Source organism: Zeus faber (genome assembly GCF_960531495.2).
Source record: "Zeus faber genome assembly, chromosome: 4".
NCBI classification, from domain to species: domain Eukaryota; kingdom Metazoa; phylum Chordata; class Actinopteri; order Zeiformes; family Zeidae; genus Zeus; species Zeus faber.
In genome coordinates this window covers 28,398,372-28,469,660 of record NC_137191.1, presented here as the reverse complement: position 1 = coordinate 28,469,660, position 71,289 = coordinate 28,398,372, and the positions used below count along the sequence as shown (strand labels likewise).

Here is a 71,289-nt window from a genome sequence, read left to right as displayed (position 1 = left end):
TACATAATTATACCAAAATGCTGAAGCAGTTGTAGCATCTATAGCAGTGGCCTCAAACTACTGGCCATGGTGAGATCCGGCCTGCAATTTCATACATGTTTAGAATTTGTTGTAAAATCAATTTTTGAGTTTTTTCCCATTTCGATTTTTCCAAAAATTTACTTTTTATTTCACAGTTAACATTTACCAAGCTGCGCCCATCTGCGCAACATAAACACTTTAACTTGGACCAACAGCACTGTGATTTTAATGCGGAGTCGAATAAAGGAAGGGTGAATGAAAGGATTCAGAAGTTTATTATGAATTTCATTTTTTTAAATCTTTTATTCATCGCCTTTCTGGGAAATACATTGCGTTATAGGAAAAAACATTGGGTTTCACTGTTGATTTATGTTATCATTGTCAAACGGAACAGACATATGGACATTTTTTAGGATTCTAACTCAATAAATACATAAAAGCTGCTTTCACCCATGCATTGCAACCCTGAACTGATCCGCGTAATGTCTGCTTGAGCAGTATGTATGAACAGAACAGGTGATTTTCTGGAGAATTCACAGCGAGCAAGTGCGTGTGTCACGTGTTGAACACGTCTCTTTCATGCGACAGTTATTTACCTTTGCACAGAGCTTCATGCACGGAGTGTAGCTGCTTTGTACTCCTTTCTGCTTTCCTTTATATTCCTTTCTACCCTTTCGTTTTTTATTATTGAAGATATTATTAAAGATAATTCGGCAGCCTCGTCTGCCATCCTGGGTGTGCTAAAACTCTGCAGCGTCATTGGGTCACTGCGTCACGTCCCGCCTCCTGCACGCTCTACCCTGGCTCTGCCCCTCAAGTCTTCACAATTAACACAGCCTTTAAAATAGCAAATGTCAATAAACAAATGAATAAAACAATGTAACACAAATTTCTTCAAGGTGAAAAGAAATGGGTGGCAGCTAATACCATGCAAAAGTTGGGCAAAATGTGCTTTATATATATATATATATATATATATATATATATATATATATATATATATATGTGTGTGTGTGTATATATAAAACAAGTTTTTTTCCGACGAGTGTTCAAGTGACCCCCATAGGAGAGAACCTGGCCAGGTTATTTGGGTTTGAGAGCCCTGATCTATAGGCTACAAATTTTCAGAATTGGCTACTGATGTACTGATGCTCTTGGACACAGCCATCAGTGGTGTGACCTGGGGTCATTGGTTGTATCAGGTCTTGCATCAGACACCCTCACCCAGGTGACCCAGCTGATCCAGTTGATCAGGCCCCAAATTGTGTCCAAGTAGCAGTTTGTCCACGGATCATTTCTTTTGATCTACAGCATCAAGATGTCTTCTCGGCAACCTCAGTAGTGGATATGATGACAATCTTCCTGTGAGCACCACTGATTCCCAGAAGACTGTCGTTCTTGCAGGCCAGGGTGAGTGGCCCGCAAACCCCCTGCAGCCTACTTAAATGGTCATGCACTGTGTGCGCCACCCCTGCCTACGTCTCTCGCCAGTCTGTGTACTTGGCCCTTTTTCTTCTTATTGCCTTCCTCCATTTGGTCTTCCCAGGGGACGGTCAGCTCAAAAATGACAACCTGCCTTGTTACTGATGCCAGCACTATGTCTAGCCTGAGGTTGGTCACTACAATGGTCTCTGAGAATTTGAGCTGCCTCTCAAGGTCCACCTTCATCTCATGGTCCTAGCTTTGAGCAGTAGTCTTGCCGATGTTCTTTGCTCTGGCAAACATGATTGTCTTGTTGGTTGAAGGCACTGGCTCCAGATGATGGCACTGCATATGGTGTTTATTGCCTTCAGAACCTGCTCATGCCACCAACAATAGTAGCCCTCTCCCAGGGCTTGCGGACAACAGCTTAGGATGTGGTCAAGTGTCCTCTTCCCTGGCACGAGGGGCATGATGTAGAGTCCTTGCTCCAGCAGCAGTAGGTCAGGCTGGGGAGTACATTGTACGCAGACTGGATCAGGAACTTCATGTGATGGGTCTCTGCCTGCCAGAGCTCAGACCAGGTGATCTTAAGACCTTGTTGTTACATCCCCACCTTCCTACTGGTTTGAACCTTCTCAACCCATGATTGCACCTCCTCTTGCATCATCTTGCGCCATTCTTTGCCTCGGACCTTGTCATAGAGTATGGATTCGTGTTGCCATGGCCTGCCCGACCAGAGGTTCACACTAGTACACTGTGCCACAGCTGCGACTCAGCCTTGTCGAGTGCCTTCTCTGCCTTCCACTTCCTCCCAGGCCTCACTTCAATGCCACCGTGAGATATCTTCAGGTTGCTTGACTCACTGTACTGCAGGATCTGTCTACCACAGGTGACAATGCAAGGGAGGTTGCTTGTTGTTTGTTGTTTGTGATGAGCTTCTCCAGGTCCTGGATAATCCATCTGCACCCAGGCGCTGATGACATTGTCACACTAAGTTCTCCACTTGGTCCCGGGACAGAGCTTCCTTTGGCAGCCCTAATGACATCCTGGATCTCCTACCAACTAGACTACTTGTTGTTGGTGCTGCAGTGGCCATACATGAAAGTTTTCCTCCCTTGCTGGGTCACTGTAGGTGTTACAAGATGGTCGTCAATCTCCTCATTGAAGCAAGCAAGATTGCTGAATTGCTGCCCGAGCAATTGTTTTGTGATCCCAAAGGGATTTGCAATAAAGGCAGCCCACTTCCTGGCTCTCTCTGCCTCCACTTTGCTCTGCGAAGGGTGATGAGTCTCTTCCTGCTGATCTTATGGAGTTCTGCCAATCGCTACTTCCCTCCCTCACTTGCCTAGTTGAACTGGTGCTTCAATTAGCTTTGCTTCTGCCTCCAGTTCATGATCTTTCTTGACTGCCTTTCCACCGTGCCAGATTTTTCAATTGCCAGACTGATGGTGAATGTTGTCAGTGTATGTAGCTTCCAGTCTGCGTTGCCCTTCATTGTTGCCTAAAGGATCCCACCAACATCATTGTCGAACCAGAGCGTCTCCTTCTCTTTGCTTGCAAGAGGTCACTTGACATGCCAATGTTCTGTTACTTTGCTTGGGGCTGAAGCTAATGGAACATGTAGGCTCCGTGCTGTAGCCTTAATACACCAATTTGATATCTAATAATTAATCATTGTCTCATTGGGGCACCATCTAATTTTATTTAGTTAAAAATGTGTTTCATTTAAGTAAATCAATCATCAAGTTTGATCTACCAGTCTTGTACCAAAAGTGTGTGTTTCTCCTTCATGGAGAAAACAAAACAATATCCTTAATAATAAAAGGAGCATTTATTTATGCTAAAATACTTGGCAAATAAAAGATTATATAGAGAGATGGAGAATAAGGAATGAAAGAATACAAAATCAATTAAACAAATAAGAAAAGAGTCATTGATAGATTGATAGAGTCATTGCTGATTTGGAAATAACGAAGAGAGTGTGTGATTGGGGTTACAATGAAGGGACCAGGAGATTAAATATAGTTCTAAGTTCTCATCTATTATACACCAACTCCCATTCAAGATGCTGTAGACGTGTGTTCTGGCCAGGGAATGAGAGAGAGGAGGCAGGTGGAGCAAAACAGCGCCTGTTTGCGTGTATTTATTAATAATTTAAACAAAAGGCGGCTCGTGAGCTAAAAGGGAGAAATTAACTGCTCGCTAGCAAATGAGGAAAGGGTCCAGAATGACGGAGTTTAGGCACGCACGTGTTTTCCCTACAGCACGCATCTCCCTCACTGCGGGGAAAAACAAAGCCTAAATTACTTCCTGGATCTGGATCGGACGAATCAGGGATGGGAGCCTGTGCCGCCTATCTGTAGCCGTGGCTTGACCATGACCCCTTGGCCTGCCACGTAATCTCTTGAACTTAAACTTGAACTTGAACATACCCCCAACAGCTGACTCACCCCCAAGTTCCCCTGTGATTCCTGTTGTACCGCGTGTAACTTTGCTCTCAGGTCCAGGACGTACTGGACCTCGTTTTTACTGGTGCTGGGACCTTCCTGCGAGTTTTCCTTAATCAGGTCGAGCACCCCACAAGGTCTCCTTTCAAACAGTAGTTCAAAGGGGGAAAACCCAGTGGAGGACTGGGGAAACTCCCGCACTGTGAACAACAGGGGGTTCAGCCATCTGCCCCAATTTCGGCTGTCATCGTGGACGAACTTCCGGATCACTTCCGGTTTTTCAACATTTTGTTGAAGCGCTCGACCAGGCCTTCCGTCTGCGGGTGGTACACGCTGGTCTGAATAGAGCTGACGACCAGTAAGCGTGCGTGACGCACACTGCGTTTATGTCACGATAGAAACATTTGTAGCTTCAACATAGTTTGGTTACAGACTCATGTTGACACTGTTCTTGTTTAAGCACAGAGAATGTTTGCAGACAGGTCCTCAGGACTTGTTATCAGTTCATGGGGTGTGACTTCGGTGAGGGAGAATAGGAAGGTGGTGTGTGTGTGTGTGTGTGTCTGTGTGTGTGTGTGTGTGTGTGTGTGTGTGTGTGTGTGTGTGTGTGTGTGTCTGTGTGTCTGTGTGTGTGTGTGTGTGTGTGTGTGTGTGTGTGTGTGTGTGTGTGTCTGTGTGTGTGTGTGTGTGTGTGTGTGTCTGTGTGTGTGTGTGTGTGTGTGTGTGTGTGTCTGTGTGTGTCTGTGTGTGTGTCTGTGTGTGTCTGTGTGTGTTTGTTTTAGAAAGGCAGCCTGGTTATACCAACAAAGGTTGTAGTGTCCTATTGTATCATGGGGATTTTCAGTCTCAGAGTCTGGAGTTGTGACTTTCAAGTGTTTATTACATGTCTGTCAAAACGAGACGGAGGGAGAAAGGGGTAGAGTTTCATCATAGAGTTTTGGGGCCCTTCTGTGGCTCAGTTGAGGGTTTTCGCACCAGTTGTCAGTTGCTTCTCACAGACCTGCTTGCCAGAAGGGAGCCGGTTCAGATACACAGGCTTTAATATGTCTCTCTTTTTAGTAGGCAAAGATGACTCCATAGTGCTGGGGTGGAGTCCAGGGTTATGGATGGCTGTTCACTACAGTGCACCGTGGAGGGACTCCAGGCCAGGCTTCTCCTGTGCCTCACCAGGAACATTTCCTGGTGGATTCTATGCGGTTTCCTCCAGATCTTCCCATACCTGCATCCCACACTCTGGGCATGATGGAGAATGCATAGAGAGCTGAGATGTCTTGGTGCAACTTGGAATGAGCATCATGGTTCACCGTTAAATAGAGGAGGGAAATAGTTTGGTCTACTTTAGGTTCCTCTTCAGCTGAATGACGATGCGACAGAAGCTGGTCGGGGATTTCATTTTATCAACACAGACTGGTGATTGCCTGGCTATCTTATGCATAAGAAATCAGGCAAAACCCTGCACAGTTTCCCTTAAACTATATCAATGATGGGTCAAATTCCAAGGCAACATTTCACCAGCCACCATCCAAAGCATGTGCATGTGTAGGTGTATTCATGTGTTGTAGTGTGGCTTGTCGTGTGATGATTAAGGATTCTTCTAATTCTTAAAGATTCTTCTAATGATGGTATTATGTTTCTTCTAGTCTTATATGAATTAAAAAACCTTTACATGTTTCATCTTTTAACTCATATCTACTGTATTTCCTCAAATGTCATTATTTCTCTCACTGCAGGCCAAAGAGAGAGGAAGAAACTCAGTCTATATCATCTACCCATTCGGCAAAGTCCTCCCGTTCCTTAGAACCTAACCCCTTTGCACAAAATGAGTGGTGAGCGCTGCACTTTGAAATAAATACTGTTGTGTAAACTTTTTTTTTTACAAACCAATGTTGAAGCCCAAATCTAAATTCATGTGACTCCCAGTAATATGTAACCCTTTCCAGACAATTGACAGTCACTGCTACACTCCACAGGACAAAAGAAGTGACATGTGACCTGTGCTCCGACCACAAAGCAGTGAAGACCTGCCTAACCTGCAACATCTCCATCTGCGAGGTGGACATTAGACAGCATTACCTCATTCCAGCCATGCAGAGACATATCCTGGTGGACATCACAGAGGATGTGGACAACAAACGCTGTCAGCACTTTCATAGAACTCTGGATGTATACTGCAAGACAGACCAGATGCAAATCTGCAGTCACTGCTCAAAGACAAGCCACAGAGAGCATGACTTGATCTTCATCAAGGTAAAAGTTTGAAGTTACAGATTACCTATAAATATTATAACAGACCCTGCGGCTGATTCTGCTTCTTTTTCACAGGCATAATAACAATACATTTATGTTGTTTGTCCTACAACAGACTCCAGCTGGAGAGCAACAGCCATGTTGGCCACTCCCAGACGATGGTATGTATCAGCAAACAACCATTTTTCAAGTGGCCAAGGATACTTACACAGCAGCGGTCCTTTGGTTGACTAACATATTTCTTTATTACACATTGACATTTAAACTAACACTGTGGATGTGAGTAGTTTAAAGGATAGGCTTGCTATTTTTCAACCCAGGCCTTATTAGAATGATTCCCATCATTTATTTGCATTGTGACAAGCTGGAGGAGCGATAGTAGTAAAGCACTTAATATTAAAGCATTCAGCGAGGTTGTGCTGTGAACGCTTATATATGATGGGAACCAACATTTTAATAAAGCACATGCTGAAAAATAGCAAATCTACCCTTGATTAAATATGGGCAGGGGCTGCCGTGAAAAGATGTCACATTGGGCCCGACCGCGTCACAACTACACAACCAACCACACAACTCCAGAACCCAATCGACCCATTCAAAGCTTTAATATACAAAAGATCTCTCTGGATGTTTACTTTTTTTTACTACAAGAAAAGAAAAATAAACCGTTGGTTTTATTAGTAAATTGTAAATAAAATATGATGTTAGTTAATAATTTAATATTGAAAGATTATAATAATGATAATAATAATAATAATAATAATAATAATAATAATAATTGTAATCCCCCTGCATATGGGTGTATTGCAACAGTCATGACACATATTTATTTTGGCCTAATTTCTGTGCCAGATTGTGTGCCCCCTCCTGGTGAGATGAAGATCCAACCATTGAACGCTGACTGTGTGGCTATCAGCTGGGAACCTCCAGAAGGACCTGGCGGGCCGACACAATACAGAGTAGCTTGGCAGTATGATAAAGAAATAAAAAATGTGAAAGTCGAGAACGTATGCCAAGTTGAGATCAGCGGACTCAAATTGGGAAGAAAATATGACTTTGCTGTGACAGCAGAGGTGGAAAACGACAGGAGCATCTGGATTAGAAAATCATACTTCACTGGTATGTTTAAGTCTCTAATAGTGTTTTCCATTGTTTATTGGTTCTTTGCAATAGTTTACAATTTTATTTCTATGTTTCTATTTCAGTAATCCCACCACCGAAAGACTTGAAAATAGATGGTCTAAATTCAACCTCAATTACCCTACAATGGATCAAGGCTTCCCAAATATATGAAGGTCAACAGCATTTTGTAATTTCCTATGGCATCCCTGGAGCAGAACCAAGGATTATACACACAGAAAGCTGCACCAGAACTCTTTCTGACCTCCAACCAAACACTGAATACTCAGTCAGTGTCTCCACCGTGCTGCCAGAGGGTGAACAAAGTGAACCTGTGTCTTCAACCATTAGGACCAGTAAGCTCTCATTATCTCAGTATCCAAAATCCATAAAGATAAAATCCAACCACATATTTTAGAGGATCTCCTCAACTTTTTTGCAACTATAACAATTTTTAATTAAGACAACCAAACAAATTGGTTAATTACATGTGCATTAACCTGTCCTGTAAGGCGTATTTCATACACACATGTTTTACATCTCAGTTCGATCCGAATCATCCCTTTCTTTGGTCTTCTTACAATAAATTATTGTGCTGTAACCCTTTGCTTAAATTAGTTAATCACTGTCCATAATGCTGTTTTACGTATTAACTGTGTCTCTTAGATGAGTATGGGTTATGCTTGGTTATAATACATATTTTTTTCATTTGTCAATTCACAGGTTCCTTTCTCATGGAGATATTAACTAATGTGGGACTGAGTGACCATTATCAAGACAAACTCAGGTTAAGTGGTGTTCTGGAGATCAAAAGTGTTACTATGTCAGAAGAGCAACTTGACACAATGCAGTCACTTCCTGGGGCCTTTTTGAAGAAACTTATGCTGGCAAATGTAGATGCTCGGAGTGTCCGGTGTGATTTGTCTGATGAAAAGGCATACATTGTGGAATTAGATAGTTATGAACATAATGAATCTGAGAGCAATAATGCCAATGCTATCAACCCATTGGATCTCATCACTGCACTGTTTCTATGCTCTGATGGGTCCCTGCAACAGGAAATGATGCGGAAAATGGCAATGTGTCAATTTGCTGTTCCCCTTCTGTTGCCCAACTGTGAGACAAAGCAAACGACTTTGATGATCTGGGCAATGCGAGAAATTGTCAAGAAGTTTAAACCTTTCACATCTACCGGGACATTGGTTGAGGAATGCATTGTTGTCTCTGAAATTCCACTGGTTTCCTTTGTCACCCTGGGAAAAGACAGATTAAACAAGTACCAGATTTTGAACAAGATGCAAAGCAACGCATTTGTCCATCGCGACATGGATTGTGACCACGCACCCCGCAAGATATCAGATGGTATTGTTGAAATCAGCTGGTGTCTCCCATGTGGAAACAGAAACATAGATATGTTCGATAAGCCTGTGGCAGTAGCCAACCTTAGAGGAGACATTCTGTCCTTCAGAAAAGAATTCTCCTTCCTTTGCGAAGTATCAGCTGCAGTGTACATTTTCAGTGATGATTACATGAATACCATGAGTGTCCTGAAAGGGAAAAACTTAAAAACACAACTTTTTCTGGTTATGGACGGACAGCGAGATGTATTTCGAAATTCGATCAGAAGACAAGTCTCATTTGACTGCAGCACACCGGTGAAAATGATCATCAAGAAAAGGCAGCATGATGCTGACTTTGTCAAAAACTTTCAGTTCTCAGTAACTAATGTTTTAAACGATAAACCAAATATTGTGACGATAGAAAAGATGGCTGAGGTGGCACGTCACCATGGGATTCTGGTGGACAAGGACAGTGATGAGTGTCGAAAAGCCCAACGTATGGCAGAGGAAATATCCAGCAAAATAACAGACACGCTGAAATTCAAAGAGGAACATCTACCTTTGCAAGGAATTCGTCGGGAACTCTCCCAAGTTGGCAGAGAAAAAGACAAAGCAGATTCCGTGGAAGCAAATTCTCTGACAACAAAAGAAGAAAGTCTGAGAGAAAAACTAAAAATGTTCAAAATGACGTCCATCATGGAAAAGTTCATCGACGCAATGTTAGATCAAAGCACAGAGGAGCGCTCCTATTTCCTCCAGTGGATGAAGATGAACCTGGACAACATGTCACGACAGAACTTGTCTGATTTAAGAGCGCAGTACAAAAACATTTGTCAGAGTATGCCAAAGAGAAATGACCTGATTGCGTGTTTAGATCAGAAAATGTTTGATTGCTCCTTGGGGTTGGAACACTTTTTCCGTGAATTGGGTCAATTATATCAGTGGTGCATGTCCGAACGTTTTTTCCTGGAAAACAGCTGTGAAAACAAACACATAGAGCAACTTCCTCAAATGTATGCTAAGATGCTGTTAGAAGGTCTCCCAATCGAACTTGTGGATGGTGACATGTCCGACATCCCGATGAAGTGGATAACAGATGTGCTCACCTGCCTCCACTATCTAGTCAAAACAAAGAGCAAGATCAGGGTAGTCACGGTTTTAGGAGTTCAAGGCACAGGTAAATCCACGCTCCTTAACACCATGTTTGGTGTCCAGTTTGCTGTCTGCACTGGAAGATGCACCAGAGGGGCCTTCATGCAACTGATCAAAGTTGACAGGAAGCTGAGAGAGGATATGAAATGCGACTTCATTATGATCATTGATACAGAGGGGCTCAAGGCTCCAGAACTTGCTCAACAGTGTGACAGCCGTGAACACGACCGAGAGCTGGCAACACTGGTCGTTGGCCTAAGCGATGTCACAATTATCAACATGACCATGGAGGCATTTGCAGAAATGAAAGCCATATTGAAGATGGTGATGTGCACCTTCCTTGGGATGAAACACGTGCAAAAGAAACCAAAGTTCTTGTTTGTGCATCAGAACGTTACAGACATGTCCACAGACGCCAATATAAGAGAAAGGAAAGAATTGTCGGAACAACTGGATGAAATGACTTTGGAAGCTGCCAAAATGGTGAACAATGACAAAATCAACAAGTTCACAGATGTAATGGATTATGATTCAGACACAAGTTGCAGCTATATGCCAGGGCTTTGGAATGGAATCCCCCCAATGGCTCCAGTAAGTGTTGCATACAGTGAGGCTGTCTATGACTTGAAGAAGAAATTGATTCAAGAACTTCAGCAACAACAAAGGGGTGATTTAAAAGATTTTCTGGAGCTGATAAAGAATTTAAGGGAATGTGTCAAATATCAGAACACATTTTGTCTTGGGAACAAGCTTTGTGCCGCATTCAAAAATTGGGAATTGGTGTTCAGCAGGAAAATTGCTTCTTGGATGGAAAAGTCTGAAATGCAAGTTTGTGATGGTGACACAATTCCTGAGCAACAGCAATTCCTGAGGGAAGCAAATACAGTGCTTGAATTGGCAGAAAAGGAAATGTTGCACAGCCTTGAGAAATACCTTGAACAGCAAGATCTCCCCACCAGCATCATTGAAAAACATAGGGAAGAACTGACTGCTAAGGCCAAGAAACTATGTGGCGACACTGGAAGCCAGGTGAGAATCAAACTACAGCAGTCATTCAAAAAAAAAGTGGAGGTTAATGTTAACAGCATTAAAAGTCCACAAGCATTTATGCTGGAAAAGCACATGCTGGAGCTTCTGCATCATTGCAAGAGCTCCCAGACACCGGTTTCAGGTAAGACACTAATACAAGAGTTTGAAAAAAGGTGGAGGAAAGCTGTAATGGATTGTGAGATCAACATCATGGAAGTCCCAAAGAAAGATGTCGCCCAGGAGGTGGCTGCCATGTTGAATGAAAACCTCATTCAGCACAACATTCACTGCATGATAGATGGAGAGACTTTGAGAAAATGTCAGACGGATGAAATTATTGTGGAATCTGGTAGTTGGCTTAAAAAAGCTGGTGATTTGGTCAGACATAGAAATTGGAACTACCACCATAAACAAATGAGGGAGCTGTGCAATAGTGTCATAAACCAATGCAGAGAGTTCATAACGGATATGGTGGAAAGGGAAGCTGACTACTCCAACACTCTTATCCAAGACATGCTGAAAATGATTGATCAATCAATGCAAAGGCATAAGAAATTGGTGTTGAGTGAAGAAATGGAGATCACACTCAAAAGGCACATTTGCAGCATTGCAGCTGCAGAGTTCCAGGGGATGCACAACAATTTCCTTGTTACAAGGGACCCACAGAAAATGCTAAAGGAGTGGAAAAAAAATTACTTAGAGGACTTTTCAGATAGGTTTCACAATAAAGACCAGGGCCAAAAGAAAGCAAAGGAGTTTGTTCGGCTTTGCTTACAACCTGCAGTTTTGGACTATGTAACCATGAGAACTGGACCAGATGTTGCACAGCAACTATTGATAAGCACAGGATCAAAGGATGTCAATGCACAGAGAGCTCTCAATGTCTTGATACTAGAGCAACTGGTATCCAAACTGGACTATGAGAAATACTGTCAGTACATCCATGACTACGAGAGGTTCGTAAAAAACTGGGTGCTTGATCATCTTGAACAGAAGCTTTCCAAAGAGGCCTCCCTGGGCAAATTTGAAAAGAAACATCTTACAGATGCAGCTGACATGATAACCACTGCAATTTCAGAGGTCAGACACTCTGCTCACGCCACCGGGGAATTAAACTCCTTCATTAATTGTCTTTGCGATGCACTGAGCAAGAAGCTTCCCTTGCCAGCAAACGCTCTCGATTCCATTATGATTCTGGACTTGGCTTATGAGGAACAGTTTGCAGACCATCTCACAACATATGTGAGTGAAATGCAGCTGCGCCTCGCAAAACAGTACGAGGGGAGCGACAACATCAGAAAAAGAGTGAGAAGTGTGCTCTTTAATACTCAGCAGCTAAACCAACTGCTTGGCTGCAAGGAACGATGTCCCTTCTGCAAAGCCCCATGTGAGGCGGGGGACGGAGATCACGATCAACACTTTTCCGTGGCTCACCGTCCTAAGGGCCTGAGCGGCCTCAAAGCCTCAAACACATTGGTGGCAGAAACATGTTTTTCAGTAAGAGGCAACACGTCGACATGGAGCCTGTCAAGCAACAGTCAAGCAAATGAGAATGGCAGCATGCATTTCCTGAACTGGAATTTCACTGTTGGTCCCAACGCAGAGCTATCAAACTACTGGAAGTATGTGATGGTTACATTTAACGAAAAGATAGCAAAGGATTTTGGGGTGCTTCCGGCTAAAGTCCCTGAATCCTGGAAAAGTCTGACGCGCAGTGATGTATTCAGTGGCTTGAAAGGAGCTTTGAAATAACATTAACCATTTAAGCGACATCATAACCACTGCGATCAACAATGACAACTTTGAAACATTAGCTATGGTATTTCACATTGAACATAAGATGTAAAATCAGTGGCGGCTGGTGGTGATATTGGATGGGAGGACTTAAGAAAAAAAAGTGGAAAATCATGGGATACAGAAAAAAACAATATCATTCACTTCTCATTAGCCAGAACTTCCTATGAAACCATGAAACACAACATTTATATGTTTGACGTTTGGTAAGCTGTAAATTGTTTGGAAGATGTGTACCCGGTCTGTTTACTTCCGTTTTAACTCCAAAACATCTGAACAAATAAAAAAAAAACTCCACCTACATCAAATTTTTATACTTTCAACTAATTATCCCCCCCCCCCCCAAAAAATACAGGGAGGGCTCAGCCGTTTCATCCGTGTGTAAAATATAGTGTGTTATTGCTTATTTTGTAAAATGAGTTGTTAAATTGTATCTCTACACTTTAGAGGAGATAGACTTTTGTTTGTTGTGTTAAGTTAACGACAATGATCTTGACTTGCTCATTTTTGACACATATTTTCTGAAAGATTAGAAAATCAGTGTGTAAACTGTATATGAAAAGTCGAAAATATTGTGTAGAGTGTTGGTTAATCTACGTTTGGTGCCATTTATGTTTTAAGGCGTTCGGTTTCTCAATTTAAAAAAAACTGAAGACGAGTAGAATGATAGATTCTGTACCAGCACTGTTTTACCATTATACTGTATATAAGACTTCATCAATCCACCAATCTTATTCTAAATTACTTAAATGTTTTAACGATATGAGATAGGGAATCCACTTTTATTACTCAAAGTTTTCCATATATGTGACAAGCAATTGAAGGAAAGTGTAATGTTCCATTAAATAAGAGAGATATATGTTTTTTTTATGCTTAAAAACTAACTATACTGCTTGCCTCTTATGTTATCACTTGAGAAAAATAATAAAAATAATTGTCAGAAACCATGTTCAACGTGTTTAAATAATATGAGAACACTGAGAAATGACACTTCAGAAGTGGAAATTGTTTCATGTTTGCCCTGTAGCTATAGTTATTTTAGTTATTTTAGTTTTGCTCATTAACAGCGACTAGGCTCTACCAACTGGAATAATTATTATCTTTTATTAGGCCTGTGGCAGTTCCGCCTTCCACCCCAAGTGGCATTTTCAGGGGCCTCCAGCACAGAGACACAGGTGATTGGATTGAAACACAGCAGTTCCATTGTAGAGAGTGGGCTAGGTGGAACAAGTCCCGGAGCAGATGGACAGCAATTCATGACAAGGGCTCCTCTCCTGAGGAGCAGGTATACAGCCACACTGAACCTGGGCCCCAATTACCTAGACCCAGGACAGGTGTGACTGCTCCACACACTGTTACCACACCACAAGGCCTATTAGTCTTATCGAATTTCTTTGAACATCATAGATTTACAGATTCTCAATTCAAAGATAATTAATTTGTTTCAATCAAGAGCACTCTCATGGAGATCCATTTATTACATTAGGCATGAACTTTATTACATAAAATGTTACACACTTATGTATTTCAGCAGAACAGAACCAGGGACAGCAGTTTAGGGAAGTTTTTACATTAGAAGATGGGGGATGGGTGGGGGCTGGTTCAGACAGCGGCATACAGCAATGCTTGAGATGCATGATGTGGCAGACAAAGGGGTGTGGTCAAGTATCAGCTGCAGATGAGAGGAAGATTATTAACCCTCATTATTATAAGACTAATGAAGGTTAATAATTGAATGCTGCTGGTTTCCTCTGCTGGGTTGCTCACTAGCCTGTGCGCCGATCTCCTTTGTAAGACAAAACAAAACGTTAAGAAAACTCCCTGCCTTGAGTCGGCCCAACCAGCTGATTCGGCCGATTTGGGCAAGAGGAGGCAGGCGGAGGGCAAACATCGCCGGTTGGCGTGTTTGTTAACCATTCTTTTAAAATCAAACAGTGGGGTACGCCAGGTGGGGTGTCTGGCCGGCTGCGGTGTGGCGGGCCTTGCCCTTACGCGAGGCGTGGGTGGCATGGGAGTCCTGCCGGCTCGCCTGCAGGGGGCGGCCCTTCGGGCGGGGTGTATGTCGCTGTGGGGCCGGGATCCGGGCCTGCAGTCCGTGCCTGACGCCCGTAGCCCCGGTTCTGTGCCTGCGGCTGGGTCTTGTGCCTGCACCTGGGAGTTGGTTGTATGTGTGTGCCCCCAGGGTGCGGGGTCTCTTCATGCTCCCTGGGACTGGGTCATGCTCCTTAGGGCTAGGCCTGGGGGTTGCTCCACAGCCCTCTGGCTTCTCTGGCGGCCCGGGGGTCTTCTGTGGCTGCAAGGCAGGGTACTCAGGGCTTTCCTCCCTTCCTCTCCTCCCTTCTCCTTTCCTCCCTCATTTGCTGCCATAACTGTTTTTTTAATACATCTTGTGTCCGATGTTTATGTTTTTGTGTAAATGTTGCTTGGTTCTATGTTTATTTGTCTCACCGTGGGGATTCTCCCCCTCTTGGAGTAGTGATCAGTTGTTTATAGACCCAAACATGATAATTAGTTCTCCAAAGAGGGGGGTTGGTGGTGGTTCTCTATAACCAAAACTGTGCTCTTGTCATCCTACAGGTCGTCCACAGGACAGAGTTATTGCAGCAGTTCTTGATGATTTAAGAATTAATAAAGAGTTGCATTGCAGGTTAGAGAACTTGAACTCCACTTGCAGACTAACTCTGTCCTGGATGCAATGGCGTACAAAAACTCTGTGTTGTATGCCCAGCAATGCTGACAGCACAGGTAAAGAAAAATAAAATTAAAAAAAATAAAAATGAGGGTGATCCTGGACATTTGATGGAGATCCTGGATGTTGATGGAGATCTTGGATGTTTGAAGGAGATCCAGGATGTTGAAGGAGATCCTGGACGTTTGAAGGAGATCCTGAACGTTTGAAGGAGATCCTGGATGTTGAAGGATATACTGGACGTTTGATGGAGATCCTGGACGTTTGATGGAGATCCTAGACGTTTGATGGAGATCCTGGATGTTTGAAGGAGATCTTGGATGTTTGAAGAAGATCCTGGATGTTGAAGGAGATCCTGGATGTTTGAAGGAGATCCTGGATTTTGAATGAGATCCTGGACGTTTGAATGAGATCTTGGACGTTTGAAGGTGATCCTGAACATTTGAAGGAGATCCTAGACCTCTGATGGAGATCCTGGACCTTTGAAGGAGATCCTGGAAAGAAAAGAGACTCAATATGAGGAGGAATGAAAATATCAAATATAATATAACAGTGTTAGGATCACGGCCAGGAGGGACCCAAATGCACGACACAGAGACAGTAGACAGATCGGGGTAACGAAGGAGGTTTATTGGGACGTACAGAGGAGATGACTGGAGGGGTCCGGTCAGGATGGGACAGGTCCGAGCCGGCGGGGCTACCGAGCCAGGTGGAGCAGGACGGGACAGAAACGGTGGCAGCTGGGCAGGAGGGATCCAGGTTCCGGGTAGAGAGACAGAGAGACGGGGAACCGGGCTGGACGGGGCAGGATGGACAGACTTGAACGGGGAGAGGAGACAGTCAGGTTAGGACGAAGACGAGATACCTGGATAAACAGACTAGAATCTATGGACTAGGAAGGAGCCAGGAGAAATACGAACACAGGTAGGTTTGCTAACAATCTGGCGATGAGTCACTGGGGAGCTGGAGAATAAATACTGCAGTAGATGATGAAAGTAATATATCTCAGGTGTTTGGAATAGGCTGGAGGGAGGAGCAGCAGATGAGGAGAGAGCGGCCTTTAGCAGTGCCGTGGGCTTGACAAACAGTGGCTCGTGGGCCAAAAGAACAACTCAGGGGCTCACAGGCCAATATATACATAGTCCATGTGAAATCAGTCCTTTCCACAGTCCGTACGGCAGCTTGCCTTTCGCCGGAACTTGGCCTGTGAGCGTCTCGTCTCGCAGCCAACCAAACAATTATTTCTTCCTGTTTTGGGATCAGGCAAATCAGCGGGAACGGCTGCCCGGCCGCCCGGCCACCCGGCTCGCCTCTCCTGATCCACAGCAGTTGAGCGGCCCTGGGATGGGAGCCTGCACCGCCTGTCTGCAGCGCCGGCTTGACCACGTCCCCTGGTCCACCACAAACGCCTGTATCATTTGTTCAAATCGAGTAAGAAACGAGGATAATACAGCTGACTTCCTGCCAGCCCTCCTGTCCACACCTGTCAGTCACCAAGAGCATCCATCCCAACAGACTCTTCATCTAAAAGCTCTTTTAACAACCACCCATATCAGTAAATGAATAAATGTATATACATTATTATTAGGGGTCCATCCCGTAGGGATGAGACCCCTAATAGCAGATGAGTCAACCATTCTTTGTTTGTCCGCTGTCACTACAGCCTGTGAGTCTACTGTTCCTTGTTTGTCCGCTGTTCCTACAGCATGATAAATAAATAAAATCGAGCCCCTGAACTGCAGCTGTCTCCAGCCCCTGAACTGCAGTTGTCACATGCCCCTGCCCACATGCTCCCGACGCTCTGTTTAAGTGGGAGGAGCCATTGTCCCAATGCCTGAGTTCTTGGAGGCAATGGGGTTTGAGCACAAGTTCCACGATCTGTGAGCCAATGAGGTTTGAGCTTTACTCAGGATTCCCTTGTAAATTAGCAATCCAATGGCTGAATATTCACTCATATTAGATCTCAGGGCCTAATTTAAATGTTCATTCCGACTTTCACTCCAGTGTCCGGAGCAGCGCAGAGCTTGGAGCACCACGGGATACGGTAGGGCTTTAGGCTTTTTGGTTTCATCCAATAACGGAAACGTCGGCTCCGGTGGAGCCAGCGGGAAAGCAAATCGCTTCTGCCTGATGTCCCCGTACCGCACCCCTAACTCTAAAAGACAAGTCTAGTGTCTGAGTGGCATTTTTAAGAAGAAAAATAATAACATTTCAGAATAAAAAGTCTTGTCTCCATAGAGACTGGATGTGTTTTAGTTTCTCAGTTGTCTTCGCAGCCTAGCACAATGGTAAGTCGTACAATTGTAAATCGGTACAATCGTAAATTATTCAAGGTCGAGGGTGGGGAAATTTACGTAGCAACTTTTTATGGCTTTGAGTGCAAGTGGGAAAGGGGCTTTTGGTGTTTTGGAGGCCCTAGGCAAAACTTCTTTGAGGCCCTTTCTCCACCTCGCTTAGAGGTGTAGGTTTTGTTTGAACACTGGTGGGGACACATTAAGCAGGGATCTGGAGCGTCAAACACTTAATTTCCTGCATTCTGGGGAATTTTTATGCATCAATTTGTGCCTTTTCTGCATCAATTTCTGATTTAAATGTCTTTGTGGTGTGAGGGTGGTGTGTTTTTAGAAGCCACACCTAGCTGGTTACATCTTGCCACTCTCGATAATAAACTGGTGCTGCAGCATCTCTGCCTGTGTCTCTGTGTCGGAGGGCCCTGAAAACACTGCTTGGATGGCAGGTGGAAGGGTCACAGGGGCACCTGAACAGGGACTCTCTGTCACGGGGAACGGACACAGAGGGGCCACAATGGGCAGCCCGAGCACCAGCCCTCTACCAACTGACAGCAGCCGCACCCAGAATGTCCAGCAGAAGACTGGGGGTGGCTGGGGGTGGCCAGCAGCCACCGCCGGGACCATCCAACAGCCCAGCAGCCAGACCACCCCTCCAAGCAGCCCACATAACACCTAAGCATGGCTACCCCTCCACCAGCCAGCACAGCAGCCCAAGGCCCCAAACTCCAGAAGGGAGGAGGGGGTAGTCTTTTTCATCACCCTGGGGGAGGGTTGCCCATGGACCGTGCTGTTCCAGGGTTTCAGATCTTCTGGAAAGGGGATTGTTTTTGTTGGACACTTGTTTATGTAAGGTATGGGAACCCTCTTTTAGAGTCTGGTCTTTAATTATGTTTAGGTATGGGAACCCTGTGTCAGAGTCTGGTTGTTTTATTGTTTGTTATTTTTGTAAGTTATGGCAACCCTACAGAGTCCGTCGTTTGAGCAATCAACTAGCAACAGGTAAATCACCTAACCCCACACACAAATGTGGAAGAGCCTCTATCATGATATGTGTCTATCTGCTTCTGGCTTGTTACATCTTGCCCCTCTCTACAATAAACTGTTGTGTTTGCAACATCTCTGCCTGTGATTGACTTCAATTGACTACAGTATATAGAGGTAGCCTAGCTCTTTCCAGTGAACAAAGCTAAATGAGAATTTTAACTGAACAATTCAAATGTTCTTCACTCCATTAGAAGACAATGGAGAAAGAAAAATATTGGGAATATAACATTTAATTATTTTTAAACAATAAGATAGGATTTTTCATGCAATAGCTTGCTTTGATTATAATTGTGTAACTTGTTTGAGAGGATGTTAATTGAGTCACATTATATCATTATAAATTGTATTTTTTTTCTAGTGGAATAAATATAAACAAAATATTTCATAGTTAAAAGAAATGCTTGGGAGCCTTAAGAGCCGTCTCTTTTCAGTAAGCCATGAAAAGAGACAAACTTTTCAACACTACTGCAAGTGCATGTCTCTTCTCTTCTCCGCCCATTGCGTCCTTGTCCGCTGTAGTTTCTTGATGGTTTTGATGTGTTGATGAAGAAGGAGTGACCGCTGACGCTGACTTGATTATAATATTTCATTTATTAAAAGTAAGAACAGCATCAAACCAGACTTGCCATGGATTGTCTGGGAGAGAACAGAGCCGGAAGTATTCTCTGCCGGATGGAACTAGGGCGTGTGCTTTTATGCTTGTCCAGAGACAACCTTGACCATCTGATTCCAATCTATGGGTCACAGTTCACATTCCACCTCCCTTATCACCGGGACCCCTGGCAATGGGCTGTCTCTCTTGAGACCCCTGGCACCGTCTGTTAGTAAATGTACAGGAAGATGTTATCACCTGCTGGGCATTGCTGCCTCCTCCGGTACCCATGAGTCAACTGTAGGGTCATCAGCCAGAAACCACCATTCACCAATGTTTCGCTCCTTTAATTCTGGAACGTCTCCTGGTGGCGGAGCATTGACAGGGACGTCTCCCTGTCACCTCCTGCAGCTGATAGTTGTTCTCCCCTGCGGCTGTTGTCTGGGGTTAGGTGTTCTTTCCCCATGACCTATCCTTCCTCCTCAGCCTGAGCCAAAAGCTCCCTTTCTCAGCCTCCTCTGCCAGGTCCTTTGTTGCCCTCTTTAGCCTCCCTCCGGTCACTCCTGCATCTCTCAAGAGGCATGTTTTTGACAACCCCAAAAACCCTCGGCATCCGACCTCCACTGGGTAGATGGTAGCCTTCCAGCCAGCCTCCAGACACTCAGCAGCCAGCTCTGAGTACTTGGCCTTCTTACATTCGAAGGCGGCATCAATCCCCTCCTCCAGTGGCACTGTGAGCTCAAAGAGGTGCACAGATCTTGCCTTGGTTGACCAAGCAACTATGTCTGGTCGGAGAGATGTGGTGGTGATCTCTGTGGGGAAGCGGAGCTGCCAGTCGAGGTCAACCCTCATGTTCCACTCCTGGTCAGGGGAGAAGGGCCTTGATGTTTCTGTTGGCCTGGTGTTTCTCCTTACCCCTCCAAAAGCTGGTGTGGTCCTCTGCTGATGGTGGTTCTTTGTTACCCTGTCAACACTCCTCCAGCACTTCGGCTAGCTTTCTCAGAACCTGGTCGTGGCTCCATCTGTAGCGACACTGTGAAAGCGCAATCTTGCAGCCTGATAAGATGTGCTAGAGGCTTGCATTGGGGGCATTGCAGAGTGAGCAGCATTCTTCGTTCCCAAACCACTGGTGAAGGTTCCGAGGACAGGGAAGCGTGTCATAGGTTGAGCGAATGAGTGAGTCTTGCCTGTGAAATCTTCCACAGGTCAGACCAACTGATGTTCCGGTTAACAACTCCCTCCCAGGTTGTCCAGCTTCCTTATCGGCCCTGCGACATAGCCTTGATCTTGTAGCGATCTTCCTCCATCCTCGTCTTCTCTGCCACCACCATCTCCTTCTTCTCCTTACGGTTGACCTTGGACCAGAAGCATGGGGCCTCTCCCCATCCTAGTCCTGCTCTTCCTGTCTGGACTCTGCCCACGATCTCCCGGTGTTGCAGCCGACCGACAGCTTGGTCAACCTCGGTTTGGGCATTCCACTAACGGCCGGTTGGAACCTTGGCATTTGCGTTCCTTACCGACTGGTCTGTGGACTCCCTTAGCTCGAGAACCAGTGGTATTCTGGTATTCTCTTGCATGTTGCCCAAACTTATGGACTGCAGTGGCAGCTGCAGTGTGCTCTTCCCGAAGAGACCGGTTTCAGATAGGCACCGTGGCAGCCCCAACCACTTTCGGATAAATTAATTGGCTTTTCCATCCATCTTACTTGCGGTCGATGAGGGGATCTCACTCATTTTCAGGGGCCACAGTACCCTCCTGTAGAGTGTGAACTGGTAGCAGCAGGCCTTATACTTACCAGGAAGTTGGCTTTGGTCGATCCTAGTCAGGCTGTCAGAGAGCTGTTTCATGACGGTTTTCCTCATCTGTTTATCAGACAACTCTGCAATGTACTGCCTCCCCAGGCTTTAAATGGGCTGCTCAGATAAGAGTGGGATTTTTTCTCCTCCAATGACAAAGATGGTGCTGTCATTTCTGACTCCTCTTCTGAGTGACAGGCTACGAGATTTGGAGGGCTTGATCTTCATTCTTGCCGACGACATCAACTCATCCATCCTTCTCAGCAGTCTTGATGTGCATGCTGCTGTCTGAAGGAGGCTGGTGACATCATCCATGTAGCTCCTCAATGGGGGTAGCCTCTGACCAGTTGGTAGTTTGATCCCTCCAACCATTTGTCTTGCTCCGATGAGGATTATCTCAAAGGCTGCTACAAACAGTATTGGAGAAATGGCAAACCCCATAGCGGTTCCTACTTCGAGCCGCTGCCAACCGGTGGTGAAATCCCGGGGGGAAAAGCACATCTGCATGCTGAAGTATTGTGCTACCAAGTTCTTGATGCAGGTGGGCATGTGGAAGAATTGATTGACTGATCCATACGCGTTGGCAAGGTCGAGCCAGATGACATGCAGGTCAATCTTCTCCCGCTTGGCCTTCTGGATCTGGTCCCAGATCATCGTGGAGTACTCTACACATCCTGGGAAACCTGGGACTCCTGCCTTCTGGCAGTTGGTGTCGATTTAGCCCTTTTCTAGCAGGTAGTTGGTCATCCTTCGGGCTAGTACTGAGAAGAAGATCTTTCCGTCTTCATTCAGCAGGGTGATGTTTCAAATTGGCCAATATCTCTGGAGTTTGTTTCCTTGGGAATGAAGACTGCTACCGCTCTCTGCCGCTCGGATGGAATGAGTTGCTTTTTCCAGGCAGTTCTCATGAGTGAACCATAGCAGCTTGCGTACCTTAGGGCAGTTCTTTTAGAACTTGTAGGGGACTCCATTGGGGCCTGGTGCTGAAGAGGACCTTACCTTATTCATGACTTGCCTGACTTCACTGAGCTTGGGGGGCATGATGTTGAACTCAGCTGTCGGCAGTGCAGGCCGAGGCACGTATCCTGGTGTTCCTAAGGGGACGCTCCTTTGTGGATAACTGTACTGCTCTTTAACGTGCTGTTCCAATTGCTCCCTGGTGGTTTCAAGCTTGCCGCTCTTCTTTTCCTCCAGCAGTTGTCTGGCGTGCCTGAAGGGATCCTTGAAGAAGCTGGCTCGCTCTTTTTGGTTCCATTTGCTGCGCTTGCAAATGCGTTCCTCTCTGAGAACCCCAGCTAGCCTTTTCCTGCCCCCCCCACCGGGCTTTAAGACCCTCTTTCTCTGCGTGGGTTGCCTTCCTCCAGTTCTTGCGGAGTTGCCGGCACCTTTGCACCAGCTGGTGGATTTCCTTTTCCCTCCTTCCTTTCTCTCTCAAGGCGGTCCTCTGTTTAGGGACAATTTCGCCAAACCTGTCCTCGCAGGTCTGGTATATGATGTCCCCAATCAGGTTAAGCTTAGACTCAGCCCCTCCACGCAACGATCCCTCTAGGGTCTTGATCAGGTCTGTGTCCAATGTGCGCCATGCCTCTGCTTCGTTTGACTTTGGCTTGCTCCTTTTGGCTGGTTTCTTGGTCTCTGCGTTTGGCTCTGTTCTGTGTGAGGTGGTGAGTACTGGGTCTTTGTGCTCATGTGGGGGCTCAGCCCCCACCAGAAGACCTCTGTGACTCTCGTGCCTTCAGCGACATTGGGTCCTTCAGCTCTATGGTTTTTACCCTGGCTTTTGGTCCCTCTTGTCTCACCTGCTGACGCAGTGCAAGAATGCTGTTGGCCTTTCTGACCACACTTTGATTTCCCCTGGAGGATTCGTAAGCCTCTAAGCGTGGTCACTTTCTCCCATCCGCATGCAGTAATTATATTACAATGGGTACTTTCTAGGGACGCAACCCATTCCAAGACATCTCACCGCTCTGTACCTTCTTCTCTAATCTGACTCTTTTCCTAATTTTTCTCATCAGGTGTGAGCGATGCACAGCGCTGATCGCTGAAGTGACAACGGAAACAACATATTTTATGAAAAATAAAAATCCACACAACATAAGCAATTACCAAACTATGCCCGATGGAAGGACCACCAATGCGTAACGACCGTGCGAAAAGGATCTCCCGTTCACCACGCGAACAGTGACAGGCATCAAGCAAGCGCAAGTGGGGACATATATACGTACAACAAAAAGCAATTTTACTGATTTATGCGTGAGTCTCACGGTCAAAGCGTGAGAGTCGGCAGCTCTGGCGATGTACCCCCCGTGAACCACCACTGACCTTGTTAACCCCAAATCCTGCTTCGTAGTACAGGCCTCTGGGTGATGTAGGCTTGACAGCCCCATTTGGATATATGTGCAATAAGTCAGGGTAATATTAAATAATGTTGTTGATTTTATTTGAAATGAGATTGTGATGGCATTAACATTTATTTGATTCACTTTCTTAAAATTATTGGATTCCCTGTCAGCCACCTTTGCCTTGCATAACCCAAAGTTAATGTTAATGTGGCTGTGTTTTCTGTTAATGCGGCTGTTTTTCATAATTTTCTCGAGTTTTTAAGTTGCAATGCGTTGAGCTCTCTGGGCCACCGTATGAGACCACTGCTGTAGTGGAAACTTGATATGACCTGCACCAAACCTCCACGTTTCTCCACCCAGTTTGATTTCAACACATTGTTCCATCTTACAGCATCTCCTTTTTTCTTCAGACTTCACTAACGCAACCAAACCACAATGTCATCAGTGGGAAGCTTGTCTCACTTCCACTGTATGTGGCCACATGCAACCAGAGTAGAGTTTGGTCGTAGAGACTCAGTGTCCTTGTTTAAGATTAAGACTTTGAAGCAAAATTGTTATGCAGGAAATACAAGTGGATGATTATGTCAACGAACAGGTTATCGCTGAACAGAACAGAGTGGAGAAGGAGGATAAACTACAAACAGGTGATGATATAAGGGTATTACATTATGCCAAACAACACTACTAAAAATAATACACGCTTGGGTCCAGAGCCTGCAGTATTTAAGATAGTGGCTAAACCATTAAACAATGGAAGCAGGGTTGTTATTAGTAGTTGAAAGTATTAATGCTTGTTAATTGAAAGACTTTTCAAATTGGCCTTGGAAAAGACGAATTTGTGTTACATTACGGTGAAATAATGTGATACAGTACTTTGGGGATATTGAATATTGCCTCTATAGTATACATTTAGTTCAATGTGAACATTTTTTTTAAACAGCATTATCATTTCTCCCACATTAGAACTGTTTTAACTGCTCCTAAACAGCACCATTTGCTTTTATGTGTGTAAACTGCTCATATCACCACAGGTGACAAATGCTATGAAGTCTCAAATGGCCTGCGTTCATTGATTTTACAGAAAGAAGACTTTACAGACAGGTATTCCTCGCGTTCGGACTGCTGTGTATCCTGCAATTCGTCCTCAATGTTTCCCTACGCTTTGTCTGTGAGTATGTTTGCTTTCTTTATGTTTGAGGATTTATCTTCAGCTTCATTGGGAGGAGATTAAAAAGCAGTCCTTCATTTAGTCTAGCCAAGTCTGCACCAAAACCTCAAGCAAAACATTTCGAACATATTTTGACATCTTTGGCATATGTTGTGTCAGTCACAGCATTTCAAAAGTAGGCCTGTGTGTGTGTGTGTGTGTGTGTGTGTGTGTGTGTGTGTGTGTGTGTGTGTGTGTGTGTGTGTGTGTGTGTGTGTGTGTGTGTGTGTGTGTGTGTGTGTGTGTGTGTGTGTGTGAAATATGAACGTGTATATATCTAGATTTCCTAATTAATTAAATTATAAAACCTGAAGTTATGATCATATTTTCAAGTAATGACTTCTGTACAATAAAGTATATATACATTATTTATGTGCACATATTCAATTATGTTAATTAAATACATTATATTGGCTCTATAGACATATTCATCATATACAGAATTTACATCGCAACGAAATCCTATAGGCCTATAATATTATGTATTTCCACTGATCTCTCTTCTCATATTATGTTACTCAGACCTCTACACTCCATCGTCAAACTGAACAAAAGAAGTCTCCGACACACGTTAACAAAAGACTCTCAATCAGCCATAAAACAATATTGGGATTGAGAGGGGGCTGCATAAATGGATAAATCTCCTTTCTAAAATTGTGTTTGCTGATTTTCTTGGAATATTTTAAAGAAAATGTGGAAAGCGACGTAGAAATTTAGTACCAGAAGAGGCTACTAACTGGGTTAAGTCTAACAATTGTTTTCCTTTTTTCCACCCCGGTGACCGCAACGCTACAGACTGTCAACGATCAAACACCACATTGACGAATCTTCAAGTGAGGGAAGTCAAACTCATCGAGGAGAGGAAGGATGTGGAAGCTGAGAGAGACAAGCTGAAAATGATACTGTCACAACTGCGTGAGATTTTTTTTCCAGTCCCTTGTTTCATATACTACGTCTGCAATGGTAAATACACAGTAATAGTGTGGTAAGATAAATAAGTATCTATTGCTTTGTTGTCATTTCAGGGGAGGGAGACTGTTTTGGGAGAAGTGGCTGCCCGTTAGGATGGATGCGGATCAGCACGAGTTGTTACTTCCTGTCCAAGGAAATAGCCAGTTGGGGTGAGAGCAGAGATGACTGTCTGAGGAGAGGAGCTGACCTGGTGGTTGTCGATGACAAGCAGGAACAGGTACCGGGGGTGCTATACCTGTATACAGTAAGGCTCGTTTTCTGGCAGGCCACTTTCCCTGGCGGCAGCCTTGCTACCGAAACAAAGCCGTCATTAGGTAACCGGGAATCCAGGATGTCGGTGGAATTTCCTAATCTTGAACTCCAAAATACCCCTCTTACTCACTACTCCATAACATCATACTTATGATGGTTATCATGGTTTCGGATTGCAAATTCAATATTTGTGTGTTAGTGTGGAGACATTAATGGAAGAGACGACACCAGAGATTCCAGGTTCGAAGACAGACTTTGGCATATTATTTTCTCAAAAGTTCGCCTTCTGCTGGTTGATTTATTTGCTTGTCTTTCCTGGTCACTTGGAGTTGGGGGGGATATATCAAATATGAAACCAAACAAAATAATACCACGATCACCACTTTAACCAACCACAACCACCCTGATTTCAACAGCAGCTTCTGAGCAATCTGGGTAGCGATAAGATCCCGTTCTGGATCGGCCTGTCCAGCAGACGAAGAAGGGGCATCATCACGTCGGATTATCGATCTTCCTTCAAATGGGTGAATGGATTGCCACTGGACACAGCGTAAGGCCTGTCAGGATGGAATCAAATACACACTGTATGCTGCTTGTACGGAGACCAGGACAACCTTTTTATTCGTCCCTCAAATTTCCGTCAAATGAGTAGGTTCAGTTACAAATCCTTACCTTGAATGACAAATTTGTGCCCTCCAATTAGCCCTCAGTGGTTCCCTTTATTTAGTAACAAATGTTAATCAAATCCCCTAACTGGATCTCTCGAATAATAAGTAGTTCTATCGGTTTACAAATTTGTGCTCTCAAATCACGATTTGTTGCCTAGATTTAGTTCCCGCCCTCAAATGACTTAAATCATTCCCTTATAATCATATCCTAAACACCCACACAAATATCAACGTTATCTTCATTTTGAAGCAAGGTATTTAGGTACTTATTTCCTGCTCTGCATGCACGGAAACTGCACAATACTTAATAACACGTAATATGTTCTTTGGAAATGTCAAAATTTTGTGAGAAAATGCGTCGTCCATCATTTTATATACAATATATATCTTGTCTTCATTATTTTGTCTTCATTATTTGAAAGAGCATTAAAAAGTATTTTTCCTATAAGGTTACACATATAAAAAAGAAGCAAAAGGGTAGTGTGGCATTAAAACAAAGCAATAGTCCTTTGTCCACATATCAACTATTTGTGCTACCCTGTCGCACCTCCCTGTACCTCTTCCTCCCTTATCTATTGTATACACTGTGTATACTGTAGGGCCAAGCAGTTTAGAACAATTCTGACAGACCAACTCCTGGATTTACTTTAAAATCTTTATCTATTTTGCATCATTTGAGGTTGGCGTCCGGGCTCATACTGCTCATCGCTCCTGGCGAAGTGTACAGCAAACATAGGATACTTAGTGAGCTAGAAATATGGGAGCAACGAGATAGAATCCCCCCATTGGATAGAACAGTAGAGCCCAACAGTTGAATGCAGAGGAGGTGGAGGGAGTGCAGGGTTAGGGTTAGGGTTAGGGTTAGGGTTAGGGTTAGGGTTAGGGTTAGGGTTAGCAGGGTTAGGGTTAGCAGGGTTAGGGTTAGGGTTAGGGTTAGGATTAGGGTTAGGGTTAGGGTTAGGGTTAGGGTTAGGGTTAGGGTTAGCAGGTAGGGCAGGAGGGACTGGTTTCTGAAATTGGCCGTCCAATGAGGACGTGGAAGCGTGTGGCGCAGTCGTGTTGTCCGATAGAACTAGCTGTGCATCATTTATTGGAATACCAACAAACCCTGTGATCCTTGGGTGATGAGAATTGTTTGGGAGACATTATCTCACAGTATGAATTTCCTGCTATATAACATCAAAACTCTCAGTCAATTTAGCTTCAACATTTAAAGAGAAGGCTTGAAGGAGACCCATTCAAGTAGATGTTTCATGACACAGTCTATTTCCAGGCTTTTCTACTTCAAGAGACCAAAAGTTAAAGCTGCGGGTATCTAGAACTGGGGGCGATCCATGACCAAGCATGTCATAAACCATTTTTCTTTTTACCCAAGGTTTGGGGACAGCTGAGAGAGTGTGTAGCATTATGAAACGTTTTACCATTCAACCCTCAGCTTTTTCTACTCCTCATTGATCTCTTTCACAGGTTCTGGCTGGCTGGTCAGCCAGACTACGGCGGTCCCAGGAACCCCAGGTTCGAGGGGTGTGTGGAAATGCTTCAAGAGAGACCGGCCGGCTGGAATGACGTCTCGTGTTTCGAAAGCCGAAACTGGTTGTGTGAGAGAGATCTGTGCCCTCCTCAATTAAGATTCAATATGTCGCTGCCCTACGCCCAAGTGTCAGCGTCGTTCCCGAACAATGAAACAAGGAAATGAATGACTCAAGCGCGGGTAAAGAGTGCTGCACTCAAAAAAATGACCTGCTACTTCTAATGGATAATTGCTAAAAGCTACATAACCTCTATGCTGAACAGTGTAGTCACAAATCAAATGGTATCAAAGGGTGAGATTGAAATGAAATAAATGTGAAATGGTGATGGAGAAGAAAATACACTTGAAGAATGTTTTTTTCTTTGTTTTTTTTACTATGTTTGCCTGAATGAATGGATATCCTTAAAGTTTGTTGACACATATACATTACACATTATGGACGCTTTAAGTTTGAACAGAATGTCCTGCTCAATTGCAGAAACCCGAGAAGTTGTATTTTGTTTCTTCCGTCCCTGCATTTGATGCACATATTCCAATATTACCAACAGTATCGCCAAGTGCTGAACGATCACCACGGCAATAACAAACAATAAAAAACGACGGTGCCTTTGTAAATGCCTGAGGTAAAGAAAATAGAACATGGAAGTAGAAAGTGAATTCCTCGTTGTTGTTTGTTTATTCCATGTCTCCCTTCATTTAATAGTGAGTATTTCTGCTAGACGGGCCAGGTACATTACAGGGACTATTAAAGTTGTGCAGGAATGTTTTGATCAACACAACGCACATTTGTCCAGAGTAGAGTCCAGTTGAGCCTACGACACAGTAGAACAATCGGGTATAACCAAATACAGGCGGGGGGGGGGGGGGGGGGGACAGCATTGTCATTACTAAATGGGATCTGAGGATCTCCATGCCAAACCAGATCTGACCAAGAAAGTGGAATTCCAACAAGCGGGGACCAGAAGACTGAAGTTATTTATGGACAATGCAGAAAAACCAGAGGAGTTGTCGTAACTCCCGGATGGAGGGCACAGATGAGCATCCACACAAAGGTACAGCTCTGTCTGTCTGTCACACAACATGATCAACGTATTGTAGACTTTGGAAACAATGCACAGCCACATGTCTCAATGTATTATTTTATTTAGTAAGTAGCCGTGTAATAAGTGGGATTATGTGCAGCCCACTGGTCATTATCAGAAAATAACCCCGTTTGGGGTTATTTTGCAATAATGACCGACTGGCTGCACATTGTACCTTACATAGCACTGCGAGGCTCTGATTGAATTGGAGGCCTTTGGGTATGATGCCTGTGGCAGACGAGGGGGTTTGGTTAAGCCGCGGTCTGCAGGCGACAGCGCTGGCATCTTCCTGCCGTGGTGCAGCTGTACTAGGTCTGCTTTCTCGTGTGTTGTTTTGTCTTGCAGTGGGGATGGTGTGGTGCAGGACGCTGAAACGGCTGCGGACCGGACCGCGACCGAGGTGAAACCCAGACACTGTTTATTCCTTTAATTTATGTTCCCGTTTTGGCCAGTGAGCCTTTTTGTTTATGATCATTGATAAAACTCTCGCCATGTCGGCAACCCAGTGCCAGAAAGGCTCCGTCTCCCTCCCTAAACCCGTACCTGTGGGTGGAGACTCCCACAATGTCCTAGAATTAATGATATCGGTAGTTAACTGGGCTAATCTAATGCGTTACCAATGAGGGAAATAGACACGATATTAATTAGCCTTTTTTGCTAGCTGTTCTTTTTCAGTTATCATATGATTTCTATCTTCCCTCAGTCCTCGGGAAGACATTCATTAATTCACAGACATTCAGATTCATTCATTTGCCGTTCTCTTCCGTCAGGTTGGCGTTGTCTTCCCGTAGCTGCTCACTTTCCATTTTCCACGTGATTTTACCTGCCAGGTGACCAGGTGGTCAACAAACAGCACAAGTATGTCAAGAAAATAATCAACGGTTTCGATCATGAGCATGGGTTGTGTAGTTATGGCGAAATGGAGACGGGACGCCTCACAGCGAACCCCCAGGAGGAGAAGACACAGGAGCCCGAGGTCCTGCACGCGTGAAGCATCTCTGATCCTGGAGTTACTGCAGGCACTTAGCAAATGAAGAGTAAAAGAAGTAACTTAGACAAGTGAAGTGTGAGTGCAAAGCACGCATAATTGCACCATATGGTTGTACTTAGATCATCTCCAGCGTCTTGTACAGGCAGACCGCCTTCATGCCGCATCCCCCTCGCCGGTTGTCAGGCTCCCCGCGCTCACGTCCTCGCTGCTCCTTCTCGCTCTGCTCGGGTGGGACTCCTCTGTTTGTTTCACGGCCTCGGCATACGCGTGCCCAGGCGTCAGACCGCTGTGAGCTACTCTGCAAATATTTTCCCCCGTTCCACGCCCAGCTTAGTGTCGCGGAAATACAACCAAAGAAAAGGGGTTCGAGTCAATAGCGGCGGATGTACTTCCCCCTTCTTCCAGCTGTGTTTGTGTTTGATGGCATGTGCTTGACCTTCTCTTTCTCTTTCTCTCTCTATATACATACACACACACACACACACACACACACACACACACATATATACGTATACATACGTAAATATATCAGGGCACTGGGTTTGACAAGTACTTGTGAATACATTTAACAAAAAATACTTATATGCAATTATTTAAGTCACGTTGATGCGGTACTTGTATTTTTACTTCGGTTTGCCATCTCGCACAGCGGCTCCGTGGCGCAATGGATAGCGCATTGGACTTCTAGTCAACCACTGGAGAAGTGATTCAAAGGTTGTGGGTTCGAGTCCCACCGGAGTCGAGCTTTATGCTTCACGATCCCAAGTCGGATTACGCGGTGTCGTCAGTGGCCACGTCGAGTCGTGCGCTGACGTAGTGCGCCGTAACGAAAGCGTTCGTGTGGAATAAATATGCGGAGTTACCGGAAGCCAAACGCCGCCCACTGAGCCGTGTCGCTCGGCGTTTTTCGTTTTTTTTTTGTTTTTTTTTTTAATCCTGCCGTTTTTCGGGCTACGCACGGACAACGCCCACATACATGGTTGAGGGTTGATTGACCAATATCGATCAACATTTGGGGCAGAAATGAGTGAAAAACGGTTGTAAATCCCATTAGTTCCAGGGGCGGGCCGCTGTGTGACGTCATCGTCCAACTGTCCACGCTTCCAAACTTCGTCCCTCGGAACTCGGCCCCAACTCCGGCAGCTTGAGCCGCTGCTGCCTTGAACGCGACCGAAACGGGGGATCTACGCCTCTACTTGAAACGCCCCGGAAACTGTACTCGTTCAAAGAAGACGTTTTTCGCACCGCAGGAAGCTCTAGGAACCATTGGAGGGACCGTCCTTTTCTTTTCTGTCCGCGACGCGTCAACCAGGGACGATCGTAATTGTTTAAAAGAAAAAACAAACAACAAAAAAAAAACTACAACATCTTGAAGAACATTTTAACTGAACGCCAGAAGTGGAACAGTCAGTGACGTGGGGCTCGTTGATTGGTCCAGACGTATGTGCGCAGCGTTTGTAACCTTTGTAACGTGCGCTGCGTTTCACAGAACCCGGAAAACTGTAAAACGTACCTAAAACGACTGAACCGGTCCCCCTGTATTGTTGCATGCAGCTATATTTACCAGCATTAGTAGTATAAATAAAATAATTAGAAAGGTGTTGTGTTTAATGCTTGGGTTCAAGTCCACTCGTGTTATTATTTTATTTTACTTTTAGTGTAATATTTATTTTGTTATTATTACTACACGATAACGTGTCGTCGTAGTGCAACAGGGTATTTACCAAAACAACGGAAAGTAGTGCGCCCGTGGCGCATTGATACAGTGTGAACAGTTTCGTTGCGTCACTTCCGCCGTGCCAGTCTTTGTCCGCCGGCATTTTCTTTCACATTTCCCGGTGTCGGTTCGAGCCCTGGTGTTTTGTTCGTTGTTTTCTTTCGACACCGTTTTCCTCAACAGATCTTCCCCCCCCCCCGGACAAGCTTATCGACCCACACAATGCCCGGGTTTTCCGACAGAGATCGCGGCAGAGATAGAGGGTAAGCCGTTTTTTTTTTTCCGCTCACTGGCTACGGCGAACCGCTCCGAGCGGCCGCTGCCGTTATGCTCGACGTTCTGTCATCGAAGCGGCTGATTAGTAAAACACATCCAAACGACTCAATTCCGTGCACCCCCCCCCCCCCCCCTATCATTAACGCACGGCACCCTCGCCGAGCACAAACCACCATCCATTAAATACCGTTATTGTCTTTTTTTTTGTTATCTTCCTGTTGGTGGAATTAAAATGGCAGCTCTGTCAAATGCAGTGAACAGCGACTGCTCCCACTGTGACGTAGGGTAAACTTTCCCCGGCCCGTGGCGCTCGTCGAAAAGTTGACTCATATCTCATTTATTCGAAGGTTTTCAACGGTCAAATCGGGCTGTACTATTTTGTTGGGATGTACTTCCCCCCCGGCTATGTGAAAACACGGATGTTACTCTTCGGACAGAGAAACACACCAACAATCGTTTGATAACTTTACAAACTCAAACATGAATTCTGTCAATACGTTGCTGTGTTCTGTCACATAATTACTTTCAGCACAGTTGATGCAAAACAAGAGCTGCACTGCCATGATTGTCTTGTGTTCATAGCCGGGCTGTGCAGTCTACTGCTTGGAATAGTTTGTGTTTCTGCGTGAATCACTATTTTGTTGATTCCTCTCGAATGAAGCGCTCTCATCCAGCTGCTCAACTTTGCTAAGAGTCTTCAGGGTGGGGAGGCAATGTATGCGTTTGAAATTGAAAAGGGCAACACAATTCGATGGGTTTATTTTAGCCATTCGTCAATTAATCAAAATTATCTTTCTTCCAAAAGAAAGGACAAATATCAAGCGTCACCAACAAGGCAAACATGTCAATAATATGCAAATCAAAGCAAAGTGTTAATCAAGTTCTTAAATACAATAAATCCTATAATGGGGCGACAAGCCTATGGCCCTGCACCCTGAGAGAGGGTGTTGAGAGTTGGTTGGCATTTACTTTTACACTTTAATAGATTTTGACAACAAAGCAGAGCTTTAATAAGCCCAATGCTTGCTGTATCATCCTACATGTGCACTAGAATGGATTCCAGTATGTAGCGCGAGAAGCTCAAATCAACCTTCGACCTAGTCATGACCACTTCAGCAATCTGATACAGTTCTTAACATTAATGGAGACATTCAATTACCATTGCAAATTAAAGTAAGCCAACTCTCTAAAAGTGGCATTGCTTACCTTCAAATAGATATATTTAATAAAAAAAACAGGGAATCACAAATATTTTTGTTACCTTATGGCATTTAGATCTAATATATTTTGATTCTGATATAGTGATATATAATGTAATGATCCTGGATGCCTTGGAGTATTGTTAATTGTTAGTTATAGATTCAAGAGGTGTTTTTGTCACATACATATACATATGGTCATACATATATGCAGTGAAATGTCATGACACCCAGAGGTTCCGCACAATAAGCTCTAAAAATACAAACATTTCTTGGGAGTATTGTTAATTGTCAGTTATAATGTGTTTTACTGTGGGCAGTGAGTCTCGCGAGAGGGAATGTGCGCCCACGTTCTGGTGCGGGGGTGTGTGTGGCGAGACAGAGTGAGAGAGAGAGCCCGGAGGCAGAAGTGTTCTGTTGTTTGGCTGCCGGTTCAATAGGGTTATGGCCAAAGCAGTAGCCAGGAAGGTAACATTAAACCTCAGTGTGTAATAACAACCGTGTGGGTTCTTCTGCCCTCCAGAACGTTACAATATCTATACAATACGATATATAATCATCAGTTGAAGCTCTGAATAGCACGTTGAGACGCAGCACAGGGTTCAGGCTGCACAGGGATTTAGAGAAAAATTGGGATTTATTTCCTTTCCTTAGTTTCTTGTATGGAAAATGTAAATGTACCGTACTCTAAATTGGAGGGGAGTTTTTCTTTCTTTATCCGCCAGTGTCTCCAAACAAAATAAATTATTATTATTTTGAGAGTAACATTACTTGTAACGTTAGATCAGTGAGTCTTCTGCAGCAAGTTCGTTTATACTAAAATAGAAGTAGCAGCAAAGCTTCAATCTACTGTTTCGTAACGTTAGAATCGGGGCCATCAACCCGTTCATGGTACGTTTAGATCAATCCAGGGTTTCGTGCGTCAATGTAATTGCATCTTAAACGTTAAAACCGGTTTCCGAATCGTATCGGTGAATTGTTACGCTGTTAAAATGTAAACTTTCATTTACTGAAACCTTGAACTGAAAACAATCGGCAAACCTGTTAAAATGCTTTTAAAATGGGTGCTTTGGTTGTACTCGGTAGTGACTCTCGCCTTATGTTGTCGCGGATGGTAGCAGACGGTCAAATGTTGTACTAATCCATGAATTGTGCTGTCATGCAATTATACATGCTTGTTAAACAGAAGTTGATGTTTAGCGACAAAACACGACTGCATTTTATCAACACACTTTTAAAATGTTGTAAAAAAAGGATGGTGGGTTTTCTTTTCCCCTCCCATGTTTGCTCCATGAGTAATTATCTGAAGCGCTACGTTGCTCCATGTTTGTTTACATTCACTCCCACGTGCAGGTGACGTAAAGCACTTTGCACTCCAAACGATGTAAAATATTGCCGTAAAGCAGTTCTGCCGCTGATTTGCGACGTAGCGATAGAAACGGTATAAAATAAATACAATAGTTATTTTTATATTGTATTGCAATATACTATATTGTCATATCACACAGTCTTAGTATGCAGATTAAAGTGCCGTATAATAATTATTGTTCCTGTATAAATCTCTGTGGGCCCTGTACTTAATACCTCGTCTCTTGGTACTTGGGGGATATAGCATTGAGTTATCCCACTCTACGTGCAGGTATGGTGGAGGACCACCCCGTTTTGGTGGCGGCGGCGGAGGTGGCAGGGGTGGACCTCCCCCAGGCAAGTTCGGCAACCCTGGCGAGAGGCTGCGGAAGAAACACTGGAACCTGAACGAGCTGCCAAAGTTCCAAAAGAACTTCTACCAGGAGCACCCCGAGGTCACTCGCAGATCAGCTGTAAGTTCAAACGTACTTACTTTTGAAGCCATTTTTCAAGGTTTGGCGAGTTGTCAGACTGGACAAGCCAGCTTTTGCAGATGATAATCTTAATTACCGGTTTCTCTTGCAGCAAGAGGTTGAGCAGTACCGCAGGACTAAAGAAGTCACGGTGAAGGGGAGAGAGTGTCCCAAGCCCATTATGAAGTTCCACGAAGCCACTTTCCCAAGTAAGTTCAAAGTGGCACGATCTCTACTGTTTAAGCCATCCCACCTATCCGTAGATCCATCGTATTTTTTAACTCGTAACACTGAGAACCATTTTGAAATTGATCAGGGAAATTAAAGCTTTAACACAAATTTTAGTTGTTTAAATGACTGGTATGAACCTGTTTTCCTTCAGGTTATGTCATGGACGTGATCACCAAGCTGAACTGGACTGAACCGACTCCAATTCAGTCTCAGGGGTGGCCACTTGCTCTTAGCGGGAAAGATATGGTCGGCATAGCCCAAACCGGGTCAGGAAAAACCCTCGCTGTAAGTAAAATCCTAAACAAACTAATTCTTTGTGGCCTTGACTGGAGCACATGTATTTTTTCTGTTTGGTCCCCTAGGGATTTATAAAGTATGTTTTCACATTTTTCACATGGGAAGAAATGGCCTTGTGGGGTTAGATCAGCAGATCTAACCCCAAGAGCAGATCTTAGGGCAGAAGATCTCAGGATACACTGGAAAGAATACACAATATATCAAATAAGCATGAGTTAAATACATTTTATGTTTCGGAAGGGTTTCATTTTAAATACAATTTATTTTTTTCCTATGTTTTTAGTACCTTCTGCCTGCAATTGTGCACATCCAACACCAGCCATTCCTGGAGCATGGAGACGGTCCTATTGTAAGTATTATGTCCATTTCTGTCACCAAGTAAGAAGTCCATTGTGATTTGATTAACACACTAGGTAGCTCTATGCTGTCATTCGATTATTCCTTTTTGTTGCCCAGCTCATCATAGTCCTTTCAACTTTGGAATGTGTGCTGCACCGGTCAGACCGTCCTAATTAAAAGTGAGTGGCTTTTCCCTCAGTGTCTGGTACTGGCGCCAACCCGTGAACTAGCTCAGCAGGTGCAGCAAGTTGCGGCGGAGTACGGCAGGGCATCCCGTCTCAAGAGCACCTGCATCTACGGCGGAGCACCCAAAGGACCGCAGATCAGGGACCTAGAGAGAGGTATGCTCGACTCTCCAGCTCCTAAATAGGACATTTTCAGTGCGATGCAGGTTGTCAAAAATGTCAAGACGTTGTTTTTTTTTGTTGTTGTTGTTTTAAACTGACGTATTTTTTCCTTTACTCTCTAAGGTGTCGAGATTTGCATCGCAACCCCTGGCAGACTTATCGACTTCCTGGAGTGTGGGAAGACTAACCTTCGGCGCTGCACGTACCTGGTGCTGGATGAAGCCGACCGCATGCTGGATATGGGCTTCGAACCTCAGATCCGCAAGATAGTGGACCAAATCCGGGTAGGTCGCAGCTCGGACTGCGGACGAAGTCTACCATTTGGGGGATCTTAGCCATTGTCATTTAACACTAGGGAGTGGTAACCCAATTGGCATTTGTTAAATGTAAGATTTGCCTCTAGCATTCACGTGTTGTACCTTCATGACAATTTATTTTATTTGAGATTTAGAGTTTTTAACTGAAATGACATGTAGCCGCTGACATCTTTTCTATACTTTGGTACTGCAGTGTATGTGGCATGATTTCCTTGTGTCTCCTTCCAGCCAGACCGGCAGACCCTGATGTGGAGCGCCACCTGGCCCAAGGAAGTCCGTCAGCTGGCTGAGGACTTCCTGAAGGACTACATCCAGATCAACATCGGAGCGCTGCAACTGAGCGCCAACCACAACATCCTGCAGATCGTCGACGTCTGCAATGACATGGAGAAGGAGGACAAGTGAGTTACTCACATTGGTCTTCCAGCGGCCGTAGTGTGAGGAGTTTGGATAGAGTGGACCAGGTTGAGGGTGTCCAGGTAGAGTTCATGGCAAAAAGGAACAGGAGCTTAGATAAACCACTGTTTAAATGATGGCTGGGACAGGAGGCTTTACTTAGGACAGGTAAAATTACTTCTGTTTTACAAGCAGTGGAAGTCAGTATTTGATTGAGTTAGTTAGCTTTCCTAACAGTCTTCATTCTCTTATTTATAATTGTATTTATTTTGCTAATATCGTCATTTTCCTCTGGTCTTCAGACTGATCCGTCTGCTGGAGGAGATTATGAGTGAAAAGGAAAATAAGACCATTATTTTTGTGGAGACCAAGAGACGCTGTGACGAACTCACCAAGAGGATGAGAAGAGATGGGTAAGGGTCCTCTACTGTGTGCTGTGATTAAAGGGCAATTCCGGTAGTGGCCTTTAGTGTTATGGTTATCTTGCTAGCAACATATTGGACAGAGTATAAGATTTTGCTTGGGTGTCGTCTAGGGCAATTTCTTTCTCTTTTTTTTTTCTTCTTTTTTTTTTATGTTCCACAATTGTGGCTCTTTAATGTTTTATTTAAAATTGGATAAATAAATAATAAGAGACATTGTCTGTGGTATTCAAAACTGAATTTCCCATTAGACACATCAACCTATGATGGCTTTAGGAGAGAGGTTTTTATAGAGATCTGTTTCCTGGAAGTGGTCTGTGTGATCAATGGCTGATCACTTGGTTTCCACTGGCAATTTTATTTATTAATTATCAGTATTTATTTAAATTATTAGCGTATATAAGTAATAACCTGGAGCCGCAACTTATACCGGACCAACCGTGCAACGTGAGACCACTGTCCACATCCTCCATTGGCTTCGACGCAACAAGTGCCACAACAGCCTCCATGCAATTTAGAAATATAAAAAAAAACCTTTTTATATCAATCCACGATTTTTATTTAAGCCATTTAACTTGAAGTGCGATATTCCAGAGAACACGTCATCAGCGCAAAAACCCAAGACGCAGCGAACTTGCGCAGTGGAGTTGGCTCGTCGCTTTCTCTAAGTAACTGTTATAGAATGATTTATTGCTTGTGTTTAAGTGAATAATACTGAAGATAAGGAACTCTAAAAAAAAAAACAACCACATACTAAACCGCAATATTGGTCCAAAAAAAAAAATCACAATTAGATTGTTTTCCTAAATCGTTCAGCACTAGTGTCGTCCGTGCTGAACCAGGGGCTGAGAATATGGGCACTCGTTTAGGGCAATAGTACTTTTTTATATGTAGCAATCTGGTTGAGCCACCAGCCTAGCTATATTCTCCTTCTACATGGGAACATTGCACATTTGATTTAAACAAAATGGAAACTGACATTCCTCGTTTGGAATTCCTACATTTTAATTTAGCTTCAGTCACATGCTGATATTTGTCTTACCTGTCACAGCTGGCCAGCGATGGGCATACATGGAGACAAGAGCCAGCAAGAGAGGGATTGGGTTCTCAATGGTAAGATATGAAGTTGTGTATGCCATAAATTATCACTGTCATCCTGAATCCCATATTGTGTCATCTTAATAACTTATGTATCGTGCACCACAGAGTTCAAATACGGCAAGGCCCCCATCCTGATTGCAACCGACGTGGCCTCACGTGGTCTAGGTCAGTATGTCTCTTTCGAGCCCTAGACCGGTTCTCCTAAATGTTAAAACTTTTTTTAAAGAAAGTGCTATTGCTTTCTTTAACTTTTTCCATGCATTTTCTGAGTTTTTCTCACCTAAAGGTGCAGTCTTTGTGGCAGGCGCTAGGCATGACAGTCCCAGGCCTGGAGAGGGAGAAGGAGGACATATTGGAAGTGCTCCACTGGCTTGCCACCCAGTGGGCCTAGAGAGGTGAAAGCTGTCGTGTGCCAGTGGTCCTCAAAAGGCGCTGTGGCTAAGCCTTTGTCTGGCATAAGTCGTTTTATTACACACACATCTGTTCTCTGTCCATGGATTCTTTTTTTTTTTACCTGACAAACACCATCCAGCCAGCCACCGGTTTCCAAGTCAAACTTATAAAAACCAAAATAGAAAAACATGCTTGATGCTGTGACTTCTGTCTTGCATGCTGTTTTGTCAGAGAGCACTGTATTGCAAGTCACCTGTTTTGGGATTTGGAAAAATTGTTATCCTCGGAGCGTGTACATTGATTAGCATGGGTGTTTGCAAGCCTGTGAAAGCATATCGTTTTTGTTTTTTTTCTTTTTATTTGTTTCCCTCAAAGCGCTGGTTTTGTTAAAATGGAGAGAGCAGTTTTTTTAAAAGTACTGTTTATTTGTTAATGAAATTGGTGAGACCTGGCACATGTGTTTTAAGGGGTTGTGGGCATGTCTAGTTTGAGGAGAAAGTGAGTGAGACAGCTCAAACCAAAGTTCCTCCCTCGCCTGCGTTTCAAAGTCATGTCGAGACCTGCCAACGAGAGACATTTTCTCAAGTGAATACTGGCTTCTGGGAAGATCTTGCCTTGACGAGACTGTTGGGGGGCGGGGCAAGGGGCTTACTTCCACTATACTCTTTGAGGAGTCCAACAGGGTTCAATACTTGGGCCTCATACATTTCCCTGCAAAATTAGTACTTAGTCTTGGCAAGACGTGCAGTATGGCCTTTTTTTAATATCAATCTTCTTTCGAGTGTGTACTGGGACAAAGAGGACCTTTTTTTTTTTTTTTTTTTTTGTTTTTTTTTGGTTCTGTTTTGTTTTGTTTTACAAATGCACAACAGAATGGTCCTATATTGGCACATGAAGAGGCCCCAGTGCATGTAGTGGCCCAACTGCGTAGAAGCTCCTGGATGTCACTTGACAATTTGTGGGGGATTTCGCTGCATTGGGAAAGGACTAGTGAATGCATACTCCGTTATGGTAAGCCGTGAAACCCAGCGTTGTCGTTTCCTTTTAATCTCCCTTGGTAACAAAAAAAAGGGGGAGAGCGTAAGTCGGTTGGATCTTTTTGTTTATGGTAAGCGACTGGAGTGTGCATCGTTTTTCTCTTCCCACAGTAGTATTCCCATGGACTAGTAGCGTAACATGATCGGTGTACTCGGTATAATGTACTATTGTTTTAATACGTTTCCTCCACAGCCTAATCTAATGACCACTCTCTCCCCCTCTAGCCACCACTGTTGCTAACTCCTTGTCCCTTTTGATCTGGCTGTTGTGGTGTGCAAAATCCCGTGTGGCCTCCTCCTTTTTGTTTTGCCACACTGCAACACTTTTACAGATGTGGAGGATGTGAAATTTGTCATCAACTATGACTACCCTAACTCCTCCGAGGATTATATCCACCGCATTGGACGCACGGCCCGCAGTCAAAAAACGGGCACGGCCTACACCTTCTTCACCCCCAACAACATGAAACAGGCAGGTGATCTGATCTCTGTGCTCCGCGAGGCCAACCAGGCAATCAACCCCAAGCTGATCCAGATGGCGGAGGACAGAGGAGGTAAGGCCCCCCCTGCCGATGCAACGTCCTCTGAATGAATTTGTAGATTTGCTTAGGCGTGGATGATAGTAAGGTTTTCCATCTTGGATATCATGAATATTTGTTTGTCTGATAGGTGCAATATGGCCAAATGTTACCAATTTTCATTCTAAATCTGTTAAGTTGACGTTTGCTTGCAAAGTGGTACTAATCTGGACCCTTCCTCTCTCCTCTCTGCCCTCTCTCACAGGCCGTGGACGGGGGGGAAGAGGTGGCTACAAGGACGACCGTCGGGATAGGTATTCTGGAGGTGGGAGGAGTAATACCTTTGGCGGTAGCAGCTACAGGGACAGTGATAGGGGCTTCGGGCCAAAGAGTGCCTTTGGTGGCAACAAGGCCCAAAATGGTGGAGGCTACGGGGGCAACAGCGGAGGCTGTAGTGGTAGCTATGGTGGCAGCAACTTTAGCAGCAGCAATGGACAGGGTAATTTCGGCGCTCCTGGAAACCAGGTGGGTGCCTTTGGTAATCAGAGCTTTCAGGGCCCCCCTCAGTTCGGGGCAGTGCAGCGGGCCGCCCAAAATGGTATGGGCCACCCGCCGTTCCCCTTCACCCCTCAGCCACCATCACAAACCCCACAGCCACCACCACCTCCACCGATGGTGCCCTTCCCCATGCCACCAACCTTTCCACAGTAGATATAATGTATAATATAAAAGGAACCAATTTAAGTTAGTTCACGATTGTCGTGTAATCGTCTTGCAGTATGATTATTATTATTATTATTATTATTAACATCATCATTATCATCATCATCCTTTGTACCGTTTTAACTTTTCGCTTACAGCAGGGTTGGAATTACTGAGAAACCCGGCGCATTAACAGGCCTCCTGCAGTGCAGCTGTAACTGCTGCACTTTTTTTTTTTTTTGACTGTTTTTATTTGTTACATTCCTCAGTAATTTATTTTTACTAGGTAATGCAATGTTTTGAGTTTGTGGTATGTTTAAAGTGATGTTATGAGACATGTATGAAGGGCTTGCATGGCTCTTTAATAAAAATGAGGAAAGTCAAATTGTGTCTGTCTGACTGTACTGACCTGTTTTTAATCAGCATCTTGGTGGATCCAAGACTAGTTTAACTGGTAGCGATTTTTCCGGAGTGAGTTTGGATAGTGGGTATTTATAGAATGCACCTGAAGCCTATTGTGGACGGGAAGACAAGTGGAGAGGGGGGACAGTTGACATAAATGTCTATGTAATCGCAATTTTTAAATTATTTTATTATTATTATTTTTTTAACAATTTAGCATGGGAATCATTTCTATCCTTGGTTCTTGGGCGAAACTTTCAATTTAAACTTTGAAACCAGTGTAATCTTGGAATAACCATTTATGTGGAAGTGATTATTGGCAATTTAATAGAAAGAAAATTCAGCAAATAATTTACTGCTTTTACATTAAAAAAAACAATTTCATTTATTTTATTTATAGAAAGAAATACCATCCAATGCACTTATGAAGAACAGACATTACAACAAACCCTACAATTTTAAAAAGAGGGTTGGGCACTGCTTGACATACAGTTTGCAGAACAACAAAATCGAAGTGAACCATTAATCAGTCAAAATATAAATGACCACTTAATATTTGAATTGAATTAACGCTAAATAATGTACCAAATTCATATCAACGCTATTGGATGAGCGGTCGATGGGTGGCAGCAGCACGCCCCGTAGTGTCGGCCCCAAACGGAAGAAAGAAAGCTTAGGTTCCGGTGTCAACAATGGCGCTCCACACATGTTTGGAGCTCCGTGAGTGTGTTGGCGAGCTCCTCACAGGGAGAGACAACTGTTCGAGACTCAACTCACAGTAGCGCTCTCAAGAAGCGCCCACAGAGTCACACATAGACGAAGGACTCCCTTTTTTTACAATGTCGCCCTTGCATCTGGGGCACTTTGGAACGAGAACCGGACGCAGACTAATCACCTCACCGTGGAGAATCACCTGTCGCGGCAACACACAAGGACCCGCACCCGGCGACCGCGATCCCGTCGCGGCGTTGCTGCAGCTCGGCGTGGACAGGCACTACGTGGCGCCAGGGCAGACCCACTCGGAGCTCCTCCGGCGCGGGATGAGCTGTAGCTACGGTCCGCTGGGCAGGGAACTGCGGAGCAACCTCCTGGAGCAGTGGTGGAGCTCCGTCACCAGGTCCAGGACAACGGTGTTCGGGATAAGCACCTTGCACGCATGCGGCGGCGGCGGCGGCAGCAGCGCTAAGCAGGGTGCGGGGTTCCGGAGGGTGGTTGACGTCGAGAGGATAGTCGGAGAACGGGATCTGGAGCAGCTGAGCAAGGAGCAGCTCGTCCACAAGTTACAGCTGCTTCTCGGGGAGCCGACGGCGTTAAGGACCAACTTCCTCCAAGGTAGAAGGCCAGACATGCTATTTTTATTGTCTTGTATTTGAAATAGGGAGCCCCGGAGGGAAACGGCTGTGTCCCAGCAGCTCACGTAAAAACAATAGAATCAAATGATAATGGAAAAGTGAAGTAGTCTACTGTTTTTATGACCCCGCCGACGTCATACCGACTTAACGTATTTTGTCAGAAGTGTCTATACGATGACGCTCACAAAATAAACACAAAATATGCTTTTGAGGTTAGAAATGAAAATGCAAGTCACGAGTCACAGTTTGAGCTTTGTCAAACGACGTAATCTCTTTGTTTACCATTCAAATAGTTATGTTTACCCTATCAAATCTGAAGGGATTCCATTTTGGTCGTCACAAATGATTTATTCCAATTACATCTTTTTAATTATAAATAACCTTTGATCATATGAAACTTCATTTATTTAGTAACTCTCATACACAACACGCAGCTAAAATGTCTTGCATTAATTGCACTAATATAAAGCAAACTCAAATAGCAATAATAAAGAAACAAGCTAAATGTATTTAATAAGAATAAGTAAAAATTATATTCAATTTCAGGTGTGGGTCATCTATTTAGACCTCGAAGGATCACGGTCATTCCTTATCGAATTATTTTCAATCGTTAATTCTCTGGAATTAATGGTCTCAAATCATTAGTCTTTAATTGCTCCAAGCAATTCTCAAGTAATTCAGAACCCAAATTGTGCCGTTCATTTTCAAATAGAGTCCTCTATTAATGCATCTTAAATCCGTCTCTAATCCTGTCAGAGTGTCTTGCTCCTGTTTTGACACGCAGACGTTCTTTAACTATCATAATGAATCAAGGTGAAGTGAAAACAAAAAGAATAAGTCATCATTGGCTGTGGTCTACTCTATGGTGCGTGGTTTCCAGGTGCGTTGGAGCAGTACATCCCTTCGTTGGAGCTGGTGAACAGGAGGTTGCCCTTTGGCCTGGCTGAGACGGGTCAGTGCTTCCAACCGTCTGATGGCGCTGGTTGGTGAGGCCTGGTCTGCTCTTTCTAGCCCAGTTCGACCTTGTTAAACATTGAAAACGTTATTGCAGCTGCCAAGTCTCTCTTCTCCATCTCTCCATCTCTCTCTCTCAGCCTAGACGAAGCCACCCAGACCTCACTGGTGTGGTTCTGCTCTCCCAGGACCTCCTCCCAGTGGCTGGACCACTGGACGCGACAGAGGCTGCGGTGGTGGAGGAAGGTGATGCGCGTGCGAGTCGTAAACGCTTGTTTTTCCAGAGCTTTATCTCCGTGGATAGGGGCCATCCGCTGAGACCTGTTGCATACCCCCGGCCACTCTCAGGACAGGATAAAATACCTTTCTTTTTTTAATCAAGATTCAAGAGGTTTATTTGTCACATACGATCATGTCACATCCCAAATGAGTGATTTTGGCGCCCCATTGTCGATGTGCATAAGGTATGTACTGGAAGTGTACTATGTACTGGCACTTGCACTCTTTTTAGTCGTTCCAGACTTTGCCCAATCCCAGAGCACAAAAATCATGACGATGTACTGTTGCAGCGTTCTTTTACAGGTCCTTGAGGTGCTTGAAGTGCTTGCTTGAATTCCTCCTCAGTCCTTAGAAATTTTAAGTACTGGAATACTTTGAAAATAGCCCCCCTTTGTACTGAAGTGCTTGAAAAGACCTTGAAAAAATAATTGAAAACCTGTAATGTTCCCCCTGGTTTTGTTAATCAAATCGTAACTAATAAACATCTTCCAGAATCACTTTTATGACGTAGATGCCAGGGAAATGTAAACTTAATCCAGGATAGTTGGAAATAGACACTTATACTTAAATATACTGTATATATCAGAGATATACTTATATAAATAAAAGATAGAGACCTATATTATATTTTAACCACATATTGAAAATTATATCTTATTTGTTTACATTTGTTTTGCTTAATGTCCTTGAAAATTAAAAAATATTGCTTGAAAAAGTCCTTGAGTCGTTTTGTAAAGCCAGAATGGACCTTGCTTCTTGTCAGCTTATCTGCCGTCCAATCCAATTCACCGCTGCATGAACTGACAGATTGGTCCGTCCCTCCGTGCCCTGACCCTCTGCAGTTCGCCCTGAGACCGTCCCACTTCAGCAGCAGCGACGTCCCAGAGAAGGAGCTGTGGGGCCCGGTGTCCCGCGGGGTCAACATCCTCTACTCCTTCCCCTGGGGACAGGAGGCCCTGGAGACCCTTTGCAGCCGAGGGGACACCGAGCTGCTGCAGGCGCACAAGGGGGTCCGCGCCAAGCTGCAGGTCAGTCGAAAAATAACTGTTTTGTATTCTTCACTGTATGGCAGCATGTGGATTTACTTGTGGTATACAAATTAAACAAAATAATGTATTATGTATGTGTATATATTATATATTATTATTATTTTAAGTGGCTGATTCAAATGTTCTTATCTTCAGGTTTATCTTTCTGTTCCACTGTCAGGTTCATTTCCCTTTTTTATTTTTTTGGTATATTAATGTTTAGGATATATTTGTTGTTTGTCATTAGGTTTAGTGTACATTTTTTCCACTTAAAAAAAATAAAATGCTATTTTCTTTTTATTTTTTATTTTTATTGAATTGCTTTATTATTGTTATTGCCTATTTTGATGTGAGATGCTCTGACAGTCTATTTTTCTCAAGGGATCAATAAACTATCGATCTATCGATCTATCGTTCAGTCCTATCGTTCTGTCCATCTAGCTGTTGTTCTATCTATATGATCTAATTCTTAAATGTACTGTATTGAACAAAAAAACAAATGCACAATGTCCCCCTTCTTCTAACCGTGTTTCTCTCAGTGTCGAGACGGGCGGAAGCTGGTGGTGCCTCATGTTATTTCAGTGACGGGGAACGTGGACCGCGGCATGATGGCCTACATGTACAACTCGCTGCAGCAGCTGACGAAAGAAGACAACAAGCAGAGGCTGTTTCACAGAAAGGTCAACGCCTCTAAAATATGTTGAATCATGAGTTGGAGGGAAAATAATAGGCGTGGTGTTGACTCTGCCTTTCAGTGGCTCTCAGTCCTACAGAACAATCAGTAAAAAGAAGTAAAGCCAAATTCAAGAAAAACATTTATATTAAACAGGGTTCTTACCAGGTCCTTGAGGTGCTTGAAGGGCTTGAATTTCAACCTCAGAAATGCAAGTACTGGAACAGCTTGAAAATAGCCCCCTTTTGTGCTGAAGTGCTTGAAAAGTAATCGGAAAAAAAACGCGAAATATTTTCCAGAATCACTTTTACAACATAGATTATGACAGGGAAATGTATTTAATCCAGCATGGTTGGAAATCAACACTCATAGTAAATGACAATGAGATGAATAATAGATATATAGATATATGCTTATATAAAAAATACCTCAAGTTCAAGAGATTATTTGTCACATACATATACATATGGTCACACATATACACTATGCAGTGAAATGTCATGACACCCGCTGATTACACACAATTAGCTATAAAAATCCTAAAATGTGCGTAATGGACACGAGGTGCTCACGCAGGCGGCTGCAAGGGGCGGCGCCACAATCACGATTCTCGGTTCTATATTTATATAATAAAACTAATTGTAGAATTAGATATACATTTAAATCCTCCTAAATGAAACTTTCCTTAACTTACCTCCAGCATTTACCTCACAGAGTAGAAGTCTTGGCTATTAATACTATTAGAAGATATTAGGATTTAGTGAATGCTTGAGAGGGGGTGTGTTTGGTGTCTCAATTAAACATAGAACTAAACAACATTAGACAATGAGAGAGAGACTATATTTTAATTTATAAAGATCACATAGAAAATGTATTATATTTGATTTGCTCCAAGTACTTCAAAAAGTACTTAAATTCTTTTGTAATGCCAGAACGAACACTGATAAAATATATACACATGAATGTTTTATATACATAAAATGTGAAAAATAAAACAAATCAAAAATTGTAAAATGAAAAATCAATGAAATAAGAATCAACATTTTTAAAATGTGTGCAACGGCGAGCAGCATATATGCAAGGAGTTCATCCGTAGTTCTTTCTTCTTGTCTTCAGAAGTCACATTTATTTATATAGCCCTTATATTTAGAAAGCCCTTAACCACAATACAGTCTCAAAGGGCTTCACAAACCCACATTTCACATAGAAATCAACGGCATCCCCTGGTGTGAACCCTCAGCGGGGCAAGGAAGAACTCCCAGAAAACCCTTTGGGGTAAAAGGGAAGAAACCTTGAGAAGGGGCCACAGAACAGGGATCCCCCTTTCAGGATGACCAGGCTGCAATGGATGCTGAGTGGGCAACAACAATAATAATATAATGACAAATCATAGGATATTGTACTTCTATACTTTGCAATTTCAAAGCCAAACAATACCAGTAAACAATATCAATCAGTTTTTGACAAGTGCATTTTCACATCCAAGGAATTGGATTTTGAAACATTGGTGAATTACAGAGCATTGGTGAATTCACCATTACATTGGTGAATTGGTTAATTATTATTAAATGTATTAGGTAAAAAATAAGAATGTATATGTTTGAAAACAATATTCATGAAAATGATCTATGGGCGACATCCAGTACACCCTGTCTGATTGCTTGCAGTGCTGTTTCAGTCCCAAATTTTCTCTGTTCCTTGTAATATTTCATTTTTCCTGAATGTTGTATAATATTATTATGTTTATATTATTATATCATGTTGTATTATCTTATTTTCATTCAGGTTCTGAAGTTGCACCCCGTGTTGGCTCCGATCAAAGTGGCTTTGGACATGGGCCGGGGAGCGACGGTGGAGCTGAGACAGGTAACGCGTTGCTCATAGCGACAGAATCTCAGTGCGTCTGAAGAAATCGTGTTCGGCAAACTTCCTGAATTTTCCCCCCGGGATTGATGAAATGCAATCTTATCTCCTGTGAAGTTGTTATTCACAGAATCCACGGGATTTTATGCATTGATAAATATTATGTATATCTATTATATTACAGCAGCAGGTGGGTCCGTGTGATCAATCTGAAGTATTTATTTCATATTTATTTATTATGAGCTTTTAGAAAAGAGCTCAAATTTTGAATTGACATTGAACGGGGATGGTAGCTCAGGCGGTAGAGCTGGTGGTCTAGTGATCTAAAGGTTGCTGGTTCGATCCCAGGCTCCTCCTGCTAGCATGCTGTAGTGTCCTTGAGCAAGACACTTAACCCCTCATTGCTCCTGATGGCTGCGTCCGTCAGTGTTTGAACAATTGTAAGTCGCTTTGGATAAAAGCGTCTGCTAAATGTAATGTAATGTAATGTAATGAACACATGCCATGGTGGAACAATGGTTCAAGGATGGATGGATTGTCTTCTAGGTGTGTGAAGGCCTGCTGCAGGAATTTCTGGCTGTTGGGATCTCGGCGTGGCCTGGATATGTAGAAACCACACCGTCATCCATTGAACAGCTGAACAATAAGTAAAGTCCCGCTTCAGTGTGCAGTGTCTTGATTTTGAAATTGTCTGGATTTTAGTTTATTCATGAAGAATGATCTTTATCTGGGTTTCAATTAACAATTACAGACATTGTCATTATAGCACAGTAGTTATTCAGGCGTCTCATAACATTGAATAACAGGAACAAACATGTTTTCATTGAATGTTTCAATGCGTCCATGATATTATCCTTGAAAACGGTCTAAGTACAAATACTCATTATGTGATTTAATTAATCTGTAATGACTCATTGGGTTTCAGTTACACTTAATTCTAGAAGACACTTTTAAAATGTGTTCCATTTATGTTAAATTTGTGCTGGTTTACTCATCATTTATTAGGTTACTTTTCAAAATGCAAGGCACGAACGCTTCGGGGACGCTTTTGGGAACACAGTTTAGGCCTCATTTTTGATGGCCTTTCTCAGTCATGGTTTAAAATAGTCTCTGACTTGGCCCTAGTCTTGCTTTAGAAAATGTGATTTCCAGGAGGAAGATTAGATCTAATCTAGGTCTAAGTGAAGGTTTCAATTAAACCTGGCCAGAGGCAGGTGTATTTTTGGAGAAGAAGCCGACTAGTCCTCTATTACCTTAGTCTAGAACAAGTCTGAATTTAAAGGTCACCAATTATGAAAAACTCAGTTTTTCAGTGTTTGTGCGCATACATTTACGTGAGCATGTTGTGCTAGGCTAAAATGTGCTTCACGACCATCTGTAATTTGGCAAACGGGCACGCTTTGCAGTGTGTGTGTGTGTGTGTGTGTGTGTGTGTCGCTCACTGGTATCAAGGAGGCACGGCCAGAAAGCCACAACCAATTCTGATTTAGATTGAACCCCCTCTGCGAAATCGCCCCTTTAAGATTTAACATTGAGGGAGCTATCACAAGTTTGAAGGTGTGTGTGTGTGTGTGTGTGCTCCAGGTACGATGAGATGGGTGTCTTGTTCACGGTGGTGGTCAGCGACAACACGCTGGAGAGCGGCCTGCTGCAGGTCCGCAGCAGAGACACGACCATCCGAGAGGTCATGCACATATCGGAGGTGAAGCACTTCCTCGCCAGGTACATTTCCGCAGCCAAGGACACGTAACGTGCCGAAGGAAGGAAGAGTGAAGCAGGAGTAGTAATGCCGATGGGCTTTTTGTAGACTCCGATCCCTTGTATTGGACACCTAGAGGATGGACGTGATGTGATCCGAGCTTTGAAGTGTCATCCGTTGGGCGTGGCGGACCAAGCAACACCCAATGTGCTCATTCCACACTTTATGCAACGCTGGACGTCCTTCATTGTCACTACATCCGGTTAAGACCATATTGTTGTCTCCACAATGCTGGTGGAGAATTGAACCCCCTTTCTGCAAAACATACCTCAAAGTGAATATTTCCCATTGAAATAACCTTTTTAGTATTTTGTAAGTATGTTTGTGGTGGAATACTGATTTATTAAAAGTATTAAATGTTTCATTTAAACGTGTTCGTCCTTTGTGCAAGATATCTTTCCAAGAACGAAACTAGACATTTATGTAATCATCCATTCAATCATCTATTTACAGTGGAGGAAATAATTTGATCCCTCACCGATTTTGTAAGTTTGCCAAAGAAGAAATAGAAATTGACAAAGAAATGAACAATCTATAATTTTAGTGGTAATTTTTGGTAGGTTTATTATAACCGTGAGACAGAATATCTGAAAGAAAATCACATTACATAATATATAAATTATTTTGCATTTCACTGAGTGAAATAAGTATTTGATCCCCTCTCAAAACATGACTTAGTACTTGGTGGAGAAACCCATGTTGGCAAGTACAGAGGTCAGACGTTTCTTGAAGTTGATTACCAGGTTTGCACACATCTCAGGAGGAATTTCGGACCACTCCTCTCTGCAGATCCTCTCAATCTTTAGGGTTTCGAGGCTGTCGCTTGGCAACTCAAAGCTTCAGCTCCCTCCACAGATTTTCTATAGGATTAAGGTCCAGAGACTGGCCAGGCCACTCCATGACCCTAACGTGCTTCTTCTTGAGCCACTCCTTCGTTGTCTTGGCTGTATGTTTTGGGTCATTGTCGTGCTGGAAGACCCATCCACCACCCATTTTTAGTGTCCTGGCTGAGAGAAGGAGGTTGTCACCCAGGATTTCACGGTACATGGCCCCATCCATCTTTCCCTCGATGCGGTGAAGTCGACCTGTCCCCTTAGCAGAGAACACTCCCAAAGCATAATGCCTCCACCTCCATGCTTGACGGTGGGGATGGTGTTCCTGGGGTCAGTCAGAATTCCTCTTCCTCCAAGCACGGTGAGTCGCATTGATACAAAGGAGCTTGATTTTGGTCTCATCTGACCACATCACCTTTTCCCAAGCGTTCTCTGAATCATTCAATTGTTCATTGGCAAACTTCAGACGGGCCTGTACATGTCCCTTCTTGAGCAGGGGGACCTCACGGGCGCTGCAGGATTTTAATCCATTATAGCGTAGTGTGCTACCAATGGGTTTCTTGGTGACTCTGGTCCCAGCTGCCTGAGATCATTAACAAGCTCCCCCTGTGTAGTTCTGGGCTGATCCCTCACCTTTCTCATGATCATTGATACCCCACGAGGTGAGAGCCCCAGACTGAGGAAGATTGACGGTCATTTTGTGTTTCTTCCATTTTCGAATAATCACGCCAAATGTTGTCTACTTCTCACCCAGCTTCTTGCCAATGGTCTTGTAGCCCACCCCGGCCTCGTGCAGGTCTACAACTTGTCCCTGATGTCCTTAGACAGCTCTTTGGTCTTGCCCATGATGGAGTGGTTGGAGTCTGATTGATTGATTCTGTGGACAGGTGTCTTTTATACAGGTAACAAGTTGAGACGGATGTGTTTTATACAGGTAACGAGTTGAGATTAGGAGTACCTTCTTAAAGCGAGAGGACTAATCTGTGGGAGCCAGAATTCTTTATGGTTGGTAGGGGATCAAACACTTATTTCACTCAATGAAATGCAAAATAATTTGTCTTTTTTTTTTATGTGATGATTTTCTGGATTTTCTTTTTGATATTCTGTCTCTCACGGTTATGATAAACCTACCAAAAATGACCACTAAAATTATAGACCATTCATTTCTTTGTCAGTGGGCAAACTTACAAAATCAGTCAGGGATCAAATAATTATTTCCTCCACTGTAAACTATTTAAAGACATGTGCCTTAAAAGGCCTGAACCCTTAATAGGGACCAAACTTGTAAAATAATATGCGGACACGAGGGCATTTGCATTTTTATTTCCATTCCTAAATGAATACACGTTATGAACACGTGATCGAACCGTGTTAATGTATGTTTAGGCGTTTTAAAAGTTTTGAGTGAGTAAAACAAAAAAACACAACATATGTAATCACATATGAACGATGCCAGGTTTATTTGCAAACTGTCCTACACAACACAAATAATACATTATTATACTTTATTATATATATATTTTTTATATTTAGATGCTTATTAGTGTTGTTATGATTATACTCTTATTTGGGGATTGTGGTATTTTTGTTGTCTTCATTTGAGTTAGTGTTGGTAGTATTTTCCAGGGGATCCTGTCGCTTTAACGGGAGCCGAACCGGCGGCGAGAGTTACGATCGCCCACGTCGAGAGATCTCGCGAGACGCGCCGGTTTTAAGCCCCGCCCCCTGCGTTCATTGGTCCCTTCGCTGCTGTCCACGGGGCTGTTCAGCGGTTGGAAATGTCCGCAGACAAGCAAAATGAGGCCAAACTAGCCTCGGTGGATGAGAATAAAGAAAATGCACAGGACCCGGGACTCGGACTGGAAAGTATCCTTTCTAACAGAGCGTGGGAATTAGTCGGGGGGCTGTGTTTCGTGGGTGTAACTTGTGTAAAGGAGCTGTTAGCCCACGAGCTAACGTAAGCTTGATAGGCCGGGCTAACCCTAAGTAAGGCTACGTGTCACAGTGAGCAGCCTCTTCCTTGTGACTGGCTCTCGTCAAAAGCAGATTAACCCAAGCGTGGCACATATTCCCTTTGGTGCATTAAGGCAGCTGACCTAACACCGACATGTTTCCACGTATAGCTGCTGTCATTGTTCTGCGTCGGGAGTATTGGCGTGGCTGTCTTCGTTTGTGTTGAACAGCCGTTCTGTGTTTGTGTGAAAGACCCGGCTTGTCCCTTAACCAGCGATTGCAGTTTTGCAGATCATCAAGGAGTCTCAGCAGCAGCACGGCCTCCGCCATGGAGACTACCAGAGATACAGGTCAGCTATGTTCGATGTATGTGACATGGCTGTGAGGCCCCACTGCCCAGCCTATTATATGCGGTCATAGCGTATGGTCTAGTGGGGTGGCTTCAAATGCTAAAAAGTGTGATTGATTTGACGATAGCTATACTAAAGTATCAAGAATACTGGGATGGAGATGAGGAAGACATTCACATAAAATAAAAGATAAGCGTAGCTCACTTCATGGGGAGAAATGGACACGAAGACCTCTTGTTGTATCAAGGTTAAGAATCGGACATAGCAGGCTTAAGAAAACACTGTTTGTCCAAAGAAAACTACCAAAAGAGCAGTGTCAGTACTGCCAGCAAGATAAAGTGATGCAACATATTACTTACTGGTGTCGGAGAAAGGAAGGAAAGGGAAGAAATGGAAGAAGAATTCAGAAGAGAGACGCATGGGGACTTTGATTTGGTTGGGATTCTTGGGGTTGGCTCTGGGGTAGGATGTTGAATCCTGATGAGATTTTTGGACAGAATTACTCCCTCATGGGGTTCACTTCTACTCTAACAGCTGGTTTGTCTAGATGCCACTCAAATGTCACCAAGAATGATCCCTGATGTAGCTTCTCAGGAGAGCGTGTATCACCCTTCCAGTTGCTCTATTAAAACATTGTTAATATTTTCAGGGGGTACTGCTCCCGACGTTTGCGACGCCTGCGCAAAACCCTGGGCTTCAGGATGGGAAATCGGCACAAGTTCACCGGCAAGAAGATCACGGTGGAAATGCTCTCCGACAGCAGGTGAGGGACTGTAGCGCTCAGTGTCCTTTCGGCTGATGGGTTGTGGTTTTTAAAATTGGAACATTCCAGCACAGTAATTTAGGCCATTTTATAGAAATTGGCTTCCTCTCTGTATGAAATGGCTTCTCATGCACCTAAAAGACGAGTGTGATTATAGTGGAACGATAATTTCACACCATTGGGTTCTGTCAGGCCATTTCCTATCAGGTCAGGTAACTCGCTGTGTTCATGTCTAATACAGTATGTTGTCAGGAAGACAGGAGGCCGACCACGATCGATTAACTAGTAGACTCGTTCTGTGGTGTAACGTTGAACACCGTCTGGGTCAATGCCGGTTTGAAAGCGCTCCAAAGCAGCGCTGCGTTCACGGGCTCTGAAAACTGTAACGCTTGTCGGAAGTGATGCATTCAAGGAACCCGGAAAACCGCCGGCTACCACCATACGTATATTTCAGACCTTTTTTCACCAAAACATTTGAGTTAAAACTACACAGAAAAAAAGAAACTAACTTAAACTATATTGTTTACTTAGAAAACTATCTAAAATAAAAATATACGCAAAATGTTGGCTGTTCAATGCAAATATTCTGCAAGGGAGAGGCAGGCCGGGCCTAGAGGCAGCCGCCTGGGGCGCAGGGAGTGAGCGATTGGACCGCATTTGTGCATCTGTCTCGATTTCCGACAGTACCGATGATGCACGCGCCATCGATGAGGTGCCAACGAACGGTGTGCCAAAACAGTGCCAAAACATTTTAGATGTAGGTTATTTATTTCTGCTTATGGAACGAAACCGTGCATAATAGGGGCCCTTTCTTCGTGACTCCCTGATCACCCCTCTCTCCATGTGTTATGCGCAGAAAATAATTTCTACAAGTCGTCCCCTGTCCCCACACTGTCTTTGGTTTTATTTGGAGGAACAGGGCACGTCTGTCCGTGTTGCTCTCCGCCATCAAGGCGCACAAGGGTGTGTGTGTGTGTGTGTGTGTGTGTGTGTGTGTGTGTGTGTGTGTGTGTGTGTGTGTGTGTGTGTGTGTGTGTGTGTGTGTGTGTGTGTGTGTGTGTGTGTGTGTGTGTGTGTGTGTGTGTGTGTGTGTTTTCTCAAATATTACCACAAAGTTAAATGTAAATTCATCCAGCTTGTTCTACAGTGAACGCACATTAAAATTTTTCCCGGTGTGCGAAGTTGGCAGGGGCGCACTGGTGTGTCCATTAGTTCCACATATGTGGTGATGAAAGTGAGAAATAAACCCAACTATCACCTAGGGAATGACCGCTGGTGCAGAGGTTCCCAACCACCCGCTCGTGGACCGTGCCGTGGGTATTTGCCATCGGGCTGCGAGAACGCGGGTGGGTTTTTTTTCCAGGGGCAATCCGTTCCTCAGTGGAGCAGCAACAGGAATCTGAGTAAATTAAATACATCCAGAGTTTTTCTTTGCTTTGTTTGGAAAAAAGATCACTCTGATTGGCGGTACAGGTAGTAATTTGCCTTTTACTACCTGTGTTCCCCTCTGGCAAAAATGACTTATTTTGGTGAGTAATAAGTAACGTATTGTTTATAATTCTAAAGTCTAGTTTTGCTAAAGCTCTTGTTTACACTGTTTAGGTGTGTTGTCTAAATATTCTCATATCTTTATAATTTTTAATTTTCAAGTTACTTTTTGAGAAACAAAGGTTTTTCTTTACAAATCAAGACTATAGTCTAACAATGGCATAGCCGTCAGTGCTGGGGGAACACAAAAGTTAAAGTTGAATCGTGGATTTGGAGAATCAATACACCCCTAGTTCTGACACCTTTCTATCGTAGCCAGCATTAGCTTTTTCAGCAATTTATGATCGAGTAGCCTTTCTGTCGGATCTAGACTGCCCTCCCCACGAGCAGCATCATTATGTGGCCATGACCCTGTCCCTGGTTCACCTGTTGTCCTTGCTTGGACCACTTTAGGTGGGTACTAACCACTGCATACTGGGAGAACACCACAAGACCTGCCATTTTGGAGATGCTCTGACCCAGTCATCTAGCCATCACAATTTGGCCCTTGTCAATGTCGCTCAGATCCTTACACTTAACCATTTTTCTGCTTCAAACACATCAACTTCAAGAACTGACTGTTCACTTGCTGCCTAATATATCCCACCCCTTGACAGGTGCCATTTGAACAAGATGAGCAATATTATTCACTTCACGTCAGTGGTTGTGTTATGGCTTATCAGCGTGTATATAACCTCTCTCAGGTATCTGTTGCTGGTTTTGATGGAGGCTGAGCGGGCCTGGAGCTATGCCATGCAGCTGAAGCAGGAGGCCAACACGGAGCCTCGCAAACGCTTCCACCTGCTGGCGCGGCTGCGTAAGGCAGCTAAGCACGGCGAGAGGCTGGAGAAGCTGTGCGAGAGCCCCCGCGTCGATGCCAAAACCAAGCTGGAGGCTCAGGTACACAGGGAGAGGGAGGAGGCCTCTACGTCATGTGTAGAGTCATTTGGAAGGTGATGGAGGTAGTCAGGGTGGAGTTAAAAGCTGGGGCTGGACAATGTGGAAGAATGTAAAATGATCATATCATCATGTGAATTTCCTTCAAGAATCCAACTGAGATTTATCCCCTCGAGCTTTTTGGTCAAGTAACCTATGATGCGACTTAAACTGGCTCAAATAGTTCAGGCCTCATATGGTTTTCCATTTTATGTCATTCTTTTACACTAATGTTGTAATCATTTCTGTATCAGAATTTTTCTTATGTACAGCACAATTTGTCATTATGTAATCACAGGGGCCAGAGATATGTGGATACTATGAAAACATGGTGGCCAATAACGGGATATTCAATATCATTGAATATCGGCCCAAGCCTACTCTACCTTCACCGTATGGTGTTCTTTACTGTAAAGGACAACCACTAACTAGAGGATAACGCTGTTGGTTGTAGGCCTACACTGCATACCTGACTGGCATGGTGAAGTTTGAGCTTCAGGAGTGGAAGCCCGCCATGGAGGCCTTCAACAAGTGCAAGTGAGTATCATTCAAGTGGTCCAGAGCTGTGACGATCCCTCTTTAGTGAAACTAGTGATGCTGATTTTAAGGAGATTCAACCGTGGCCTTGGACTTTCCTGTGATCTTTAAATTATTTATTTTTTATATATATATTTTTTCTTTGGTCCCATTGAAAGCTTGAGGACTGTTTCTGATGTGTTAATGTCTCCATGTGTCAGGACCATCTACGAGAAGCTGGCCAGTGCCTTCACTGAGGAGCTGGCTGTGTTGTATCATCAGCGTGTGGAGGAGATCTCCCCCAACATCCGCTACTGTGCTTACAACATTGGTGAGTACATCCACACAGGGAAAGCGTTTATATTAGGGTTATACGTGTATATTTAATGTTAATATTTGTACATGTATATTAAGTACTTTTATTATCAGTCATTCCAAGAATTCACAATTCTTACGATCGCAATAATCAAAATTCACCGAATCTCCGGAATATTGGCAACACAACAGATGAAGACCAAGAAACAATGGCTTGTGTCACTGCCAGCATCAGTGGACTGATTTTCATCCAGACTGATTTTATTTTTTGCTTATTTTATGTTGAAATTACCGTTTCTTATAGACTTTTCAATTGAATCCCAGCACACGCACAGTATTGTCTTTCCTTTATTTATTTTTTTGAGCCGATGGTTCTTCTCTTCCAGCTGTATCTGTGACATGCAGGATACACATTACCTTGGTAGAGATTACACATTCAGTAGCTCTTACTTCATTGGCAATGGTTAAAAGACAAATTTGCACATTGCTGCAAACAGCGCTTAAAACTTAAGAAAAGAAAAGCCGCTGCAAAATCTAGCATTTTTTTTATATTTGTAATCACAAAAAACCTGCCATATCTCTGAGGGCCATTGATGGGTGGTCATCATTTCTAGATAACCACACAGCTTTGAAATGGTAGCAGTGGCGTCTTGAGAACATAAAAGGATTTCTGAATGAATTTGACCAAAAAGTTTGATCTCAATTTCTGTGATGCTTAACATCAGCATTTACAATCTGCATCCTCTGCCTTCCACGCACAGGTGACCAGAATGCCATCAATGACCTGATGCAGATGAGACTGACAGGAGGAGGCGGAGGCATGATGGCAGAGAAACTAGAGGTGAGATCAACTGTCCGCAAACAAATCCGAGTATACACACATTCTAGCCTGAAAATCTATCCTTTGTAGGATGCTGTCGGAAATGTGCCCTGGCTTTAGTTGACTTTTACAATGAATCATTGCAATTTGGATTGAATTGTTTTCTTTGGTTTGTTTGTTTTTGCCCAGGCCTTGATCACTCAGACCAGAGCCAAGCAGGCTGCTACCATGAGTGAGGTGGAGTGGCGAGGGCGCTCTGTGCCCGTCAAGATTGACAAGGCCAGAATCTTTCTGCTGGGTCTGGCAGACAATGAGGCAGCCATTGCTCAGGTCAGTCAGCAGTAGGGGTATCACAATTCCCCAAATCCACGATTTTAAGGTCACGATTCAATTCAAACATTTTTATTTTTTATTTTTTTTAGGGCTGTCGATTTGATTAAAACAAAAACAAAAAAAACTATCAATTGCACAATTTGCTGTGATGAATTTCTTCTTAAGACTGAAGCTTATAATAATGGATAGTTAATTGTAAAGTCATGGCATTAATGTAGAGTCAACACAAAGGACGTATATTCAAATTAAAATACTATTGTTTAATAGCATCTTTTTAAATTTGAACACAGATTCTCTCCTGTGAATGACAGATTTTCAATAAAACTGTCAATGCCATCAAAATTGACAGCTTGACTGGCAATTTTTTTTTTACGCACTAACAGAAATAATAACGAAATCCAGGCCTATATGTTAAAAGTGCCAGTTGTATTTCAAGACCATCAAGGCCATTAAAATGACATCAGCTTGGAAGGCAGTTTGTTATGATAATTAAGGTATTATCGATATGTTTTAATCCAATGTACAAGAACATATCCATTGCCTGTTTTTCTTAATTTAAAAATCAAACCACATAAAACTGACAAAAGGAAAATTCGGAAAAAACTATTACAGAAACAGATCAATAGCTACACATTTATGCATTATTAAATCTCCTTCAATCCTCCTGGTTAATGCGACCAACCCGTCTCTGCCTTCTCCTTCGGACCCACGGAGAAGAACCGGCACCGCCTTCCTCCTTTTAATTGCCATAATGTATTTAGAGATTATTATTCATTCGGGCGATAAAACGCCTTGTATTTTTTTATTCCAGTGATAACACATTGTATACAAGCGCAACCTGTCCACGAGGGAGGGGGCTTATTTCTATGTCGACTAACTTGCCGAATGATCTAGATCTACGGAATTTTTTATCGAAATGATCGGGTCAGTTTTATTTCAACATAGAGGAAAAAATATTGTGATGGTTATCATTTTATCACCCACCACAAATTAAAATTGTGGTTAGAGGAAAAAAATTTCCACCGCACATTATAACCGGAGAGATTTAAAATATGTCGGACTTTAACAGATTTTCCCAGTCAAAATCCAGTGATTACCGGATGACGTATCGCTGACGTGTCGCTTCTGGTGTGGCCGTCTGGGATAAATGAAAGGCATCTGCGTTAATTGAGTAAATTTTTCTTAACACGTAATATTTTGATTGACACCTTCATTTTGACAGCACTAATCATTTTTTTCCCAGCACTGACGGCTATGCCATTGTTAGACTATCGATTCCGCCCCAATATGGCAACCATGTTGGACAATACTACTCACACAAAAATAGAATCGCTAACCTGGTTGTGATTTCCAAGTTCAAAATCGAACGGATTTCAATCCATTTTCGATTTCAAATTGTAATCTTGACACCCCTAGTCAACAGCATACCTCTCTTATGTGTTTGTTTGTTTCCAATTTGTTAATAGTGTTTATAGATCTCTTCATTTAAATAGGGCTTTTTTCTTTTTCTTGACCTGCACCACAATGCTGTCTATCTGAAAATAATTTGCCTGTCTCACATAGCTTTGTTTTTTCAGTGATATAAAACTAGAACACTACTAAACTGGGTCACTTAAAGCCTTGCATGTGGGGAAACCCTTGTGTCCTGACTGAGTGGTCTTATTTCTCATCATTGCACTTGCGGACATGGCGACGCAGATGTTGTTAAAATTTAAAGTTAAGCTATAATTTCCATTCAAAAGTAACTTCTCTTAATTTCTTTGTCTTCCTGATCACTGTGGTTTAGAAGCTGGTATCAGTCCCATCAATGATCATTTGTGATCCAAATGGATCTTGTAGCTTTAATGGCATGGCATATTTGGTTTTACATTCTGCCAGTCATGATTGTCGTCTTATTTTGTATAATTCAGTTGTATTAATTTGCTGCATCGCTGTCAGCCAGTAGAGGGTGGTAAATTACAATATTTCATTTCATCTTCTCTTGAGTTCTTTAATGTCCCAGTGACTAACTCTTCAAGGGAGCATTTGTTTTAAAAGGCAATGTTTTTGGGGGGTTTTTCTGCACCCCCTGGCAACATGCCCTAGTTAAGCAAAATACCTCCAGGCAAGTGTTTTTGTTTATTTATTATTATTTTTTTAATTTATAAAAGGTGTAGTTCTGACCTTACAGCAGGTGGCATTGCGCACATCTTGACCCTGATGATGTGAACTGAGTGCTGGTTCCTCTTGTTTCCCTTGCCTGAGGGCTAGACCTCACGCCTGCGGATGCACCTGTCACACCTACAGATAACTCAGGGCTATGGCATGCAGCCGCTCTCATCCAACAACGACATTCTGTGCATTCTAGCCTACACATGAATACAAGGCTACACCCAGCAGCTCCCTGTGGACAGATAAGCTCAATCCGTTTCGGATGGGCCATTGTGTCGCTCATTTGTTTTCTTTCAGCCCATTGTTGCTGCAGCAGCAGCTCTGGCATAATCTCTCCGTGAGACCACTTTGAAGCCCCTTCCAAAAGAAGCCTATCAAAATATAATCCGGACCCCAACATCTGCAGAAAATGTGTTTGTGAATGTGTGTGAATTGAGTTACCTTTACCTGCAGTTTGAACATAACTCTTGAGGCAACGCTACTCCTCCCTCTTCATCTATCTATCCCTGCCAGCAGAGTGGCAGATGTCTAACAGGTCGAGCCAGTTGCTCTAGGTGTTTTCAGGGTGTTGGCATGTGTTATTGAGAAACCACATAAGGCCAACCCTCTGGGTGGATGAGATTGGCCTCAAACACAAGATCATTATCATTGGGTGGAATTTGGTCGTAACATTCCTCCACTTAATCTTCCCTGGTAAAGGTTTCGGGTCTCTTTGAAGAGACGTGATGCGGGCATCGTCAACAAAGGCACGTTGTAGAATTCACCTCATTTGTGCCAGGACTATAGCAACTGAACTCTATATCACTTTGTTGTTGTCCGTGATGCTGGACATTTTTTCTGGCTCTAGTACCGCCAACGTAAGGAACGTTATTTCATTGCACCCCAGTCTGTCTCAACAGCAGTGTGAATCAGGCTTGCTACAAATGACATGACTGACTGACAGTCTCGAATTTAAACACTCATTTCGATTGATTTTCTAATCGGAATCCTGACACCCCGAGCAATCATAGCTAGTGAACAAAATCTACTTGGAGGCAGCTCTTTTCAGTTAACAAAGTGACAGAACTAAAGGAAGACCCAAATGAGAATTCTGTTCTAAGTGAATACAAATTACCTTCAGCCAGTTGGACAACAATATGTAAAAAACATTAGTATATAATCTTGTATTCTTTCAAGACTAAAGTATATGCACACGCGTGCGTGCGTGCGTCCAAGGAGTGGATCATCTGACCTGGACACGGGTCCGGCGATCTGCAGATTTACAGATGAGTGACCAAACTGGAGTCAAATTGCCATTGCGTGTAAAGCAATAATAAGTTGACCTTTCATAACTTTAGTGTACCATTGTGTTGTAACCCCCTCAGGGTTCGGGACTTCTCTCAGTAATTCCCTCTTGCAGCCAATGCTGGGGACGTGCACGGTGCACAGTCCACATTGGAGACCTACATCTCAGTGCACCAGGCGTACAACCTGGTGGAACAGTCGCTCCGTTCTGGTGCGGAGAGCAGAAATGCTGTCTGGAAAAGTGACACCGAAACGCAAAAAGACAGATTGGATCACTGATCAGTGGCATCTTTGAAGCTCTTATAGACAGCCTTCCGACACCCATCTGTGATTGGGCCAGCCCAGTGTCAATATAGAAAATGAATTAATAGGTCGCTGTCCCTGCTTTATGGGCCGACCGTTGGATATAGTTATTATAGTTTCTTTATTTTATTTATTTTTTTGTTAAGTTATATCGGCCCCAGGGTAGGTTGGGGCCAATATAACTAGCAGCCCACCGGGAAAATGCCCGGTATGCCAGATTATCTGTCCATCCCTGTTTACACAGACCAAAGTCCTTTATATCAACAGCTTCTCACTGCTCAATGCAGCAGCAACCTGCTCTGCATCGTACCTCGGTCACATTCCTGCTTGTAGTAGTAGTCACTGTTGCACTTCCAAAGCAGGAAATGAGTGGAGCTGTGTGGGGTTTTGTAAGTGTCGGGTCTAGCCTTAATGGAACGATGTGTAGTCTGCAACAGTCTGATTTTATCCACAAACATGCCGACATAGGAACTTTTGAAGCACACGTAACACAATTGTCAGCCAACCTTATCAGTTTGAGGTGTAGCAAAGCAATCAATTTAATAATTTTATTAAAAGGTTATTGTTCAGGGCAGTGTGTTTCAACCCCTGTTCCACACACACACCAGCACGCCGTGAGGGCTCACCAGATGTGCTGTGAAAGTTTTTCAAATTCCACTTACAAAGAATGTCATGGAAGTAAGCTCTTGTGTTGCAAGATCAAAATTGGAAAGGCCTTACTAATACATCAGTTCCAGGCAGAAGAGCAGCTCTGTGTTAACCAGAACAAGCTTGAAGTTTCACACTCAAAGTGAGAACTATTAATGGAGCATAAAAACAAGCACAGTTCTACATGTTTGACATTTTTAGTTGTTAACAGGATAGTGGTGTGCCATGGGATTATTTAATTGTGAACAGTGTACTGTGGCACATATTCTGATCTGGCAAATGCTGACATGTCGACTGTTTTTGATAGACATCCAACCAGTTTCTCCAGCCACCGCGCCTTCCTTGCCAATATCCCTTAAATAAACTTCATTTTATATTTATTTATTTTATTTTTTTCTTAATCTATATTTTCTGTGTGCTTCTAATGTGCAGGCAGCAAACGAAGAGACCAAAGAACATCTATATGAGACCCTGCTGGCTGAGTGCAGGGACACCATCCAGGCTGTGAGAGAGGAACTCAAGACTGAAGCGGTAAGAACTGGAGAAAGCTGTGTGTGTACTGTGTGTAGACCTTTAACGGTGTCCTGGGTAATTCCCGCAAGTGTCAAGTTCATCTATAGCCCTTAATCACAATACAGTTTCAAAGGGCTTCACAAACCCACAATTCACATAGAAATCAACAGCATCCCCTAGTTGGAACCCCATTGGGGCAAGGAAAAGGGGGGCCACAGAAGGAGCAATGCCCCTTTCAGCATGACCAGGCTGCATTGGATGCCAAGTGGGCGACATTAATTATCTAATATGAGAATTTATAGGTTATTGTATTTCTTTACTATGCAATATTAAAATTAGACAATATGAGAGTGTATTTGCTGGTGCAGAGTGCCGCAGGTAGACGCATCCAGGGAAGTGGCCCTCATCAAGTGTGATCCAGGGAGGTCAGGGCAGTATCTGCCACATCTGGTCTCCCACTGGCTCCATGACCACAGCAACAGCCTCCTTATGCTCACAGCAGACTGACACCCCACATTGCAAATCTGTTATGTAGGACTCAATGTTAATATCCCTTAATTGCGAGATTCAAGGTGTTTATTTGTCACATACATATATGTAGCCAAATGACATTGCACACGTGAGACATCAGTTTTCTTCTTCCGGAACATACAGGAAGTGGAGTACACATTGGTGGCCAAGACTGTGGCACATAGGGCTGGATGATATGGCCAAAATGTTATCATTATGTTTGTTTTTTTATATTGATTGATGTTGATAATTAAATAATAGAAATGATGAAGTTACAGTAAAATAACTAATATGTAAACAATAAAAAAAATATATATTATATACACTTTGAAATATCTAATCGATAGACAATCATCATTGTCGTCTGAGAACAGTCCAAGTTCCTGAATCTGCACTCTGTGATTACATGTGGGAACGTTTGGAGTGGATCAAGGGACACTCTCTGACGTTGTCAGAGCAGATGTCACTGAAAATCGTGGATTCTTTCTTTAATTGCTCTCCTTTTGTGGGGATGGTGGCGGGGCCGGGCTTGGGTTGGCAGGAGGGCGAATTTGAGTTCAAGTTGGTATTTGAGAAAGACCTCTTTGGCCGGGAGGACAGCTGTGGGACCCCAGCGTGCCTGGACCTCAACACTGGTCAGACGATTGGCTGTTTGTGTTGCGTCTTTCTAGGTAGAGGAAAACTGACTTAAAAAAACTATCGAAAATCTCATAAATTTATCATCATTATCGTGGAAGATTATTTTTAAAATTATCTAAATCGTTTTATCGCTCAGCCCTTGCGGCACGCCACTCCCCTGCCTGTCTGGCTTTCCCTCCACTCTCCTTCTGCCCTCTTACCACCTGGTAGAGATCGAGAGGTAGCTTGGTCCCAATATAGCGCACAGATATTTTGAAGAACCCCGGCATGTACCAGTGCTAAGGTGTGAACACACGTTAACGTGAGAGGCACGTTAACAGCACGGGTGTCGTTTACCAAATGCAAGACTCTAAAAATTAGTCTTAAGTCTTGATTTAAAGATTTCAGCAGAAGTAGCAGCTCTGATTTCCACAGGTAGGGTGTTCCAGAGTACTGTGTCAGTTGACGACAAAGTGGGGTCATGGGCTTGTAGCAGTTTACATCAAGGCAGGAATGTGGAAACCTGGTTTTCAGACTCTCTCTGTCTTTGCAGAAGCAGAGAGACAGGGGCACTGATGCAGACAGTGGCAAGGTGTCCAATCTGCAGTTCCTACACAGGTAAAACGCTCACATGAACTGTCTCCACATCATATCCCTTGAAAAACGGATGCTTTGTTTGGCGTTGGCTTCCATTTCCACTTTACAAATTGGGAATCACTAGAAATTGCCACACTTGTAGCATAAATATGACTGGCTATTAAAACTGGAACCTTTTTCCTGCAGATCCAGATCCATTTAACTCGATAAAACAAATGAGCAGTTTTTATAGAATTCCAAATGCGTGGTGCAATTTACTGCATAGACTAGAAGAGAAACAAATCCTACAGTTGATGCATTACGTCATTGCTTCATATCTTCCAAAGAGACCCTTTTTACGAATTACTCATCTATCTATTTATCTATTTATTTATTTGGGTTCCTTTTATAAACACATTACTTTTCCAGAAATATAATTGTGTCATGAAGCACTTTTGTAGTGGATCTATTTAATGGTGTCCATTAGAGCTCAATTCATGGAGAATACTTAATTTTGCCATTTCATCAATGTAATTTACCAAGACATGCTGCCGTTTCTGTCTTCAACGGAACCCTTGGCTGGATGTGATGGAGATTGTGGAGATTTTAGACTAGTCAATGTAGTGAATGCTGCTGATGCCCCCTCTCCCAGCTACCTGACCTACATCAAGCTGTGCACCGTGGTGAAGAGGAACGAGAGCATGGCTCACACTCTGCAGGCCAAACTGAAGGAGCATCAGGCCGATGAGAACAGAAGGGGTCCCAGGCCCCAGGACCTCATCCGCCTCTACGATATCGTCCTCCAGGTACAACCACCACAGAGATTATTCCACTATATTGCTGCTCCTGTGTTTTCACAGTGTTGGTTTCGAATGAAACTCCAAAAGCCTTAGACTTTGCTTATGATGGACATAATCTATAGAGGTATTCCTTGTGATGTATGGATTCGCTTTGGAAGAATGATTTAATTGTTTTACTTGGTCAAGTGATGGAGAAGTCGATAATGTTATTGTTAGTAGCGAACTACAATTGTGAGTCAGAATAGCAGAATCCTAATAACTATCTGGTCCCTAAGAATCCTCCTAGGTCACACGTCTACATCAGGGCTGTCCTTCAGGATACAGCCAATTTGTAAAACTAGTAAAGCCACATAGTAGATGTAAGAAGATTTTCTATTTTACTGGTAATGTTGCATGCTCACGAAACAGTTTCACCTGCGGTCGTCTCGTCTGTTTGTTTCGAGCCACATTTTTAAATGGGTGCTTCATTTTAGAATGTTTATTTTGCAATCAACCGTTTTGAGTCTCCAATGCAAACTGTTTTGTCACACTGTTTGGTCTACGTTGCTGAACCCTCTGGCACGCGCGCAAACAACAGTTTCCCTTGCCCGTGGGCCCAGAGATCAGCTGCTTCTACTGACTTAATGTACTGATAGAATTTAGATTTTTGGATACTGCCAGTCATGTGTCCTCCACCTCTAGAGTCTGGCCGAGTTGTCCACTCTGCAGGGACTGGAGGAGGACCACACCTTCCAGAAGGAGATGGCCCTCAAAACGCTGGTCTACAAGGCCTACAGGTTAGACACAGGATTTGAAACATGCTCCTGGTCCTTCCATCATTCAATTGACTGGTCGTCGAGGTGAGATGCACGGCACCACCGCTGACGTTTTCTCCACCTCCCCTCAGGTGTTTCTTTATCGCCCAGTCCTACGTGCTGGTGAAGAAGTGGAGCGAGGCTCTGGTGCTCTACGAGAGAGTGCTGAAATACGCCAAAGAGGTTCAGTCCAAGGCCAAGACCCTCAGCAACACCCTAAAGGTTCAGAAAACACACTTTCTTCAAAACAAATGTTTCAATCAAGGTTCCGCAACAGTTTTTTTTGTTTTTGTTTTTTTTTAGCACATTTTATTATTCCAGTAGTAGAATTTGGACAAGGACAGTGAGAGATGACCACAATTGAAGTCCATCCAAGTGTTGTGCACAATGTTCATTGTATCTTCATCCTTTTTGATAAAATGAGTATTCACATGCTTCTATACAGGTTTAATATATGGTGATGAGGTTTGTCTAAACGTCTCCTTTCTCTTGCCAAAAAAGGACCTCCCTGATGTTCAGGAGCTCATTGCTGAGGTCAACGCTGAGAAATACTCGATGCAGGCTGCCGCAATTTTAGGTTAGTGGAAATTTTAATCAGGTGGTCACTTCCTGCCTTTTTCCTTCATTTGGCTTAAAAGAGATTTGGGTGGGTGCAAAGTCATTGATTTCTACTTTTTGGAAGCGGTGTGTGCAAGTGTCAACTCATGCTCTGGGAGAGTTGAGTGACAGTGTGGTTAATGTTTTGTTCATTTTTTTTTTTTTTTAAGACGCAGAGGAGGTTGCTGAAGTTCCGTCCCAGCCACAAGTGAAAGACAACACGGTTAGGAGTCAAAAAGCAATTTACAGTTTTACTTGTTTCTAAATCTTCAAACTAAACTGGAAATCTCTCAAGCTGAAAGATGATGACACACAATCAAATGGATTTATTAGACTTTTTGTGAACAGTGACTAAGAAAGAGATAAACAAAATCAGTCACTTTCCATGTTCTCAGAGTGTCGGTCATACCAAATAAATGTGTTTTATCAATGACATTTTTGTCCGCCTCCCCCCTCCGTGCAGCCCCTTTGTGACCGCCTGGAGACCTTCCAACTGGACCCCGCCCTGGTGGGCAAGCAGCCCAATCTGGTCCACTTCCCTCCCGACTTCCAGCCGATCCCCTGCAAGCCCCTGTTTTTCGACCTGGCGCTCAACCACGTGGCCTTCCCGCCGCTGGACGACAAGGTGGAGCAGAAGGGCAAGGGAGGCCTGACCGGCTACATCAAGGGCATCTTCGGCTTCGGCAGCTAAATTCTACCCCCGCCCCCCCCAAAAAAAAAAAAAAAATCACCAGGGGAGGCTAGACTTGGGACTTGGGGAAATTGTTTAACAAAGTCACTTCAGTTACTTTTCATGTTTTTTCTTCTGGCTGTCTCGGGTGTGAGACGGCTGGTGTGTGCAGATTTTGAGGCAGTTTTATCGTCTCAGGACTGACTGACATAATAAGTGTAACTGAATAGATTTGGAACGGTCATCCGACCCTGGTCTGGCAGCCATGGTGAGCAGTAAGAGCAGGCTGCATATGGGTCCAACCTTCCAGTCTTCTACCTTCATGTCTCACTCTCTGCCTTGTTGTTTTCGCATCCTCTTGCAGCCAAGTCACCAATATAAATGTCCCTATTGTTAGGCTTTGCAAACCGGTGTCGTTGTTTCTTTGAAATTCTTTTCCATGTTTTCAAAGCGCCTTCATGTAAGTCAGTCTCCTGCTTCCACGTAAAAAAAATGATCTTGGCACCAGGTGTAATAGGCGCAACATCTTCTTCAGACGCTCCCTTTTTGGTTTAACAGGCCACAGGAAGGTAGTGGTAAACTTACACCAATCATTGTCAAAACCTTGAAACAGGGAGATGGGGTGCTGCATGATGATTGCACGTCTTTGATCATTGCTCGTGCTACATCACGGTGTAACAATGGCAATCATTTTTTGTATGGACGACCCTGTCTACTCGTGGGGGTAGAGACAAGCTACCTGAAATGAAGGGCGTCTTCATCCCTACGCAGGTCATATGTCATACTTTCTAAATTTCAGGCGCCATGATGGACCCTAATCATGCCTAAACTCCAGAAGGTTCTCAGTCTGGCTGACTGGAGTGGCTTGTGGTTTCAGAGCCTCAGCACCACCATGCCCACTGCTTATTTTTAATACTTGACGGTTCACATTCAATGTACCTGGAGGGACTTCCTGTTATTCATGGCTCCAAAACGAATTGTAAGATCTTGTGAATCGGAAGCAGAGTTTCTTTGTTTGAATTTATTCATACCAATCTCTGCCGCACACTAGTAAAACATGGAACTTCATGTTTCGACATCACCACACCTGCTTCCATCGTTGTAAATGTTGGACAAAACAAAGGTTTTGTACATGAATTATTTTCTGGTCCAATTATTTTAATGCCCCCACCTCCCACTTTCGTCTTTGTTTGTATCGGTCTCCCGAGTCCCTCTTTTCACAAGCGGAACAGATTTTCCCTTGTTCCCCCGCCTCACCAAAGCCGAACAGTCTCCTCAGAAGCTTCCTCGACCTCTTCTGCCCATGGCAACTGGTTCTACGCCAGAAGTAGAGACCGCATCACCTTGACCTTCTGACACGAACCTCCTCAGAGACTAGGTTTTACTTGAGTATTTTTAATTTTAAGGAAACGTATAAAATTACGATTTTTGTGGACTGATTGGTGAACACCAATGATGATTGGTGTTTTGATGGAAATAATTGGAAAATTTGATTTAATGTGTGGTCAGGACAAAGACTGCTGAAAATGTATGGATTAATTTGATTTAAAGGCCTCCAATTAAAGACACCGTTCTGCCAATCGTGGCTTGCGTCTGGTCTTCAGATCTTTTTGAATGCGTAAAAGTTTCTCGAATGTCGTTACTTTCCTTGTCACTCTTGGGTGTGTATGTGGAAGACCTGCGTGAGATGCCACAGCAGGGCGTGATCCCCGTGTGTTGGCAGCCAATTGCCTCGGAAGAAATCAAATTTACACAAGTTTGACACACTAGTGTCCTGCAGATACACACTCACAGTATATACCATATATTGTACACTATAAATTCACATTGATGTTTTTCTACATAGAACAGTCTGGAAACTATTCACATTTTTAAGTGGTGACAGTCTGTCTTCTGTCTCTTCAACTCCCAAGGACATTCCTTTGACACTCCAGACACACAAACAAATTCTAACATTCCTAGAAATGCAGTATAGTTGATTACTCATTTGCAATTGTACAGTTTTGCTATGTGTCTTGTGCTTGAGCTGAGCTTCCGCATACCTGCCCGAAACGGTTTCCTGAAATATTTTTGTGCTTTTATTAAGAGCTGAAATGTGTAAATATGTTTTATCTCCTAATTATAATTGGCGAAAGTATGTATCATGTATGTTTAAACATCCACCCTTAAAAAAAAAAAAAAATATATATATATAAAAAAAGACCATTGGTCAACACAAAGTACTTTAAGAGAACCAACAAGGTGAGCTCGGTGAGGCATGGGTTAAAAATGTATTTTGATCACAGCTCGGGTGTATACCTGGTATTGTCTGTAGGTCAGTACTGTGCACAGTGCTAAGTGCTTCTCACAGTACAGAGATGGACACACCCAGGTGCTGGATGAAAAGATAAAAATATGTTCTGCCTTCACTTCAATGGGAGATTTAGTGTTAGATTAGATTAGAGTCCCATTAAAGGGAAGATTAATATTGCCTTTCATGTTTGATTCCCACATCTTTGTGCCTCTGTCCCGGATTCCTTCAAGATTTTTCTCTGCAATTTCAAATTAAGTTAGGGACTGGGATTTAACTTGTGCGGCCTCCACTGTAGCTTGCTGTCCTCCTTAACTCCTTAGAGCCGGTGGTCTTTGGAGCCCGTCAGAATTCCAAGTCTATATTCTAAGCCGTTTCAAAATCCACATAAGAGTGCTACAACAGGAATGCTGGGCCTCTCTCTTCTGCTTCCCCTATTGTTCTTCTTCCGACTCTACCGAGCGGTGTTGGGTTTCGGCATTTTCGTGTCCTCTGACTCGCGTCACCTCCTAAACAAAAAGGAAGGTGACGCCCATTTCACATTGATGCATAACTACGGCGTCAGAGGATGGAGGAAGAGTCATATCGATCCAATCTTTCAATCAATCACGGTTTGGGGTTGAAGTGGCGTGAAGGTTAAGTGCCTTGGTCATTTTCAAGGTCATTCAGTTGCAGGGACGAGTTATGGAGGCAGATGTCTCATTAGTTTCCTCCGATATGGCCTGAGTTTGAGCCATTAGTCGAAAAACACACTCTACCATCCCGAGCAACATCAAGCTTGCTTCAGGACGTGAATGTTTTTTAAGAGTTACATTTCCTCTGGGCATCAAAACCGACCCCTTGAACTCACCTACCGAAGAAAAAGGTACTTGATCACTTAGAAGTTAATATTAATTGGCCTTCTTGAATGAGACGCGTCGAGGGATCGGAGGCCTAGGATGAATCATTTTTCAATAATTCAATCCTTGCAGCGTTAAGTTAAAGCCAGGATACTCACAGCCATTCTGTTGGCGAAACATCAGAGCCGCTTTAATTGCCGATGCGCCCAGAAAGGCCTGCGCGTATGAGCCCGCTCTCTGTCCCCCTCCCGTCCTGCAATGAATGTCGCCCGGCCGCATTCCTCCTCCTCCTCCTCCTCCTCCTCGCCGATCTGCCATTGTTGATGTGGTCTGGACAGACGCCCTTATCCTCGATAGCTCGCGTGCCTCGCACCGGCGGTATGGCGGAGGGCCTCACCGACTCGTTTCCGTAGTAACGTACAAGGGAAAGTCTCCAAGTCTTGCCGAGGTGCCGTGGTTTAACGCAGAGCATTGGCAGCACAAAGACGTCAATATGCATAGCAGGGCGAGTAAGGAGTTCCGTTTTTGTCCGGATATATGTGTTAAATCAGATTTTTTTAGCAGATTTGTTCACATTTAACTGTATATAATTAAAGGACAAAGCTTGAAAAGTAGTAAAAATATTTGACATTTTCTTGAGATGGCCCTTTAAGTGAATTATTGGGTATTTAGCAAAAAGCACAGGCTCTCTTTCATTGACCTATAATGGTGTTGGGCCATATTGACTAAATTAAATATCAGGCTATTGTTGGAGAAATATCTATATTTGAATGGTATTTGGTGCATTCATAAGATTAAGACACAGGAAATATTTGAGACACAATCACAAGTAATGTGAATATTATGGGCATTGACCAGAACAGCTAGAACAGTTGACAAAGTTCAGAAAAATCGCATAAC

General features: G+C 43.5%; 4 protein-coding genes across 4 annotated transcripts; all 4 read left to right on the top strand.

Annotated features, from left to right (window-relative positions):
• Positions 1–7,990: 7,990 nt before the first annotated feature.
• Positions 7,991–15,469, top strand: LOC307229533 (up-regulator of cell proliferation-like; the record flags this gene model as incomplete). The annotated part of the gene is made up of 3 exons (XM_079999532.1): positions 7,991–12,399; positions 14,507–14,693; positions 15,377–15,469. 3 exons carry the CDS (start codon positions 7,991–7,993, stop codon positions 15,467–15,469), a joined length of 4,689 nt encoding a protein of 1,562 aa, XP_079855658.1.
• Positions 15,470–31,753: 16,284 nt separating this feature from the next.
• LOC307229696 (putative ATP-dependent RNA helicase DDX5) lies at positions 31,754–41,525 on the top strand. Its single transcript, XM_079999740.1, has 13 exons — positions 31,754–32,008; positions 34,860–35,040; positions 35,153–35,249; positions 35,423–35,556; positions 35,852–35,917; positions 36,107–36,248; positions 36,378–36,538; positions 36,800–36,972; positions 37,270–37,380; positions 38,441–38,502; positions 38,596–38,655; positions 40,253–40,474; positions 40,704–41,525. Exons 1-13 carry the CDS (start codon positions 31,968–31,970, stop codon positions 41,147–41,149), a joined length of 1,896 nt encoding a protein of 631 aa, XP_079855866.1. The 5' UTR covers positions 31,754–31,967; the 3' UTR covers positions 41,150–41,525.
• Positions 41,526–42,330: 805 nt separating this feature from the next.
• On the top strand, positions 42,331–49,820 carry polg2 (polymerase (DNA directed), gamma 2, accessory subunit). Its single transcript, XM_079998753.1, has 9 exons — positions 42,331–42,874; positions 43,775–43,880; positions 43,989–44,094; positions 44,970–45,155; positions 45,695–45,835; positions 47,614–47,694; positions 48,238–48,338; positions 49,276–49,413; positions 49,499–49,820. Exons 1-9 carry the CDS (start codon positions 42,382–42,384, stop codon positions 49,524–49,526), a joined length of 1,380 nt encoding a protein of 459 aa, XP_079854879.1. The 5' UTR covers positions 42,331–42,381; the 3' UTR covers positions 49,527–49,820.
• Positions 49,821–52,035: 2,215 nt separating this feature from the next.
• srp68 (signal recognition particle 68) lies at positions 52,036–68,845 on the top strand. Its single transcript, XM_079998461.1, has 16 exons — positions 52,036–52,149; positions 52,520–52,586; positions 53,236–53,349; positions 55,581–55,776; positions 56,267–56,349; positions 56,550–56,659; positions 57,405–57,484; positions 57,653–57,793; positions 62,615–62,713; positions 64,377–64,441; positions 65,052–65,205; positions 65,881–65,975; positions 66,086–66,215; positions 66,495–66,570; positions 66,761–66,813; positions 67,054–68,845. The coding sequence occupies exons 1-16, from the start codon at positions 52,062–52,064 to the stop codon at positions 67,279–67,281; spliced, it is 1,779 nt and encodes a 592-aa protein (XP_079854587.1). The 5' UTR covers positions 52,036–52,061; the 3' UTR covers positions 67,282–68,845.
• The last annotated feature ends 2,444 nt before the right edge of the window (positions 68,846–71,289 follow it).

What these genes read in the sequence shown, in the direction of transcription:
- LOC307229696 (XM_079999740.1), top strand. Translation starts at nt 31,968, where the DNA reads ATGCCCGGGTTTTCCGACAGAGATCGCGGCAGAGATAGAGG. An exon ending in GATCAGGGACCTAGAGAGAG is followed by an intron (nt 36,249 to 36,377) that starts GTATGCTCGACT and finishes TTACTCTCTAAG; the next exon opens with GTGTCGAGATTTGCATCGCA. An exon ending in GACATGGAGAAGGAGGACAA is followed by an intron (nt 36,973 to 37,269) that starts GTGAGTTACTCA and finishes TCTGGTCTTCAG; the next exon opens with ACTGATCCGTCTGCTGGAGG.
- polg2 (XM_079998753.1), top strand. Translation starts at nt 42,382, where the DNA reads ATGTCGCCCTTGCATCTGGGGCACTTTGGAACGAGAACCGGACGCAGA. An exon ending in AAGGACCAACTTCCTCCAAG is followed by an intron (nt 42,875 to 43,774) that starts GTAGAAGGCCAG and finishes CGTGGTTTCCAG; the next exon opens with GTGCGTTGGAGCAGTACATC. An exon ending in GTGAAGCACTTCCTCGCCAG is followed by an intron (nt 49,414 to 49,498) that starts GTACATTTCCGC and finishes GGCTTTTTGTAG; the next exon opens with ACTCCGATCCCTTGTATTGG.
- srp68 (XM_079998461.1), top strand. Translation starts at nt 52,062, where the DNA reads ATGTCCGCAGACAAGCAAAATGAGGCCAAACTAGCCTCGGTGGATGAG. An exon ending in GAAATGCTCTCCGACAGCAG is followed by an intron (nt 53,350 to 55,580) that starts GTGAGGGACTGT and finishes AACCTCTCTCAG; the next exon opens with GTATCTGTTGCTGGTTTTGA. An exon ending in AATCTGCAGTTCCTACACAG is followed by an intron (nt 64,442 to 65,051) that starts GTAAAACGCTCA and finishes CCCCTCTCCCAG; the next exon opens with CTACCTGACCTACATCAAGC.